This window comes from Hibiscus syriacus, unplaced genomic scaffold, assembly GCF_006381635.1.
Source record: "Hibiscus syriacus cultivar Baekdansim isolate YM2019G1 unplaced genomic scaffold, ASM638163v2 tig00111659_pilon, whole genome shotgun sequence".
NCBI classification, from domain to species: Eukaryota; Viridiplantae; Streptophyta; class Magnoliopsida; order Malvales; family Malvaceae; genus Hibiscus; species Hibiscus syriacus.
Window position 1 is genome coordinate 476,861 of NW_024063149.1, and position 72,089 is coordinate 548,949.

The 72,089-nt window shown below is 33.7% G+C and overlaps 6 protein-coding genes and 3 pseudogenes across 6 annotated transcripts; 4 read left to right on the plus strand and 5 right to left on the minus strand.

The window, feature by feature from the left end:
• Positions 1–9,437: 9,437 nt before the first annotated feature.
• Positions 9,438–11,198, minus strand: LOC120167004 (DNA-directed RNA polymerases II, IV and V subunit 6A-like). Its single transcript, XM_039176148.1, has 6 exons — positions 11,153–11,198; positions 10,621–10,654; positions 10,345–10,520; positions 9,866–9,917; positions 9,674–9,741; positions 9,438–9,507 (listed from the first exon to the last, which is right to left on the minus strand). The coding sequence occupies exons 1-6, from the start codon at positions 11,185–11,187 to the stop codon at positions 9,438–9,440; spliced, it is 435 nt and encodes a 144-aa protein (XP_039032079.1). The 5' UTR covers positions 11,188–11,198.
• A 2,276-nt stretch (positions 11,199–13,474) lies between these two features.
• Positions 13,475–15,737, plus strand: LOC120167005 (annotated as a pseudogene).
• A 3,180-nt stretch (positions 15,738–18,917) lies between these two features.
• LOC120167050 lies at positions 18,918–21,767 on the plus strand. Its single transcript, XM_039176181.1, has 3 exons — positions 18,918–19,346; positions 20,253–20,453; positions 20,994–21,767. Exons 1-3 carry the CDS (start codon positions 18,993–18,995, stop codon positions 21,729–21,731), a joined length of 1,293 nt encoding a protein of 430 aa, XP_039032112.1. The 5' UTR covers positions 18,918–18,992; the 3' UTR covers positions 21,732–21,767.
• A 943-nt stretch (positions 21,768–22,710) lies between these two features.
• On the minus strand, positions 22,711–24,630 carry LOC120167052 (RHOMBOID-like protein 2). Its single transcript, XM_039176182.1, has 5 exons — positions 24,071–24,630; positions 23,694–23,857; positions 23,417–23,580; positions 23,082–23,332; positions 22,711–22,968 (listed from the first exon to the last, which is right to left on the minus strand). The coding sequence occupies exons 1-5, from the start codon at positions 24,367–24,369 to the stop codon at positions 22,854–22,856; spliced, it is 993 nt and encodes a 330-aa protein (XP_039032113.1). The 5' UTR covers positions 24,370–24,630; the 3' UTR covers positions 22,711–22,853.
• Positions 24,631–28,328: 3,698 nt separating this feature from the next.
• On the plus strand, positions 28,329–29,153 carry LOC120167007. The gene is made up of 2 exons (XM_039176149.1): positions 28,329–28,844; positions 28,965–29,153. Exons 1-2 carry the CDS (start codon positions 28,329–28,331, stop codon positions 29,151–29,153), a joined length of 705 nt encoding a protein of 234 aa, XP_039032080.1.
• Positions 29,154–36,613: 7,460 nt separating this feature from the next.
• On the minus strand, positions 36,614–38,107 carry LOC120167008 (annotated as a pseudogene).
• A 9,424-nt stretch (positions 38,108–47,531) lies between these two features.
• On the plus strand, positions 47,532–50,373 carry LOC120167009 (annotated as a pseudogene).
• A 12,357-nt stretch (positions 50,374–62,730) lies between these two features.
• Positions 62,731–63,599, minus strand: LOC120166991 (CEN-like protein 1). Its single transcript, XM_039176138.1, has 4 exons — positions 63,373–63,599; positions 63,217–63,278; positions 63,078–63,122; positions 62,731–62,995 (listed from the first exon to the last, which is right to left on the minus strand). The coding sequence occupies exons 1-4, from the start codon at positions 63,571–63,573 to the stop codon at positions 62,779–62,781; spliced, it is 525 nt and encodes a 174-aa protein (XP_039032069.1). The 5' UTR covers positions 63,574–63,599; the 3' UTR covers positions 62,731–62,778.
• A 5,245-nt stretch (positions 63,600–68,844) lies between these two features.
• LOC120167010 lies at positions 68,845–69,476 on the minus strand. Its single transcript, XM_039176151.1, has 2 exons — positions 69,265–69,476; positions 68,845–69,082 (listed from the first exon to the last, which is right to left on the minus strand). Exons 1-2 carry the CDS (start codon positions 69,474–69,476, stop codon positions 68,845–68,847), a joined length of 450 nt encoding a protein of 149 aa, XP_039032082.1.
• Positions 69,477–72,089: the final 2,613 nt, after the last annotated feature.

A 72,089-nucleotide genomic window follows, 5' to 3' on the forward strand; every position in this document is an offset into this window, starting at 1 on the left:
TCCTATTATTACATATTTTATCTCATAACCATGTATCCCCATAGTCTTATATTTCATTATCATATTACATATATTTGTTCTCCTATGACTCTTAATAAACATCTACTTCTATTTCCCTACATCTCTCGACTTATCTTCTATATTCCTATAATTTCATAACTTATTTTATATCATTTTCCCTTTTCACTCACATAAACCATCTATTTATGTAGTTCAATTTCTCATGACTTCCACAAATATCTTTAATAAAACTTTGTAGCTCTTCACTTTAATACATAAACCATAGTTTCCTTTAATTTATCAAGTTTCTCTATATAACTTATGTATCCTTATTTATGCCCTCGAATTCATACTATTCTCTTAGAGTCTCCTAACATTTCTCGTATAATCACTTATACCATATCATATGACTTATACTTGATTATCTTATTCTCTCATGTTCATTTCATTTCTTATAACTCTATCATATAACTTATTCCATGTTCTTCCATTATTACATAATAAAATCTTACATAAATCATATAGCATATACAAAGCATATCATTATCTTTAGTCATGCATACATACAATCAATGTAATACATATAATCATATATAGTTATAACCAACACATAATCATGTCTATGACTTCATTCATATTACTCTAGGAAATAGACTCATCGCAAGTCTTATTTCCATTAAACACTACATGTCACTAGTATGCACTCACCTTGGCCTCACTAGTCAATTCCAATCTCTTATCTTTCCCTTGATCGATCTTACTTGCCAAATGTTCCGGAATTGCTTTATGCGCAGAATCTATATAAATGTACATTTTGAGGCAATCATTAGATACCTACACCTTGTAATTGGATACTAGCAACTTAAACGAACTTATTAAACTCATATTCACAATTTTCCTTTAGGGGGAATCGGTTCCCTCCTGTGGGGGTATCGGTTCCCCTCTGGCATTCTGGAATTCCATGTTCGTTTGAGGGGGTATCGGTTCCCCTTGAATGGGTACCGATTCCCCTTGCCCAGAAATCACATTTTTGAGCTCGAAATTCACTTCATTTCAGCTTAAACCTTCATATTTTACTTCCTTTAATATTCCTAACTTCCATACACATATTTAAACTCATTTCTATTCATAATCACTTCTTTAAACCCAAAATTCCATCATTTACATGGCATTCAAGAATCACACTAAATTTTCAATGTGTTCTAATTCCAATTCTAACGCTTCATACTTCTTAATTAGATTGATGAAAAGTCAAATTCATCCATAAAACTTCAACAACCATACCATATCAAAATTTCATCTTAAAACTCATATTACAAATTCCTTCTTAATTCCTTTATCTTATTGTTTAAATCCCATATAAGCTTTCCTTAAGCTTATTTAATACCCAAAGAATCAAAACTAAGCTTAAAACTCAAGAATTAACCAACTGAAATTAAACTTACCTTTGCCATGGAGCTTACGGGAAGAGAGGAGGAAGGAGATGACCCAGCTCCAGAACTATCTTTTTTTCTCACCTTTTCCACGTTTTTATCACCTTAAAAGAAAGATAAAAATCTTTCTGGTCAAATGACCATTTTACCCTTAATTTCCTTTAATAATTACTAAATAACCTTCAACATATATTTCCAATAATCATTAAATTATTTCATTCTTCTACGTTAGTCACCAAATTCTGAAACTTTTCAATTTAGTCACTAACTCGGTATTGCGGATGTTACACGATCCGTACCGCATCTGACCCGACCTGTATCTGTCGACCCAAACCCAAATCAAACTAAAATCGGCCCAACCCAAACTGATCCAGTTGAGTCGAACCATGCCAACCAGAACTGGTCCAGTAGCACCGAGCCGCACTGCGTTAAGTTAAGCTGTTTAACCGTTGTCGTTTGACCGTAGCTGTTGACCGTCGTTAACTTTTTTACAACCTCCATCTTGATGTTTTTTGATGTCTTTAGTTTGATTTTGTGGCCTGTTCACCAAATTATGACCTGAAAGTCCTGAATCGAGCCCGTTAATACAAAATGCTTACTATTTTTAGAATTTCTACTTATTTATTTGGGATCTGATTATATAATTAATCTGAAATTATATTTTCATTAAGGTACCCATGATTACGTTGACCAAGGGTCGACTAGATCTGGTACTTCTCGTCTGACAAATCAACCTCTTGTATGTTCTTCGAGAGCTACTCTTAGGTTTCTGTAAATTGTTTAATTTAAACTTATTATTTATTTTATGTTAGAATTTTAAGATATTTTTTCCCATCCATAGGGTTTAGCGCCGCCGTCGATCGCGATAGACAGACCTAAGAGTAGGCTACTGTTCCAGACTTCTCATATAGATATAGGTGTGTTCCTATTTGGTGTTATAGTACTGTTTAAAACTATTCATCTGAACTATTTTGAAATTTAAATATTTAGACTGCATGACATCTGGTTTACTGCATGCTTTGACTTATTATATTTGGTTTTCGTATATTTTTTACATTATCTCTAATTACTATATTCATGTATCTGATTCTGGAATTTGACATGATTTAATGTTTTGTAAACTAAATTATTGTTTTCACTATTATTAGAGGTATGATTTGAGGAAGTATCTCAGGCATAGTCTATGACTACTAAGACCTTACCGTAGACTCCTCTGCTTTGTACACAGTATAAGACCTTACCACATGCCTTTATACTATCAGTATAAGGTCCTTATAGGGTGTACAAGTGGGTGTATGGTTAAGGAGAACCTACACATTCTGGTGTTCGAATGGGGGTCATTTTCATGTTTTATAAATAAAATTATACCGACATATATTATCTATATGTTTTATTCACTGTAAGAAGAACACTGGACTTTTTAGCTCATTTTTCAATTTTTAATCTTTCAGATAGTACTAGATATTAGACTAGCGGGCTTGGCATCAGGAGGATCGATATTTTCTCACTTTTGTATCACTTTATATTTTTTGTATGCCCTTTTTGTTATACTTTGGTGACACGTGTTTTTACTAATGTCCTCACTTATTTGTGTTATCAATATTTTGTTTTCTTACATTGATATCTTTATATATTTACCATACTGACTTTTTTTTATGATATGTGTATATTTATCATTATGCATTTATGTATTTTACTGTTATTTGTATTTTTATTCACCAAATGGATTGCAAATGCATTTTGAACCTAAAAGGATCTCTGAATTTGACATGTGACCAACTAGATTCAGTCATAAATCTCATGCCGGGTCTAGAGGGTTACACTTGGTGGTATCAGATCTTTCGGTTTTAAACAATTGGACTGTGAATAAGTCTAAATATTGTATTTTTAAAAGATATTTTATGATATTTACAAACATTATGTCACCTTGTTTTTTTGAGTTTTAAATGGATTTGAAATTTATGATGCCAGTCTAACTTAGGTTAAATTCTTTCTATAGAGCCTATTAGAAGTGATCCGATAAGTGCTCGAAGTAGTAGGATAGTTCGTGGTCAAGGTCATGGGTGAGCGACTCATCCTTATGTTTCTATAGAGGACCCATCGTTAGTTAGATATCATCATGTTTCACATGTCCATTCGTCTACTTCCATAGAGGATCTAGTTACACCTGCGAGAGACCCTCCCATCACTAAGGAAGAGTTTGTTGAGATAGATCAGGGTGCCATAGACAGAGTTGTTTATCGTATGTTTCAGAGGGTAGCTAGAGCTCCTGTTTATATGTCTGTTGTGGATATATCTACGTCTCTGGTGGCTACTGGATAGGTGTCGTTTGAGGACATTATTGGGGGACCTCCGACAGATGTTGAGTGTTGGTTAGAAGATACCGATAGGATTATGGATGAGATGGAGCTGAGGCTCAAGAAAAAGTTAAAGGGAGTAGTAACTTTTCTTAAGAAGGAAGCCATGAGATGGTGGAATTTGATTTTCATGAGTATCTAGATGGATCAATTGACTTGGGATCTTTTCAAGGAACGTTTTAGGAGTCTCTACATCGAAGAGATACTTACAGGAACGATGTCAGGAGTTTTAGAGTTTAGAGCACGGTGATATGCCTGCTATGGGTTATGAGATTGAGTTTATCATATTGAGTTGTTATGCTCCAGGGTTGGTGGACAACGAGGTGGATTGGTGCTTGAGGTTTGAAAATGGACTGAGGTATAAGATCAGGGATCAGATTGCTACCTATCGGGGAGAGGAACTTTGATACCTTAGTTGAGATAGCCAAGACTGTTGAGGAGATATAGCGAGTGGGTTTGGAGCGTATGAGGGATAGAGACCGATTGGTTCTAGTGATGTTTTTGCATGACCCAACAAGAGATGTAGGGACGAGTCTTTTCAGAGAGGTAGTATGATACCGTCATCCATTCTGACAGTTTCAGTTTCTAGTCAAGGTGCTTCTTCTAGAGCACCATTGGTTGTCACTTGTGAGTATTGTAGGAGGTATTATTTTGGAGAGTGTAGGAAGAAGATGGTTACTTGTTTCATATGTGGGTTCGTTGATCATTTCTTGAGGGATTTTCCAGAGTCAGTTTCACCATTTAGATACCGATTTAAACTCCCTTTCGTACTCAGAGTACAGTTCAAACTCCAACTGGGGGGTCGTAGTCAGTAGAGATTATATGGGGTCTACTAGTAGGGACCAACCTTCTCATACTAGGGTACAACTCGGATTGTGGCCACACAAGCTAGGTTGGTATATACTTCCAAATACCGACAGGATCGAAATGAGCCTGATGTGATTGTAGTTACTGTTACTATTTATTCAGTTTCATACTTTGCTTTATTTTATCCTGGTTCTACCTATTCCTTTGTATCACATTCTGTATTTGGGGTCTCAATATTTTGATTAAGAATACCTAGAGCTTTGTGACAGTTTAGATTCTCGTAGGTCAATCTGTAGAGTTAGACTGAGTTTATAAAGATTGTATTATAGAGATTTATAAGGAGACTTTGGAGTCGATGAAAGCTTTATTTTCGCATCTGTTAAGACCAAGTAAATTTCGAAGATGAAATTTCTTTTGAGGGGGTAAGTTGTCACACCCCAATTCTAGGGTTAAATTTTTCGTAATTTAATTTTGAGGACTAAATTGAAAATTCAGTGAATTTTTGGGAACAAAATAAATTTTTTAACTAAATCATATCCAATTCAGTAATATCCAAAAGCCCAAGGACCTAGGTATGATTTTCCCATTTTTATTTTTGGATGGGTTTAAAACCCAAAATCCTGAAACTTTTCATTTTTGGAAAGTTGAAATTTCTCTATCTTAGTTTCTTTTTTAAAATTTCCCGAGAAAGTTTAAAACTTCGTTTTACTGTCGATATTACTCCATTTAGTGCACCACCCATACCATTATGTTCCTTGCATCGTGTTGAGTCAATCGGTGTTTGTTTCATTGTCTTTGTCACTGGCGTATGGAGGGGGTGAGATAGTGCAAGTTTCAGGTGAAGTGTAATGGAGCTCTCTGTCGTTCACCGTTGTGAACCGAGCTAGGTAAGTGCCTTAAAATGCTCCTAAATAATTTTAGAAAATTTTCTGTAATTGTCCCATCTTTTGAAACCTCCTCACGCGCCATCGCTACGCGTGGGGATCGTCCACCGCTTGTGGACCTTCTAAAAGCGGGTTAACCCACTTATCCGCCTACCCAATCCGACCTGCCTGCTTGAATCGATCTGTACCGCATCCAAACTGATATATATCTGTTGACCCAAACCAAAACCAAACTAAAATTGGCCCAACTGAATTGACCAAACCTGAACTGATCCAACCGAGCCAAACCACACCAACCTGAACTGACCCAATCGCGATGAGTCGTGCTGAGTCGCGCCACGCTGTGTCGAGTCGTTTGACCGTCGCAGTTGAACGTTGGCCGGTTTTGACTTCTTTGAAAACCTCTCTCTGTATGTTTTCCAACGTCCTGAGTTTGATTTTTTGGTTCGTTTCGCCAAATTCTGACTTGAAAGTCCTGAGTCGAGCCCGTTAATCCGAAAATGCTTAGTATTTTTAGCATTTTTGCTTATTTATTTAGTATTTGATTATGGAATTAATTTGGGACTATATTTTCATGAATGTACCCATGATTCCCCTGACCGAAGGTCGACTAGATTCGGTACTTCCTGTCTGACGAATCAGCCCGTTACACGTTCTTCGAGAGTTACTTATAGGTTTCGGTAAATTGTTTAATCTAAGCTTATTATTTATTTTATGTTTGAATTTTAAGATAGTTTTTGTGATCCGTAGGGTCTAACGCTGTCGCCGATCATGATAGGCAGACCTGAAAGTAGGTTATCGTCCTAGACTTCTCAAATTGGTATATGTGTGTTCCTATTTGGTGTTAAAGTACTGTTTTAAACTATCCGTCTGAACTATTTTGAGATTTAAATACTCAAACTCCATGACATCTGTTTTACTGTATGCTTTGACTTTTTATATTTGGTTTTCGTATATTTCTGACATGATCTATGATTACCATAGTTTTGTATCTAATTTTAGAATTTGGCATGATTTAATGTTTTGTAAACTAAATTATTATGTTCACTATCATTGGGGGTATGATCGGAGGAAGTATCTCAGGCATAGTCTATAGCTACTAAGACCTAACTGCACTCCTTTGCTTTGTGCACTGGCTAATACTTTACCGAAGGCCCTTATGCTATCAGTATAAGGTCCTTACCGGGCGTACAGGTGGGTGTATGGTTCAGGGGAACATACACATTCTGGTATTCAAATGAGGGTAGTGTTCATGTTTTATAAATAAACTTTTACATACATATATTATCTGTATGTTTTATTCACCGTAAGGAGCACATTGTGTGTTTTAGTTCATTCTTTAAATTTTAATATTTCAGATAATACTAGACAGTAGGCTTGGCATCAGGAGGATCGATCTCTCCTCACTTTTGCATCACTGTATATTTTTGTATGCCCTTTTTTATACGTTGGTTACACGTGTTTTTACTATTGTCGTCACGTATCTGTATTACCGATATTTTGTTTTTTGACGCTGATATCTTTGTATATTTATCGTTATGTATTTCAGTATTTTACCGTTATTTATATTTTTATTCACCGAAATGGATTGCAAATGCATTTTGAATCTGAAAATGGTCTCTGAATTTGACATGTTACCAACTAGATCCGATCATAACTCCCAGACCGAGTCTAGAAGGTTACAAAATGTGACTTCCAGTCTATTGATTTGACTCTAACATATCTCTTGTAGTTGTCAACACTCTTGTCAAGGGTTTATTATCATGCAGAGGACTTGTTTTGCAAGAGAACCCTTTCGGGGGAAGTCATGGTACACGGAGGAATATTTCTAGATTATAACGTAAATCATTTATATCAAATTTTGAGCGAGTATAAATTTTCTAATTATCTATTATATAGTGTAAAAAATACATTATTTTAAAAATTTATATGTAGATATATATATTGATGAATTGAACCGTTAAAATTTTTAAAATCCAACAGTGGAAAATCTTTCGAGGACGTATAAAACTAAATTAGTAAGTGTATCACTCTCATAAAGTTTAAGATATATATATATATATATATATATATATATATATATATATATATATATTTCTCTGACTGGGACCAATGCACACGACAAAAGTAGTTTGCACACTTGGCATTACATTTTCAATTAAAGCAGGTTTTAACACATAGTGTTGGTCAAAATATTAATTTTAGATGTGGATGAGGGTAAAGTCTCAATATTGTATAATTTAAAAACTTAGCAATCGTGTAAATAACGTGTCCTTAGAAATCAACCCATGAAAGGATCAGCTGCCTCATGAAAGAATCGATTATTACATACAAATAATAGAAAGAAAAAAAAAACATTACAAGAAGTTGTCTGTTTTTACAGACAGCTTCATTCAATCGTGTATATCCATGACTATAAAATTGTCCCAACCGCTGACAGGTTTCTAATTTATGATCCGAGATTAAAGCAGGCATTGCAGATCAATTATCACCACAGAAAATTGTGGATTCATTTTATGATCCGACACACCGGAAATATATCTAATCAAGTTGAGCACACCGGTGTTTCTTCCCGCCGGTTGGGAAAAGGGGAGAGAAATCAACCCTTATTCTCTCCCCCGAAACCCCTTCCGACTGTTCAATTATGACCGCCATTGTTACATCTTATAGTCACCTTGGTGTGTGCCATGATATTGTTTTAAACCCTACCACTCCTCAGATCCGCCATCGAATTCTTCTTCGTCGTCTTCATCGCCGCCCTCCTCGTTCTCTCACTCTTCTGCATTTGCTTCATATTACTCATCCATTTTAAGTCCAGAAACTCCAGTCATCTGCAGAATTTCAACTCTCTCTGGACCGTCCGATTCCTTTTCGTCGTCTTCATCGCGTGCTGGGGGTTAACGGCAGTCATCCGCCTCCCGTTGTTTCAACGTGTTTGTTTACATCCTCTGTTCCCGAAGCTAACGCCGCCGCAACAGGCCAATTTCTGCAAACTCCACCTGGTTCTCTCATTGGGAATCTTCGAGCCTGGTTTCCTCGTTATCCTTCTCTTCTTGCTCGATGTTTCCGTCCATAAAACAACACCGAACGGCTTCTTCAGCGTCTTCTACGTCTTCGCTTCGTGTCTTCCTCTTTTCCTTGTACAAGTTTACTTTGTCTTCCTAGACGGTTCCAACGTGCATTTCCCGAAATTCTTTAACCGGAGCTGGCTTCCGTTCCACAAGGACACCGGCGAGGTTTTGTGTGCTTACCCTTTTCTAAGCACACTTTTGTTCGGCGTTTTTGCAGTTATTTTCATATTTTCCTTCTTGTTATCGTTCTGGAAAGTAGCTTCTCATGTAATCAACAAGGCACTGAAGCTTCGAATCTTTGCCCTTGCCTTCACAATCCTCGTTTGTTTGCCGTTACAAATTATGCTCATGGGTTGTCGGCTTTTTGGACGCCGGAAAATCCACCGCACGATGTGTTTGATATATCTGTGTTTCTCACCACCTTCGCCTGCGCGGTGGTCGCCGCCGCCTGCGGAGGATTGGGTCGGCGCTACGGTTACCGTATAACCAAATTATTATTACTTTGTTGTTGTTTCAAGTTTTCTCTTTGTTTGTTTTCGCAGTCACATAGATCGAGACATTCTTTGGCCATGCGGGGAAAAAATGTAATTAATGGCCATGCAAATGAAAAAATATTACGTTTGATGTATTTTCGTATATAAATTTATTCACTGTTATCAGATCAATGAAATCATCCCAGCGAAATAATATTTAATAAATAATTAAAATGTTTATTGTTTATTTTGCTCATTATATCATGTGATTTATATGATAAATAATTAAATAAATCAAATTAAAGGGAAGAAGAAAACTCGCAGCTGTTTTAAGTATGTTGATTTAAAAATAAGAATAAGGGTTAGAATGAGCCTATCTCTCTAAGAATGAGCAGGATAAAAAAGTAAAAAATCAGTTGCCTCCAACTTGTCTCTTCCATGAGCCTTCCACAATCAACTCATCAACACCCCAATCTTCATAGCTGAAATATTACACCAAATTCTAACCCATCAAAATTGCTTAACAGAAAAAAGCATGATTATCGCCGTCTATGTTCTTAACATAAAATCTTATATTCGTCTTTAAAGTATAAACGAGAACTACGAGACAAGATATGATGATCCATTATTTATATAGAATAATATTACCTTCCACCGGGCAAGTATCGACGAATGGTGAAGGGGATTTTCCGCTCCCGAAGCTCTTTCATTGCAATCTAATGTACAAAACCCAAAATAAAAGAGTGAGCATGATGAAATAAACCTAAAAGAATATCAAGTTCATCAAATTAACCTGATCCGAAGAAAATGTTAAAGCCCCCTAAAATAACGTAAGTTTACCTCAAGTGGATCAGACTCACCCTCCAGCTCAACCATAACTGGAGCATTCATACTGCACACAACAAAATGTTAAACCAGATAATACAACCGGTTAATATAAAGTTAAAAAACGAGAAAACCCAATTGTAACCAAAAAACTTTATCAATAACCTAACTATTTAGAATAATTTGGGTATTAGTTTAGGTTAAAACTGAAAATATTTCCTTCTTTATGGCAAATCACTAAAAAATTATCATCAATATACTCTATGTTGTAACCAAAATTATTATCAATTATGAAAGTTTTTAGGTAAATAGGAAATATTTTAGGTCAAAACTCCTCGTAGCATAACATTATCAATTGTAATCGAAATTATTATTAATATAACAAGATAATATTTTAAATTAGTCCATCATAAATTAATCCCGCTACGCAGCACAACCACTATGTTGAACCCCCTAAAATAAAGCTGAAAGAATCTGAAGTTTATGGAGTTAACCTGATTTGCAGGGCACGAGTACCCAAGATTCTAGCACGCTCATATTTGGTCATGTACTTGGATGTTTTACGACTAACTTTGTCATTATCATCTCGGTCGTCTTTATCTTCGCCTTCGATAGGATCGATCGGAACATCATCGTTGTTATTGTTTTCCACTTCCTCCTCGGCTCCTTCCATTCCAACAAAAAATCCCGACAGATATCCTTATCGCTCGCATTAAATTTCTTTCCAAACAAACAATGTAAAATGATATCAAAAAATGAAAGATCCTCACTTCAATCTCAGGCTCTGCTGGCTCATCTTCATATCTGTATCAATAAGTTGAGCAACCAAAACACACAATTAGCTGACCCTATTCCCATATGTAATGGGATGAGGGGAGGTAAGGTAGTAAGCTGCCCACAACGCCAGGTTGAGAACAGCTTCCGTGGAAAACCTCCTGCAGTCAGAATTATGAATTGTCCATGACCACAAGATTAAGAGCCTTGTGTCCTACCAACTGAGCTGGACGGGCAACCAAAACACACACAACAAAGCTCTAAATTAAACAATAAAGGCTAAGGCAAACCAAAAAACCATCTTTTTAATCGTATATGATTAAAATATAATATTTGATCAACATTCTTTTAATCTATTGATGTTCCATAGACACAACATTCTCTTTTATTGTTGAAATCACAAATCACATATTAATAACTTAAAATCCCAATTTGAGATTTCTTTTATTTGCCCAAACTTCAAGAAACTAGAAAATCCAATCATCAAAATCAATGAAGATAAAATATAAAAAGAGAAAGAAAGAGAACCCCATGTCCATGTCGTTATAGTCATCGTCTGCCATTGTTGAGATTTTGCAGAAGCTTGGTGAGTGTCAACTCTTCAAATCCACGGGTGAAGATGTACTTCCTTTGTAAAAGCCCTAATCCAAACATTGGAGGTTTATATAAATCAATCTTACTCATCTATAGCCGGGCTTTAACTTTTGACTCAAACAACCATTGAACTGAATTTAAAAGAGGTTAAAATAACTTTTGGTCCTTGACGTTGGGTTAAATGTGCAATTTAATTCTTTTTTTTTTGTATTGCAATTGGATCCCTGCTGTTGGCATCAAGCTACAGTTTGATCCCTCACTTTTTTTTTGGAGTGCAATTTGGAACTTGAAAATTTTTCTTTGGTATAATTTGACCTATTATTTTGAATTTGATTTTAATTTACCCTCGACTTTTTTTAATATAAGTGTAATGTGCATTATCAACGAAAGTTTCGATTTGAGGTGAATTGATGGATTTTTTTGAAAAGTATGGGTGATCACAATGTATTTTATTCAAAATTTTTCTTTCTTAATCATTGAAAATACATACACGTCCTACAGACGCAATTACCCGAATGCCAAACATCATGAAAGCCGTGTTTCACACCCATATTCATAGTGACATAATCACTCATAATATCATATAACAGAATGTAATAATGCTAGATCTTATGGCATGTCATTTATACACGAAGACTCTAACTTGATTATTAGAGAAATTATTTATTTTATTCTTGATGATTCGGTATGATTAGATCCTGATTTGATTTCATAATTTATTTATGGTTTGGTTCTAACATATATCATAATTAATCCATCGTAAGGTTTTAACCGTCATTGTCTTTCATATCATAAATCATTATACAATCTTATAATATTCCTTAACGTATAAGGCATTCATATTGAACAATGAAAATTCCACTTTCACACAACATGGCCTTTGTTATCGAATTTATCCTACAACTGACATTGCAATCAAGAAATCACACCAATTCACAAGTCGATCACTCAATGGAAGTCAACTTGATAGACGAAGGTCTTTTTGTAAATCAATTAAAGTTTTAGGAGCAAAACTATAAATTTCAAGAATATTGTTAAGCTATTGATACCTTAAAAAATGTATTGGAACGTTTTAGAGCTTTAATGTTTTCTATTAAGCTAAAGTTATTACAAAGTAGTATTTGTTATAGATACTCTCAATCATTTGACTATTAACACTTAATCACCCTTACATATTGATATCGATACTTTAGGTCACATTAAGTATTGATATGTCTTACTTATTGATACCTGAAATTAGATATAGATACTCATGCTTTCGATAGCGATATTTTTAAAACAACACTAAATATTTTTAAACATAATATTTTTTAAAACGGAAATTATCTCGCACAAATTAGTTTATATAATCTAATATAAACTTACTAACTAACTAATTTACACATACACAACAACAAAAATGGACAACAAAAAATAATAAATTACTCACGTCTTTATGCCTTCTTCCTTTACTTTCCTTTCCTGCCTTGTTTCTTTCTTCGAATCAATCTGTACGTGGGCAAATATTGTGAAATAATGTCTTGTATGTGTAAACAAAATATTTATTTAAACAACAATAGCTCCCACAAATTAATTTTATATAATATAATATATTATAATATACCTTAAACTAATAAACTATTTCTTTATTATAATATAACTTAGTTAAAATAACAAACTAATTAAGCACTAATTATTTTTATAATATAACTTCAACTTCAACGAACAACCTAATATACGTTTAAAGACACTAACAAATTAATTAATATTTTTATTTAATAACTTAAACTAAGAAACTAATTAACTTATTTTTTATATAATATAATAATTAAACTAATAAACTAATATAATATAACTTAAACTAACAAACTAATAATTATACTAACAAACTAATTAACTAGATTTTAGTTTTACCCTAAACCCGAAACTAACAAACTAATAATTTCATATAATAAACTAAATTAAACTAAAAAAATTACCTCACGAACTATGTTTGAGCCTTTATCTTCTTTTCTTCTTCTTCCTTTCTTTCTCTCGGCAAAGTTTATATGTGCTTATGCTTCTGGTTCTGCTTGTGCTTCTACCCTAAACCCCATATCCTTTATATAAAGCAACTGAGCGTTGGACAGAGTCATTAAATTTGATTGTTGAAGCAAATAATATTAGCATTGCATCGTCTAACTATTGAGCATTGAAAGGCTGACAGCTAAATTAACGCTGCAATAACGCAACTATAGATGCAACACATACAGCTACGGGTGCAGGAATCTCTCAGCTATGATGCAACGCATGCATGCAGCTACAGCAGCTACAGGAATCTCCCAGACCTTGGTCGCCGAGACTCCATGGCGACCTACCTACCACGCCGCCGTGACCTACACCGTTCGACGTGCATGGCCCATGCACAGTTCCCACGGCCCATGCACAGCATGCATCCCCTCCCCCATGCATTCCCACGTCCCATGTTGATTGCATGGCGACCTATTCCTTTGCAAAATACACACAGGTCGCTCGGATGCCATGGCGACCTCCAAGGTCGCCCGGATGCCATGGCGACCTCCAAGGTCGCCCGGATGCCATGGCGACCTCCAAGGTCGCCCGGATGCCATGGCGACCTCCAAGGTTACTGTAGAATTCACCCCATTCCAGCAATTAATCTGGGATGTGCATTAATTCTTGAAAAAAAAAGTTCGAGAACATTATCTCATGAATTCACCCATTGATATTGTCTTTCTTTTTAGCATATATTGATACCTTGAATAGGGTATTGATATTAAATGTAACACTGATATCCAGGTGAGATGATCTTATTCTAATATTAGATGTCTCATTAGTTATCGGAGTGACTCAAATATGGGTTTATGAATGAGGGGTTTTATGAAAACACATTTAAATAAAAATTTAATTAAAATACGAGTAACACTTAATACATGATCAAAATGATCTGACTCGAATATCAGATATCACGTAACCAAACTTACTATCTAATCATATTTATTCCATGGTTTTAAAGAATTAAAACTTTTAGTTTTAATTGAATTCATTTAATTTTTATCATCTTGTTAGAGTGTGTTATATTTTATTGAATTGTTAAATTATTTCAAATGGAAATATGGACTAGGTAATTTTTTAAATATTAACGATTTATTGAATTATTTTAAAGGATAAACATTGTCAATAGTACACTTTATTTTTGATCTGACTAACATTAGACACGATTTATTTAATTAAGTGTACTCGATCCCTTATGTTATTAGTGCGTTCGGTTTAAGTTCCTCATCCTTTAACCTCGGTTAACTGCCATTAATAAAAATCTGAATTGAGAATAAAAAATTAAAAAATATTTTAAAAAACACGTTGAATATTCAAAACAACCGACGTTGCCTTCTTCCTCTTCTCCTGTGCCTCTCATTATCATCTTCGTTCTCTTTTGTCCTTTTGGGGTTGTCATGACCTCCAGCACCATGGCTGGCTTTACTTCACTTGTTTTCGACCAGGTACTTTTTTTCTTCTTCTTTGTAATGTGATGCGTTTCTTGGAATGAGCTTGATGTTATCGGATTGCATAACCGGGCTCAGGATCGGCAATTTTCGAAAACGACATTCAGAGAGGTTGTGGGGATAATACTGGATACAAGGAAGACGTAGAGTTATCCGTGGCTTGTCATGTGTGTGACTTCCCAGTTTGTCGACCGTATTATGAGTACGAGAGGAGTGACGAAACTCAGTGTTGCCCTCAGTGCAACACTCGCTACAAGCGTAAAAAAGGTTCACTCTTGATTCTCATTTTTATCTCTAATTTTCCTAACATATTTGCTTCATTAACTTTTGTTTTTTTATTTCTAATAGGCATTGAAAGAGTTACAGGAGATGAAGAAGACAACTATGACGACCACGATGATTTTGATGATGATGAATTTCAGTCTAAGAACCGCCAGGATGATCCGGGTCTCCTAAGGCAAGATTATCCTTTTTGCAGGAAAACGGGGACGATAATATCCAGCAAAGGCAGCCTAATGGTCAAGCTTTCTCGGTTGCAGGAAGCAGTATGTTTTCATTTACTTTTGTTTTCCTTTTAAAACACTGATTTAGCTTTTTGTATTTACGGGCGTATCTGGTAAGGATCTTGAAGGGGACAAAGAGATTTATGGCAACTCGGAATGGAAAGAGAGAGTCGAGAAATGGTAAGTCAGGCAAGAAAAAAGAGGTTTAGTGAGCAATTATGATGTTGAAAATGATCGAGCTGAAGAAGAAGAGGAAGATTACTTGTATGCTCCTCTTTTGATCTTTAAACCTTGTAAACAAAAATTAAACACTTGTTTTCATTTCTTTGTATTTTGTAGGATGGTTGAAGCTCGACAACCTCTGTGGAGAAAAGTTTTGATTCCCTCGAGCCTGATCAACCCTTATCGGATCGTCATTGTCCTTTGGTTCATCGTACTTATCTTTTCCTCCGGTTTCGTATTGTAACACCGACCTATGACGCCTTTCCCTTGTGGCTCATCTTTGTTCATGATTCATCTACTGTGTATATGTTATGAATTCAATTAAACCTGGATATTTTGATGAATGTCTTGCTGAAGGACGGCCAAGAAGAAGAAGAAGAAGAAAGATGGGTATTTTTGAATATTTAACGTGGGTTTTTTTTTTAATATTTTTAAATTTTTGATTGTCAAATCATATTGTTAATGGGTTAACATAAATTAACGGTAGAATTACTTAAACTGAACGGGCCAATAACGTAAGGGACTAACCATACGTAATTAAAAAACTAGTGACTAAAGTCAGTCAGACCAAAAATAAAAAGAACTATTGACATAGTTTACCCTATTTTAAATTGTGACCAATTTAATAGAATGTGTACAAATTTGAGGAGTAAACTCATTATTATACCATGTCATATTATCATTTTTGTCTAGTCAACAACCAAACTTAACTACTAGTAGGGGTGAGCAAAACTCAATTCGACTCAAAAAATCGATTTTTTTTCAATTTCGAATTATTCGAGTTAAGTTATTCAATTTATTCGACAACTCGAACTATTGATTTGATTTTCAATTTCAAGTCGAGTTGAAAATTGACAATTTGAGTTACTCAAAAAATAAAAATCTGGATGATTATTTTGACAGTTTTATGATCTAGTCTTTGATTTCTTATTCCTTCAATTCCTCCTTCGTTTTAAGTACATCTTGTTATCCTCTATCGATCAGCCGAAAACCTCCAAGAAGGGGGTGAATTGTCCTTTAAAAATCTTTTATATGAAAGCAATAAAATATAGAAAATTTGGTACAATGATTTATAGTGGTTCAACCTCTCAATCAAGTCTATATCTACTACCTTAGCTCGACACTAAGGATTTTAACAAATTCACTAATTTGTTCTTTCTCTTTCTAGGTTCAAGAGTAACCTTTACAACTCACTAGTTTTTCTAAAGGCTAAACTATAACCTCTCCCCTCTTTACAAGGTTTGATTTGTGTAAACAAAAATACATAGCTATATAGGTATTTACAAGAATTAAGCTCACAAATAACGAGTTAAAAATATATACAATAAGCTCAATACACTTATGTACATGAGAAAGTGAATGAAATAGGAATGAAAAATCTTTTCTCTTGATCTCTAAGCTTGGATAGGTGTAGTAACATTCTTCAAGTGTCATTTGAGTATTTTTATTGTGTGAAATGAGTTGCTAGCCGTTTATGACCAGTGGGGATGAGTTATAGCCGTTAAAAGCTTTAAAAACATGCAATAAAGGCCACCTACAGATGCAGTTTTGAAAGTTGGGAGAAAGTTTTGAAATTTTGGAGAAAGTTTCAAAACTTTTAAACATATTGTTTTCAAAGTTACGAAACTTTGATGAAAGATTCGAAACTCTTACTTAAAAATATGACCGTTGAAGAAAACGAGCCATTAAAACAGTTTAAGGGTGTATGTATGTATGTATGTATGTATGTATGTATGTATGTATGTATGTATGTATGTATGTATGTATGTATGTATGTATGTATGTATGTATGTATGTATGTATGTATGTATGTATGTATGTATGTATGTATGTGTTGTATGTATGTATGTATGTATGTATGTATGTATGTATGTATGTATGTATGTATGTATGTATGTATGTATGTATGTATGTATGTATGTATGTATGTATGTATGTATGTATGTATGTATGTATGTATGTATGTATGTATGTATGTATGTATGTATGTATGTATGTATGTATGTATGTATGTATGTATGTATGTATGTATGTATGTATGTATGTATGTATGTATGTATGTATGTCTGTATGTATGTATGTATGTATGTAAGGTATGTATGTATGTATGTATGTATGTATGTATATGTATGTATTATGTAGTATGTATGTATGTATGTATGTATGTTGTATGTATGTATGTATGTATGTATGTATGTATGTATGTATGTAGTATGTATGTATGTATGTATGTATGTATGTATGTATGTATGTATGTATGTATGTCTGTATGTATGTATGTATGTATGTATGTATGGTATGTATGTATGTAGTAGTATGTATGTATGTATGTATGTATGTATGTATGTATGTATGTGTATGTATGTATGTATGTATGTATGTATGTATGTATGTCGTATGTATGTATGTATGTATGTATGTATGTATGTATGTATGTATGTATGTATGTATGTACGTATGTACGTACTACGTACGTACGTACGTACGTACGTACGTACGTATGTATGTATGTATGTATGTAGTATGTATGTATGTATATGTATGTATGTATGTATTTATGTATGTATGTATGTATGTATGTGTATGTATGTATGTATGTATGTATGTATGTATGTATGTATGTATGTATGTATGTATGTATGTATGTATGTATGTATGTATGTATGTATGTATGTATGTATGTATGTATGTATGTGGGGGTTAGAAAATTAAAAAATTGAAATCAATCCTTACCATAATACTATAAATAATCATAATAAAATTTGTATAGAAACTCGAATAACTCAAATCGAACTTCTTAAACTCGATTTGACTTAAAAAAATTTCAAGTTAAGTTTAAGTCACAAAATACTAGAATAACTTAAAGTTTTTTTTTACTCGAATTGATCAAAAGCTCACTAATGAGTGAAATTCAACCAGGACTAGTGGGGGCCATGTCCTTTCAAAATTTAAAAAATTATAATTGAGACCCTTAATTTAAAAAAAATTAATTTGACCCCCCAAAATTTTAAAAATTCATATTAACATTTAAATTTTTATTAATTTTATTAATTAAACCCCTCCCATAATATTTAAAATTTCTCATTAAGCCTCTCAAATTTTCAAAAAAATTTAGTTAGACCCTAACTTTTTAGAAAAAAATATAAACTAAACCCTTTGCAATTTTTAAAAATTTTAATATAAACCTTTGAATTTTTAAAATTTTCAGTTGACTCCTTAAATTTTTTCGTCAATATCTGTCAATGTGCTCATTCCTCCTAACTATCAGTAACCAATTTGTTTACATAATTTAAAAAATGACTAAAATAAAAATACAAAAAAATACGTGGGTGATAAAAGGATAGTCATAGTCTATAAAAAGAATCGATGCGCGTGCAATGCAAATATCAAAGAGACACGTATGGTATGATTGTTGTGAGCTGTGGTTCGTTTCTTCTGGCTACAAAATCCAAGCTTCTGCACTTCTTCCTCTCACTCGGTTTCCATTGTTTAACCCCAAAAGAGAAAAAAATGCGTGTATTACAATTAACCATGTTTTCAATTGGTGGTGCAGTCGACGGCCAATGAGCCATGGGTCTTTTCCGGCGACTCTTTGGCGCCAAGAAGCCCACTCAACCCCGCCCCCATAAAAACTGGAGGCGGTGGAGCTTTACCAGATCTTCTCATCCCACGTCTTCCATTTCTCATCTTAATGTCCTTTCTGGTTCATGCAATGACACATTGGATGCCAACAAGCACGCAATAGCAGTAGCAGCAGCCACTGCTGCTTTCGCCGAGGCTGCTCTGGCCGCAGCGCATGCGGCGGCTGAGGTCGTTAGGCTAACAAGTGGTAGTGGTGGTGTTGGCGGCACCGGTGGGAGCAACAGACGCCTCTCACAAGAAGTGGCGACTGTTAAGATGCAGTCCGTTTTTCGAGGTTATCTGGTCAGTATTTAATTTTTAAATCATGTTTATTGTTGCTTGAATCCAACACTGTGATTACTGTCCATGAGATTTTCATTTTCCATGTCTTTCATGGCTAAGAAAACTTAGTTAATTTCGTAAGTTTGAACTGTAGTTGATAATTGATATGCTTTTGAGCTTTTTTTCACCTTTAAATCCCAATTTTAAAGAAAAAAAAAACTTTTTTGAAGTACAAAAATTAGATTTTAGATGTTAAAGATGCTTAAAAGGTTGGATGGAGAGTGAATTGGGACACAAAGCTTCAACTGGAAATGGTCCCATAAGAAGAAGAGGAAGAAAGAAAGAAAGAAAAAATTACTTTTCTGAAACACTGCTTCAATGGCTTCAGTTTACGTAATGAGATTGAAGATGAGTTTGCTTTCTTTACTTTTCTTTATCTTCTGAGAAAGAAAAGAAAGTGAAATGATGGAAGAAGATGAAGCTGTGGCATGTGAAACTTTGTACGACTTGTTTGACTAAATTAATGCTCCTTTTTTTTATCTTTGTGTTTCCCCTCTTGTCTCCTACTGATTTTAAAGAACAAGCAGTCAAAAGATTTGGAAGAATTCAGACCTGAATGGTTGTTCTGTAGAAATTTTTGTCAAAATTGGTCGCTTGCTTTCTGGAACATCCTTCACAAGTAATGTGCAAGTTAGGTACCATTTCATTTTCACATGCTCTCAGAATTAACATCAACCCCATTACTGATTATTAAATTTGCTCTAAAAGCTAGTTAGTTTGGGGAAAGTTGGTAGATTTTACACCTTCATTTGTCTCTAGTTCCAAGCTTTTACTCAAACATGTGTTGGGTACATATGCCATGGTTTTTGCTAGTCTCTAATGGAAATGGTGCTCGATTCTTTTGACTTCTTCTGGCACTTGGTCCAGGCACGGAGAGCACTGAGGGCATTGAAAGCGTTGGTGAAGCTTCAAGCACTGGTGAGAGGCCACATTGTGAGAAAGCAAACGGCAGACATGCTCAGACGCATGCAAATATTGGTCAGACTTCAAGCTCGAGCCCGTGCTAGTCGTGCTTATGTGACGAAATCTTTTGATTCAACCTGCAAAATAACCCATTCACGAAATGCTGTAAGCGGACCCCTACTCTAGTTGCTGTTTAGTGACGGTTTTAGTTTCCCTATCTATTCATTTATAAACGTGATTCAGAAGGTTTGTGTTAGGTTAACAATATGTCATTGATATGCTTGCCTTAAGTTCACATTATTCCTAGCGCACGGATGGATTAAAAATACTAAGCCGTAGTTGATATACAAGATCTTATTGAGAATAACTTATCTGTATGTTCCCTCTGTTCATTTCCTACTTTTTCCTACATATACATACTTGCAGATATATGAAAATTCTGTAAAAGATGAATGACAGCTTCGTGCTTGTGTAAATTTGATGGGCCTGCAATCCTAAAGGTATCCCGGAGATGAATTTATGTATATTATGTCTTATGTTCTAAACTTTTTTATTTTTAGGATATATTAGTTTCGTAAAGTTTAAAGTTGTAGTGTTCCTAGATCAGTTGAGAATTGAACCTTACCCCATATCGTATATAAGTGTACCGAGTATAAAATTGGATATTTGAATCAGTCTTGAATTTTTCTTTTCTTTTTCATGCAGAGATGTGGTTCAAATTCAAATCTGATGGACATCATCAATCTAGAGAAAGAACGGATGGGATATAATTGGTTGGACCATTGGATGGAGGAAAGTTTAAGGAATAACCTTAGAGATGTGCTGCCTATACATAGGTATGTCGATGATGAGAAGAGTGACAAAATCCTCGAAGTAGATACTTGGAAACCTAACTTGAACTCCCAGCAAAGTAACCAGAACTTTCGGGCATCTCAGCATAGCACAGCTTTTGATTATAACCAGAGCTTCATGGCATACGACTCCCAGAGAAAACTGCCAGGAAAAGGGGTACCAAATAACTTCTCAGACGAAGTTTTATCACTAAAGCATCATGGAAGGGAAGATGAAGCAATTTCAAGGACTGCTGATACTGACAACAGCCCGCAAGTGCTTTCTGCATCATCCAGCAGACCCGGAAGCAGTGCTAGGAGAAGCCCTTTTGCTAGGAGCGAATGCTCATGGGGATATTTAAGCGGATATTCCGGCCATCCAAACTACATGTCGAATACTGAATCATCCCGAGCAAAGTACCGGTCTCAGAGTGCCCCAAGGCAGAGACTGGAGTTTGACAGGTATGGCTTGACCCGAAGAACTTTCCAGGGGTTCTGGGATTCAGGGGCTAATTCAGAAAGCGATTTCACTCAACATGTCGATTATAGGTACAGGCCTCATCCAACATCTGATGACTTGAATAAGTTTCCTAATGTCCACCAAGGGCGATGATCCCCTCTCCCATTTCCCCCGTACTACTTTCATTTCCTCTTGTGGCCGTGCTTGGCTTGTAATTATCCTTTACTTCATGATTAACATTATTGATATCATGGCATGGCCATACTATCTGATATGTTTTTTAGAATCATTGTGGTAGTTAAGTGTAGGGTTGTCGCCCACAATTAGTGAAGGTGAAAAAGACATGCCATCATTGCTTATTGGCTGTTTTAACTTGTTCAAGTCTTGGATAAACAAGGGTTCACTTAAAAAGCAAATGGTAGTGCGTTGCTTTTTGAATATTTATATATTTAAGCCTAATCAATCTACTTACGTGTTCATGAATGAATATAATCAAGCAATGTTGATTTAAGGTGGAGCTAGTTAGAACTCATCAATTGGCGGTTAAAGGGATTGTTATTCATCATGAAGTTTTGGGGTTAAAGGGAGTGTTATTCCCCTCACATGTTCTGGATTTGAACAGTTGCGTTTGTACGGTGTGTTCGACCAGTTGTATCCTAAAACATGAATTGAGCTTTCATTTTCGATTAAGTGTTGCAACTTTTCAAAATTAGGTGGGCTCATTTATATTCTTACTAATATTTGGATGACTCATTTGTAATCTCACTGATAATTAGATTACTTTCGGTGTAATTTACCTATAAGAAAATCATTAAAAAAATGTTTTCGAGTGCCTTCTATGTTTGTAACAATTGATTGATTAAATGACTCCATTGTAATTTTTTGAAATTAGATAATCCATTTGTAATTTTACAAATAATTGACTTGTAATGTAATTATCCATTTTGTTAGAGCCAAAATTTTCAAATTTTCAGTCAAACCCTATAGTGGCAGATAAGAGATTTAAAGTGCCAAAATTTCCACTTCTAGACAGATTTTAGCAGGAGATAAATCAAGTTCCTCTCAGAAAAAACCATATAAAAGTTGGGGTTGGGAGATTTCATGAGCTTTCATCATGTACACAATATTATGGTGAGATGTAAAATCAATAACAATTTCAGTCATTCCATACGTAAAGAAAGCAAGAACAGGAAAACACACCACTCTGGTTTACGCATTTACAAATTATGTGTGAAGAAAAAAAAACACACACACACAAAAATGAAAGCTATGCTGCTAGTTTTCATTGCAATCCCATCTCGAGGTCGGAACACAGCTCAAGTAATGACACCAATGGCAATGGTCGTTTCCATTTTCTCCTCTAAACAGCATCACCAATGCAACACTGAATCTGCATTTTACTCAAATATCGAAATATCGATCAGTAGGCAAAAACTGGGATTCGAATCTTTTGAGATCATGATCATCTTAAAACCATAAGGGAGCATGAATGTGTTTACTAACCCTGAAACCAACAGCACCACTGAAACCACCCAAAGGACGTACTGATAAGGCTTGTACTTATATTTTGGTCGAGCACCGGACGGAAGATTCTGCCGCTCTAACCACCCGAACTGAGGACGAGGTAGAAGAATGAAGCCGAGGAGGAAACCAGTTAAAAATCCACCGATGTGAGCGAAATTATCAACATGTGGCAAAATCCCTATTGCAAGGTTAATGACTACGATGACCATAAGAGTAAGCAGAGCCATTGCCTGTGGAATACTATAATAAGGTTAACAAGCAATCTTTTCTGAAACATTGTATTGAACTATTGATTTTGTACTGCAATATTCTACCTTGTTTGTGTATACGGTCCAATTTGTAACAAGTTCCGAGAGCATTGCGCCGAGAAGTCCGAAAAAAGCACCGGATGCACCGACGGAGATGTTGTTTTGGATAAATAAAGAGGAGAGTATACTTCCACCAAATCCGGACAAGAGATAAAGAATTCCAATCCTCACTGCCATATGTTCAATTTGTATATCAGATCATTGCAACATCTCCGAATCTAAATTGCAGACAGTTTTAAAAGGTTCAAAATTCGATAAATTCGAAGCTGATGGAGAAGAGTACCAAACCCAAACTGTTGTTCAAGGCGAATGCCAATGAAAACCAGGCTCAGCATGTTTACAAGAAGATGAATGACACCAGCATGCAGCCAAATGCAAGTAATGAGCCTCCATCCTTGATGGTCAACCACAACTTTGTTCCACTCAAGAGCTCCCAACTTCTTCAATCTGCAACAACAATGTCATTTAGCCTCTTTCAAAGGCCAGATAAGATCTGGGATTTACAAGAATTAACATTTCAATCAGTCCAACAATATCAAAACCTCCAACCAGTAGGGGAAAAAAAGATCGTACACATTAATAAACATATCAAACACTAATGATCCCAAAGAGAAAACAGAGCAAACATAAGGCACTGAAGGGGGGAAAAGTGATAATTACGTAGAAGAAGAGGGACCAAAGAGAGGATTCTCTTTGACAGGCTCAAAAGAAAAGCGACCAAGAAAGGTGGCCACACACTTTCCGACAAGCCTGGTGTGCTTGCGGTTGGGGCAATCGTTGAGATACATAACAACGATGAAAAGCGCGATATTAGCCACCACGAACATAGGTACCAACCACGATGTCCACTGCGTCTCGGTATCCTCTATCAGGTAAGTTGAAGCACTGGTGGTGGTGGCGGTGGTATTGCTGTAGTCATTTCTGTTCCTTTTCACCCCAACTCTGCTGCTGCTCTCCATCTCCCTTCCTAAGCCAAAAAACTGAAAGATTGCTGTGATTTTGTGTATGGTGGGGATTAAAGGATCGAAGAAAAGATTGGGCTTTGATGGGGTTATGAGGGGATTTTACGAGATGAGAGCTATGGGGAAGGAAGTGGTACAGTGGTGAGTTTGTCAGGTTGAGTTTCAGGTTTCTAACTGCAGCAGTTACCAGGAAATCGGGTAAACTCAGAAACCAAAGGTGGATCGGCACGTTTGATGACTGAGGCCATTTAGGAGAAGAAAGGTGAGTGGTTTATGTAGCTTTGGTGGTCTATTTGCCAGCATACAGATTTATTTTTTGAAAAAAAATATAATTTTGGGTATACTACGTTATTTAGTCATTTAACTATTATTTTAATTTAGTTTTGGTCATCATACCGTTATAAATTAAATATAACCGGTGATGTATAAAAAATAGTGACGTGACATTATCTTATAGTGAAATATCAATATCATCATTAAGTTTTTAACTATAAATGACTAAAATAGAATCAAAATGTAACTTTAAGTATGAATTTGAAAAAAATAATAGTTGGATAGCCAAAACTAAACCAAGGTGATAGTTGTGTGACTAAATACATAATTTACCCTATAACTTCTAATATATTTTTAGAGTAAACAATGTATTTAGTCACCCAACGATCCATGCAGTTCTGTTTTGGTCGTTCAATTATTTTTTTAAATTATACTTAACATTACGTTTTGGTTTCATTTTAGTTATCCGTCATTAAAAAATTAAAATAACTGTTGATGTAGAACCATAAGATAATATCACATCATCGTTGAAAAATATCACGACAATAATTCTATTAATTTGTAACGATAGATGACTAAAATAAAATAAAAAATATAACGTTGCATATTATTTTAGAAAAGAAAATAATAGATCAAAATGGAACCGCTTGAATAGTGGGTGATTAAATATGTAGTTTACCCTATCTTTTATGATATTAAACTCAGTTCTTTTTATAGAAAAATTAATTGGAAATTTTAGGTACAATGAGGAAAAAGAAAAAGGATAGAGCTGTTTTCTTTTTATAGGTTTTGATTATATTTTGTAAAAATATGTAGTTGGGTTGGCATATAAAACTTTATTGGAAGGAGTCAGGAATGGAGTGACAGTGAAGGCCGACATCGAGGATCGTATAACTTTCAATGGACCTTGTAACTCTATCTGTATTTACACGTGTACACATCCTGAATCATGAATTTTTCACTATACTGCCGGTAGATCACTTGATCGGCATTTATCCTACAAGTGAATAGAGTTTTGAATGACCATAGTTATATCTTTTTTTTTTAATTATTTAATGAATATATTCATTTAAGTATGTGAATATATTCATGTTTTTAAACATATTCGTTGTATATTTAAGATTCTCATCCTATTATTTTAAAGAAATGGTGAAACTATACCTTTAGTACTTAAGCTCCTTAGATTTTACGCCTTTCAATTTTTCAAGTATTTAAATTTAAGTCTTTCAATTTTCGCACTTTATATATTAGTCCTTTAAATATTTGCATTTGATTTTATGTATTATTTCAATCTATACCTCATATTTTTTATTTTTTAATTTAATCCCTAATTAGAATACTTAGATTTTAGGTTTAGTCCCTAAATTTAGATTTCTTTAGACTTAGTCCCTGAACGTTTTTAGTTAGATGAGTATTCGATTTGGTCCTCACTTTAATGCCTGATGTTCCATTTTGATTGTTCGATTCAATAATTTGTCATAATTAATTAGGATTAATAATTAGAGCCTCCACTTTAGTTTAATTTCACTTAAATCCCTTGATTTAGGGAAATTTTTGATTTGGTCCTTGCCTTTATGCCCGAGGTCCCATTTCAACTATTCGATCCAATAATTGATTAAAGTTGATTAGGATTAATATTAGAGCCTTTATTTAGGTTTAATTTTATTTTAGTCCTTCAATTTAGAGAATTTTTTATCTGATCCTCGCATTAATGCATGATGTTCAATTTTAATTATTCTATTCCATAATATTAGAGCCTACATTTTTAGGTTTAGTCATCTAGGTCCTTTAAATTTCATAATTTGACACTTTAAGTTAGAGAGAAGCCTTAAATTAATTCACCTAGTATAATTAGGTTCAATAAATTGACTGCTTGATTGCACATTTCGATTTCAAAACAAGGTAATGTTCATTTATTAGGGGGTTAATATTATCCTCCACTTTTGCTCTGGGGTGACTGCTATTGATTCCCGAAGTAAATTAACATCCTTTTCAAAAACCCAACATCATGATTTTAAAATTATGAAGATCGTTCATTTATTGAGATTGATAATGAAGTTTCCGCTTGTGCCGGGGTGGTCGTTGTTGGTATTGATAAATCAAAATCATTTTAAATATGCATACATGTTGTATTTTAAATTAAATGAAATTTCGAACTCAAAATTTCCAATTTTAAAATGTAGACTAATCAATCAGATTTTGGGCATTGTGGGAGTATTAATCCTTCCCCACGCGTAACTGACTCCCGAACCCGATTTCTGATTTCGCACACCAAAACTTGGTATTTTTTATAAAATAAAAGTGTTTTATTAAAATTACTCGATTTTAGGTGTTTCAATCTCACCTTAAAAATGATTGGTGGCAACTCCCATATTTTCTTAAAAAATCGTATAAAAAAAACCCATCGTCGTACCTAGTCAGATTTTCCTACCGAAAGGTCGATTACAAAAACGAGCTTATATACACGTTGAAAAACAAGCTTATAAATGAGCTTGTTTGTGAACATATACGAACTAAACACACATTTATTGTTAAAACCAAAATATAATTAAACAATAAATCAAACCGACATCTAATCATGCAAATAATCAAGAACAAGAAATACTAAGTTTGCGAAAGCGTACCTGAATCCATTGTTGGAGATTACCGAGAAAGTTGAGATCTTGAAGATTGCTTCAAGTTGAGTTCTTCCAAGAGGATAGAATTCTCTTGAGTATAAACTCTCTCACAATATAAAAGAAAATACAAAATGATTTATTTTTTTGGAGACCATAACCCCCTTAATATAACTGATTTAGAAATCAATTATTGTCTATATTTATAACTCGGTCACTCATTAAATATAAATACAACTTTAATAATGCATGCACTTTTATTCCCACGATACTTCTAATACCTTATGATTTGTAATTATGATTTATCACTTAATTTTATATTATATTTTAATATAACAATATACATTAAAATACGTGACCATAATTATGTATTTTTATTAACATACTTATATATTTTAATGCAACGGTTCGTTCTTTTATTAAATAAACATAAAAATTTAGTTCATACTCATTTATTTAACTTAATAAATGAATATAAATTGATATTATACAAATGACTCAATGAATATAAATTGATATTATACAAATGACTCACGAACATTTCATCAAATACTTTATTTATTTTTAATAAAAAATACTTTATTTATTTACGCTCCTTATTAACATAAAATCAAATGTGATTCTGTCTTAAATAATTTAAGGAAGTCCCTTTGAATTTTATTTTTTTAAAGTATTTTAAATTTTAATATTTTATTAATATATTTTTTAAAATAAAATTATTAAGTGATTAATACTCCCCTGTCCATAAAATAGGTTCATTATTGATTTTTTTTTGTCAAATTTTTAAACTTTAACTAATTATTATTTAAAATTTATTATTGATAAAAATATGTAAAAAAAAAATATTTTAAAAACCTCAAATCAAATAACTTTCAAATATATATTTTATAAAATTTAATTATTTAAAATATTTAAAATAAACACGATCAAAGTTTAAAAAGTGTGAATTTTAAAAAGTCAATAATCTTCTTTCCCCTTACCTATTTCTATTCTACGCGCAAGGACTGTCAGCACTGTTACTAAAAGAGCAACAAGGACTTATTAAGGGCGTTAAAGCTAGCATGAGCCATGAGAGGTCCCAAAATTTTACTTCTGCTCTATGCTGACGATAGCATCATGTTCCTCAAAAACTCGCTTCAGGAGGCACAAAAGATTAATAAGCTCCTTAAAATTTATGAGACATCGGGCCAAAACATAAACTACGATAAGTCAAGCATTTATTTCAGCAAGAATATTCATCCTTTGCACAGACAAGACATAAAACATGTTTTTGGAGAGGAGGAGAAACAAGAACCAGGATCCTACTTAGGTTTGCCTCTTGTGGTGAGAAAAGGAAAGATTCAAAATTTCAATTTCATCATAGATAAAAGGTCAGAAAGAATTCAAGGGTGGACCAAAAACCTCATCTCCTTCGGGGGCGGAGAAACCTTCCTTAAATTAGTTGCTCAAGCTCTGCCCACGTATGTGATGTCTTGTTACCTTCTCCTGGAAGGTATCATTGATAATATTACAAGACAAATTAGAAGCTTCTGGTGGTCCGGGAAACAAGAGAAAAGAGGATGGGCAATGGTATCCTGGGATAAAGTTTGCAGATCCAAACGGCTGGGAGGGCTTGGATTTAAGGATCTTGATCTATTCAACATGGCTTTTATTGGAAACCAAATTTAGAGATTTCTTCAAGACCATAATTCGTTGGCTTTTCAGGTTTTCAAATCAAAATATTTCTCAAAATCTGATTTCATCAATGCTAAAATCGGAGACACTGCCTCTTACGCGTGGGCAAGTATTTTTAAAGCAAAAAAGACGCTAAAAGATGGTTTCTTCTGGAGAATTAGTGCAGATGGCAAAACGAGAATGTTCATTGACAAAGTGGAGGGACTCATCGCCCATTGAGTGGACAAGTTCGTACAGAGACAACTATGGATCTCCTTTCAAATGCACTGACTTCATGGTTCCCAATTCCGCAAAATGAGACATCAGCAAGATAAATCAAATTCTCCACCCGGAGGTGCCCATAAAGTCAGCTCAACGCTCATCGCTCCAACCCTAGAAGACAAAATGATTTGGAGCCACCATAGCTCCGGATGTTATTCTGCAAAATTGGGTTATAATTGGTTACTGCTGAGAAGGAATACTCCGATTGAACAAGGGAAAATATAGTAACTACTAAGTAAACTTTCGGTTCTACCAAATAGAATCATTGGCTGAAGAGTATGTCACAACACATTTCCTACAGGGGAAAAGTTGAAACAAGCAAAACTCTCTGAAGGAATATGTCCAATGTGCTCCGCTTAGAGCGAAAGCTCTATCCACGCTCTTAAGGGGTGCCCCAAAATGAAGAGAGTTATTCAAATCTCCGGGCTTGAAGAGGCAATTATCACGTGACAAGGAAACTCATGCAAAGAGTGGCTGGAATAAGGAATGGACAATCTCCAAAATGGATACAGAAGGTTTTTCTTGATTAATCACTCTGCTTTGGAACGTGTGGGATCGCAGGAACAAATGGGTCCACGACAAAGAAATGCAAGCTGATAAAGATGTCGTGATGGCATTATGAAACATATGTGCAGAATTAACAATGGCAAATCTTGATGGAAAAGTTCTACCGCCTCTTACAAGACCTAATGTGAATATGATTAAAATCAATGTAGATGGGGCTTGTAAACCGCTGGAACAAGTTGCCGCCATCGGGATAGTGGCTAGAGATCATAACAGTATGGTTCTAGGAGGAATATGCTGACAACTTTACCAACCATTTAATGCAGAGTCGGTCGAGGTTGAAGCGTTCACTCAAGGGATAAAATTCGCTGTGGAGATTAGATGGACAAATGCTATCATTGAAGGGGACGCGATAAATATTGTCAACAGGCTCGTCAACCACAAAGCAGATGCCTCAATCATAGGATTGTTACTTAACGAAGCTCGAGCCTTTCTGAATTCTAATAAAGATTTGAAAGTGTATTACGTTAACAAGGATGCTAATCGTGTTGTGCATACACTTATCCATTGGGCTTTGTTGAATCCTAATCCGTTTAGATTTTTTTTTATGATGAACCTGATTATATTAGACATGTAATTCTCCTCGATGCAATTGAAATATAATATCTCATTTCTTTCAACAACAAAAAAGAGGGAGTAATTGATTTTTGATGTGATATTTTTCAATATGTTTAATTGTTAAATGACATATTTTATGTGTGTTTAAGTGTTAATGTTATATACATCATGTCTACATGTAAAAAAACATCTTCAACAACAAGCATTTGATGTTAGTCAATTAACTGTTCTCAGTTAATTCACCGTTCTCATTCAAAAAAAATATTACTTTGACAAAAAATAAAAAAATTGATTATTAAACTATTTTTAAAAAATATATTATAAATTAATACTCGATAAGTTAATAACCTCTCTAAAATAATATTTTTTTCTCGGTCCCAATTTAGGCCCAAGATCTAAATTAATAATTTCAATAAATTAATAAGATAATATTTTTTTCAAAAGACCCTTATAAAAATTTGTGTTCCCTTCAATATTATAAATTTATAATTCTATAAAATTACAAATATAATCAAGACGACTTAGTAAAATATGATTTTACTGTTGTATGTTTCTTCTTAAAATTTAAATCTAGTCGTATATTATCTCTAACTTTCCTTACTGCATCTAAAAGTTTTGGTGTTACGTTTCATACTGCAACAAAAAATTATAAAGAGTTGTTTCCACTATAAGTGCTTCTTTCTGCGTAATTGGTTGCAAAAATATTGTATTATCTTTAGTTTCATCACCAATAGAATTTTCAATAACACTAACTATAATTTCTTCAAAACTTTAGACATAAGAGCATGTATCATTTTTATCCGAATAATCCTATAGGTAATTGCCATACATTTGTTGTGGTACTCAAGACCATTAATCGTCGTCGTATTGTACATGAACATCGTTCAACCAGTCAATACAATGTATATGCTTTATTCATAAAGAATAATGTAGGTTCGTTGAATAGGAAAAAAATCTCTTTAAATTAATAAATTATTAAGTTATTGATTAATTAGTACTTCTTTAAATTAATACAATTACATGGTCCTGACATTATTAATTTATAGAAGTTTTACTATATACGAATTGAAATAACTATTTAGATAAATGTTAAGAATAAAATTTGACATTATACCTAAAATTAATAAATTAAATAATAATTTTAATTTCTTTTATATATGTGTAAATAGAAACATGCTGAAAAAATAATTATCACTCTTAAAAAATGGTTCAGAGCAAACTAAATAAACAAATGTGCAAAAATGTAAAAGGATATTTTTATGTTTCATATTTATTTGAAATAAAGGTATCCACGGGTTAGATTAATTAGATCCCAATTTGATTTAAAAAAAAAATCAAGTTCGATTTTGGACTTGACACATTTAATTCAAATGAATCATTTCAAATAGAGGTATTTATGGGATTGATACCCTTGATTAGTATCGATGTTAGAAAATGTCTCAAAGTTCTTCGATCTCGATATTCAACCTTCAGCAGCGATACTCGAAGAATAATATCAATACGGATACTAATATTTTTTAGATTTCTTTATAAATTCATATACATTAATGTTGTTCAAGTATTAATATCTAAGCTCAGAAGGGGCTATTTCTAAACTAGGTAATTACTCTAAAACTCTTGAATCACTCTTGTTTAAGCCTAAATCGATTCAAAAGATTTTTTGACGGTTACATAAGACCATTTAACACATGTTTAACAACAACTACTACCTCAATTTGAATTCGAAGCATGCTAAAGCATTCAAAACACTAGACATGCATAAAATCAACAAAATATCGTTTTCATAAAGTTCAAGCAGCTTTCAAAGTTAAAGTGTGCTATATTAATGTAAAATCGTAAAATGAAACTCTCATTTTAACTTTATACTATATTCCACCTTCCCATTTGCATTATGACTCTCCAAGCTCTTGCATCAAATAAACAATTGAAAAATGGATTATTAACATAAATCAGAGCTCATAAAGAACATAAAAATTCTTTCATAACACTAAAACGAGTCTGAATCCAACAGGTAAGTTTTAGGTTTCAAAATCCTTCTAAATCTTACATTCTTTTAATCAAAATCCTCTGGAAATTGATAAAGCTTTCACCTTTGAGATGTGTGAGCTTTTACTATGAAAGAGGGATAGGAAGATGAAAGAGAAAAGGTAGTATTCATTTTTTACTTAAACAACCCACATTTGATTTAGCTAAAATGTCAAGATATCAGCCTAATATTTAATAATGATTATAAACATTAAAATCTATGTAAATTAACAACATCCGGATTACATAGTTTTATTAATTTAAACGAGTATTAATTAATTGATAAATTAACAATTTATGAATTTAAAGTTATTTTTTATGATTCAATGAATCTACATCATTCTTCATGAATATAACATATACATTGTATTGATTAACTGAATGATGTTCATGTACAATATGACTAATTAAATATAATACACGCCCCTAAATAAACAAAGTTCATTGTAGTACGTAGTACTAGGTACTAGTTAAAACTTAATGCAATTTCATGTATGATAAGAAAATCAACCACTATATAAATAACATCAAACATTTTTAATTAGTCAATCCAAATCAAAACTAACTAACCATGGCTTCATATGTAAAAGGTGTTCAAAAGTCAACCATTACACATCAAATGCATAAAGCATTATGTGAGTGTAAGAGAGAGCACCCCACATGCACTCAAAAATATTTGTAATATTGGATTGATGAAAATTTTTATTTGAAAGTTAGTTAAGGTACACTATTAAACACACTCAAGTGATCATTTGAGTATCTTTCGGCTAACTTAGAAAAAAGGAGGGGATACCGAGCGACACAAACCTACAAAACATCAAGAGATAGGATAATGTTCTTTGAGTGGTTTCTCCAATACCAAGAATGTGTAAATAGGGATGAACACGAGATCCGAACCCGACTAGTTTCGGTTATATTATTTAGGAAAAATTACAATAATATCAATCTATATATCATTATTTTTTAAATATATCATATTTTTATTGAAGAAAAGTAATATTTTATATAAATATATTTTCTCGGGTTCATATTTTATCTAAAAAAAAGTAGATCGGGTTCAAGTTTGGGTCGGGTGAAGTCACCCTAACCTTGGGTCGGATTAGATCAGGTTGATCGGAATCCTTACCCAACTCGACCCATATCATCCCTACGTGTAAACATGTTTAGAGAGCTAATTTTGGAGAAGTTAAGATAGACAATGAAACTTCTATACCCTCAACAACCTCCTAAGTTGCACATATTTTCTAGAGTCATATTTTAATAATTTGTCCTAGTCATATTTGTAATTTTATAGAATTATTAATTTATAATATTGAAGGGACCATAAAATTATATAAGGATATTCCGAAAAATTATTATCTTATTAATTTATCAAAATTATTAAGTTAGACCTTGACCCTAGTAAGGACCGGGAAAGTTATTATTTTAAAAAAGTAATGAATTTATCGAGTATTAATTTATAGAGGTTTTAATGTAATCAACATTTTGATTCTTCCTCGTTTATTTCATATTAAAAAATCCTCATTTTATGACCAATCAAACTCAAATTACATCTAATTAAGCTCACATTCTGTCCAGAAATCTTAATTACCAACTCATTTTAATTAATATATCTTTGGGGTAAAATTCACACGTAAACTTAGAAATTTGAAACGTTAAGCTCATACCCTAACCTAGGCTAACGTCCTACATTTTTTTTTTCATTGATTGCTCTCTTTGTCATGGCAGAGTTATTATCCAAAACATTTTTAGAAAGTTATATAAATTTTTATATAAAAATATTAAAAATAAAATTAATATCATTTTAAAAGAACTTTAAGCCTTCGTGTCACTAAAATACAATGTGTATGCGTGGTCAATTAACCCTATATAGTTTCTATAATATGCTTAAAGCCTCTTTCATAGCGAAAATTAATCCAGATTCGAAGGGCATAATACATCGGATGTTTCTGGAGAAGACTTGTGCAATTCCCAAAGCAGTGGGACTGTGGATGGAAGCATCAATTCAATTGGAAGAACTCGTATTTTAGATGTTATCTAATTCTCTCAATTCGATTTAACATAATCATTAGGTTCATATATTTTGTCCAAATAAAAAGTAATCGAATAAAATAATATTTTTATGCGATAATTTTGGTATCTTATATGTTGTTTTTTTACATATATTTTAAACAAAATTTAACTAATAATATATAAATATATAAAAAGGGATTAAAAGTTAGATGTCTCTATGTAGTATATCCAATTTATTATTTTTGCTTTTATGGTTTTTTACATCAATTTAGTAATTGGAGTTGTTTAGGGGTATCACTCACTAGTAGAAAAAACCCCTTTAATGACGCGCATTGCGCGTCATCTATGGGTGCGGATGACACACATTTGCCTGTCGTTGAAGCCACCAACATGAATTTAAGATGACGCGCAACTGTGCGTCATAAATTTATAACGCGTATTTATGACACGCATTTATGACCCGCATTTATGACGCTCATTGCGCGTCATTGAAGTCCCCGTCATAAATGAAGACGACACACATTTGTGTGTCATAAATTTATATGACACGCATTTATGACTTATATTGCGTGTCATTGAAGCAAATATCATTAGAAAAGATGACACACATTCGTGTGTCGTGATTGTATGTCGTAAATTATATATATATTGTAGATTGAACAATAATCAAACTAAATCACATTTAATGCCTCATAATACTAAATATATATATATATCATATTATATATAAGCAATCCATTTGCATACAATATATTAACATTAAGTTATCAAAAATATTGTAATCATATGTCGATACAAAATATCACGGCATAATAAAGTTTTCCACATAAGATACCCATTCTTTGCGAATATCAAACATGTTGACGTTGCGGGAGATGCAACTCCTCTAGCTTCTTCTCCAATTTTGAAGTTGTTTCTTCAGAGTCGAGAACTCTTGAAACAGGCTACGAATAAGCATTGGCTTCAACTGAACTAGTAGGAACATCAGATGCACCTGTTGTTCCCGAACCCTTCCCAAAATTAGAGTTGATCACATTTGGTTTCCACTCTTTATTTGAACCAACTGCTGATAACATATAGGAATTAATACTTTGCATATATTAATCAAGCATCAACTATCTTCAGGTGATAACATAAAGTAGTCCAAACATTTGTAAATTTATGGTTATCAAGTCATCACTCATCACTAAGTAATATGAAAAGAACGAAAAATCAAGTAAATAAGGTATCTTAAGCTTTAAAAGCTTTACTTTTTCATTTCTCACAGTTACACTGTTATTTAAGGGGGTACTTTAAAAGCTTCGATATGTCTTATTCATCATAAAATCCCATTTTTCTCCATTTGGCATCTAACAAGAAAGTGAAAGTAACAATTGCATCATCTAGAACTATTGAATCTACAAGACAAAAAACTCGACAATCATTTTTTGACTTTTTATCACCACAAGAGAGTTCTTATTGATCCTCATTATTCCACCTTCAGCAGTTTACTTGTACCCTTTTTCATCCAGAGTACTTGAAAAAATCAAATTTCTCTTTTAAGTCTAGTACGTGTCTCACATTATCCACGAGAGGCATTATTCCCCAATATAATTGTTCCTTTAGACATTGATTCAGTTATCGAAAACTAGTCTCGATTGTGACATGCTTAACACGTGTAATTAGAATCAAGAATTCACTCATTACTTACAACAGGATCTATCAATAGAAGCAACTAACAATAAGTTTACCATCAATGTAATCTTACACTACGTTAAATTCACAAGGTGATAACTAGAAGTCTAGAATAGCATCCAACTATAAGTTTTTCAGCAGAAATAAAAAGAGCTTGACAATTCTTATTAATATGAATAGACAAGATGTTATCATAGCTGAATTTCCAATAATAGCATCTTACTTCAAGTTAGTTGTATGACTAATGTGTATGTATAATATGACAGATGTCTATCAGAAAAGTTTGCTTACATTCTTATTGACCAGCACTTCAAGTCCGTTCTCGACTATCTCTTTCATGAACTTACAAACATAATATCCACACTCGGTACCTCCCGACTGACAGGGACACTACAAATAGTTTACAATAAACGATTAGTCAAAATGAAAGCTGCAATTTAAATAAGGAATGATCGATCGAAGTCCTCACCAAAACATTGATCCAATTGAGACTAACCCTTTTGTTAGATCCACTTTGAGTAGTGTACAATTTCATTGCCCTATAAACATTGATGAAATATATCAAAGAATATACTATAATGTTTCGATAACTGTGGGCGATACCAGAATACATAGGCTCCTAGTACTCCTGCTACAAAATAGATGATAGACAATAACTAGATCCTAACACCTAAACAATAATAAGGAAAACACAACATAATCACAATGTTATATTAAGAAGAAAAACAAGACATGGAAGCATATAACTAAATTAACATTCCCCTTTGATCCATGTTGTAGTAACGGCTATGATGTTCCACAGAAGGCATAGAACCAATCCTGCATAGAATCACTATCAATCACTGAATTGTCTACAGTCCATGGCTTTACACCAAAGCCATTTTCAACTAAAGAGTTAACAAAATAAAAGCATGGTACAAAACATTACCCAATGCAATCTAGCAAAGAACTAACAGTATAAAATTAAAGCATGGTACACATAATTAGCCAATGCAATTTAGCATGGTAAAAATGAAGGCATGATACCTAGATGTATGCATAGAATCCTAAAAAGGAAAATATAGGAAAAACTTACATGCCTAAAAAATTTCAAAAATGCAACATAATGCAATCTTTGTAGATGAATTGGAATTTCACAGGCAATATCATGATGAATGATTGGAAAAAATAGTGCCCAATTTTTCTCTTCCACAATAATTCCAGCTGCAAAACAGAGAAGTGAAACTGTAGTTCATGACAGAAATGAAGTTTTGACCATAAAAAGAAATAAAATAAGGTCAAAAATTTTGCAAAAAAGTATAGAGTAATCTAGACCAAATACTGAAGCTAAGAACAAAACGAAATGTGATCACTGAGACTAGTTAAATAAAGGAAAATGAAAGGTACATCTTGCCATTGCCTCTTCTTTCTGCCTCACTTCTTGCAAGGAGTAAGCTAACCAATGAAATTGTAGGGATGTTACGATCTTTCATGCTATTTATTTGAGAAATAAATGTGCAAGAATGTGAACTTGCAGCCTAAAACCATCCGAATGACTTAGTACACTAAAATAGATCGAGAAACACATGATATTCCACCAACAACCTGATAAAGTATCCTAACAGTATTTTATGATACTAGGATATTGGGATTATTGAGATAAATTTTTGCTTTCATTACATCAAATTCTAAATAGGTCGATGATACATCTTTGGAAGAGAAATGAGAGAGAAAAAGTAAATCTATGATTCAATAGATCAAAAATGAATTCAATGTTGTAAAATCTATTATACAACATGCCTGTTCCCACCTTTTCAGTTCTGCTTCCTTAGCCTGGACTTTCTTATTTAAATCCTACATTTAAACAATAAACTAGGAAAGTGAGATTCAGGGCTTAACCGAATAATGTAAATGAAATTTAGAGACATTTCTTTACCAACCTGATTATGTGATCCTCCTGAAGCTGTATCAAGAGGAATATCAATTGTTTCCCCACGGTCATAACTGAAACCGGCAGGTTCCAGAGGTAGCGATGAAAGTCTTGAGTTTGAGGCAGGTGGAACACTTGTAGTACTTTGAAAATTATTGACAATACGCATTCAAGAAGCATGTAATATAAGCAACTATTCCAGTATACAGTTATTGATAAGTGATATTAAAAAGCAATATTAGAGATGACCAAATCAAAACAAATATAGCAAGGAAGCTATTTTTTCAGGACTAAGTCATCCCAAACCTTGGTTAAAATGAAACCTCACTCCTAAACCTCTCTCAGGCCCAGAGTTATAACTACCAATTTTGCATTCACTAATAAATCTGGCATTTCAGCATACGAGGGATTTAAAGGGTTGTTAGCACAGTATAACCTCAACAGAAACCACAATCTTTGCCCTTCATTCTAGCAGGTTCCTCGCTATAAAGTGATGCATGTTCTTTAGCACTTTCTCGTTTCTGAATAACAACCTCATCACAAGTTTCACTTAGAATTGGAATTTAAGGTATTAAATGAACTGCATTTCAATAAGCTCTCTGTAACAATGAGAACAGTATGCCAATGTTAAAATTAACATAGGGAAAATTTTAGATAAGATAACAAAATTAATTTACTTACCCTTTGGTGTTTGCAGCCGTGGACCAGAAGTCAGAGAATGTACAACTTCCTACATATCATTACCAGAATGGTTGCCAAGAGAAATTTGCGGTGATGGCCTCACTTTCCCCTTGTCTAAGTTCTTAAATGAAATCTCTCGAGACAGAGAAGATACTCTGTTGGGGCTCAATGATCTTGGTGATCCATCAACAACCTGCCTTTTTGGAGCTAAGCACCCTGAAGATTTTCAATATGTCTCTTACTTAAGATACGTGTACTTGAGATAAGTTTATTTTCCGTTTTCCCCTCTGCATCCAAACCTTGAAAATTCAATCGCAAAAGGATGTCAGCACATGATCTTGTTTGGGTGTCATTTTTATTCTCTGTTTGAAAACTAACCTTGCTTTTGGCTTTCAGTTTCCTCAACCAGCTTGCATTATTCACAGAGCCAATCACCTTCAGAAACTTTCTGAAGCATTTCTCGCATACAGTAACTGATCAATAGCATTAATAATATAAAACTCACCAGTTTTATCCAGTGAGTTCTCGCTACTACCCTCAATATCTTCTTCTAACTTGGGATGGATTTTGGGAGAAATCTCGGATCTGCCTCCAACGCACTCTTGCTGCTTCCAGAATGTGAAGATGAAATTTGGATCATAGTTGAACTACCACCAGAACCTTCGTCCTTCATAGAAGGAGCTGACAAGTCTAGCTTCTGGGAAGAGGGCACCTTTCCGGATCCTAAACTACAAACTGACACTGAACTATGAGATGAATTATTACAGTCTAAATCCTTGTTACAATAACTAAAATCTATATTTCCATCACCGGCTCTACTAGCACATGAAATACTATCAACACGGCATTCAACAACTTTAGAAGACGATCTTGCAGTTGCTTTACTTTCAATATTTTCAGACAAAATAGAAATCAACAAAACCCCAAATGTAAAAATAGAGAACGAGGAATACATGTGGAAACCCTTGAATTTTGACTCCCTCGTCTGTGGTGAATGGCCAAACTAGTGGGAGGTTGCAAAGAGAAAAAGGGAAAAAGAGAATAATGGGGAAGCAAGCGGAGTGAGGGAAGGAGCGGGAAAAGATGAAAATAATATAGGGGAAAAAATTAAAATACAACTTTTAAAGATGACACACAATTAAAACTGTACTCCATGTTTTTACAAAATTTTTTGATTATGATTATTAAATATGACGCATTATTATAAGTTATAAATCGTTCAGATTTTAAAAAAAATGACATTTTTTTAATGATACACATTTTTTGTAAGTCATAAATTAGCTTGTGTCATCGTTCGTGTGTCATTAAAGGTATATTTTCTTGTAGTGATTCTAACACTCAGTTTGTTTTGACTAATAGAACCATTAGTCTTCTGCATTTATCGACGCCGATGATTTTTACATCAGCCTATATTACAGGCCTGACTTGATGATGACATGACAGTTATTAAAAAATAAATAGTAAAATATTTAAAATTTTTACTAAATACAATAATTAGAAAAAAAATACAAAAAAATTTGACCTAATCCCTTAATTTCACTCGAATAAATAGGATCATTTTGGGATTTTTTTTCTAATCGTTGTGTTTAGTAAATATTTTAACTTAATCCCTTAATCCACAGACGCAAAAGGCTCACAGTTCTGTTAGTCAAAACGATTAACAAGCTTCGAGGGCTAGGTTGATACCCCTAAACAACTTCGATGACTAAATTGATGGGGAAAACCATAAGGGCAAAAATGATAAATTGTATCTAGTATTGGGGCAAAAGTAACCCTTAAGCCTATAAAATTGTAATTATCTCGAAATAGGACAAATAGGATACTTTCTAAATCCGAACTCCACCCGATATATCTTACAAAAAAATCAACTTAACTTGATCTAACCTAAAACATGATTTCATAAAATAAATTATTCATATCAAATTGAATTAAATCAAATTTCGTTAAATATGAATTTTTGGGTAAAATGCATAAATTATCTTCGACTATAGGCATTACTTTGTTGAGTCCATTAAATATTAAAAAGTCACAAATGGTCCCCTGGCTATAAGATGATATTTTGATGAGTTTCTCAACTATTAAAAGTTACAAAATAATCATCTGACGATTCATATGTTTCAAACTCATCCATTTTCGTTAAATGATTGACAACCATCTAAGCTAGACATTGAATTGTTGACTGAAATTGTAGTAGGAATTAAAATATTTTTTATTTTCCATAAATGTAATTTTTTAAATGAAGATACTTGATAATTTTTTATTTATTTTTTTAAAAATTATATATCTTTAATATTAATTAATACTTAAAAAATAATTGTGGCCAAGACTCCTCTTGACCCCTGAAAAATTCATCCTTCCTTATGGAGTGGATCATTTATGTAGTTTACAACTGACATACATTATATATATATCAAGTTTTTTAAATAATGTTATTATATGATATAATATGGGTTGCAAAGCTTTAGATATCAGAAGGGTATTTAGTGTTGTTCTAATCATCATCACTCACGTCTTAATCAAACTCAAAAATGCAAAGTGATCTGAAAATTTACCAGCAAAGTGATCTTTTATTTGAAAATGGGATGAGTCTGTTTGTCTCCAACCTGTTGAGTCCGAATCTATGATTGTTTTATTTGAAAATGTCTCAAAATTTATGAATTTGTGTTGAAATGTTTCGATTTTTCCACTTTCAATCTTAAATTTACGGATTTCGGAGTAACTTCCGACAAAATGGAGGTCATACTCGAACTCATGACATCGAGACAAAGTGACTCATCCCATTTTGAGACCAAACAACCACTATTTACGGTGGTCAACAATGACTGACGTGACATCTGTCACCTTCTATTTTTATTTTATTTTTTTAATTATTTTCTATTAAATAATAATAATAAATGTCACGTTAGAGAGAAAACAGGAATTGAATAAAATAATTTAATTTGTAAAATTCAGTGAACAAAATAAGAGAGTATTATATGCTATTTAACTCTCGATTCTGTTAAATCTTCCAAACTTCATTTTAGCATTCCCCAAATTAAACATATTGAATTTATTGCTTTTGATTTTTTTATGGAATTATTTGTTCCATTTACGTTCCAAGTTCCAAGTTGCTGCTTTAATATTTCCCTACTTTCTTTGATTCACAATCACATAATATTTTGGTTAAGTTCTAAGATTAATACTTGTACTATACATAAATTATAAATTTTAAGTATGTATTTAAATTTAATCATTTTTATCTCATGTACTTCTTAGATTTTAATATTTTGACCATGATCTAAATAATAATCATAAAATCTTTAAATTAAATTATATCATTTGAGTTTAGGGATTTCATAATTTTAAAATTTTTAAAATTATATTTTTAGAAAATAAAAACAAACATATAACATATTTTGAATGATTAATAATTTTTTAATAACCGTAATAGATCAATCATTTAAAATAATAATAATTAAAACGTTAAAAAGAATACTTTAAACATCTATAATGAGTAAAAATGTATAATTTGTTTTTTTTTGAATTGTTTGAGATAATTATAAGATAATATATATTCAAACTTTTTTATTCTATTAATAATGTACACACTCTACAAAAATAATTGCTCAAAATTAAACTTTAAAAAGAATAATATTCTTTTTTTACTCGAGATGAATTGATGAATAGCTCTTGTTTTCTATATTAAGCCGAGTTAATATATATATATATTTGATTCATTTATATTATGTAAAATTAAAAAGTTTTAATTGATGTGTCGCTTATCTCTTATTATTTTTGTTTTTGTTGATAGGTAGCAACATCAATTTTAATGTTGGTTGTCGACTGTCGGTATTTTTTATTTTATTTTTCTTTTCTATATCGTATCTTTATTTTATTTTGATTTTTGATTTCCAATAAGTTTATTTCTGTTGTATGTTTTCATCTACATTTATGACATATTTTCTTATGTTTTTGGCATTTTTCGGTTCTTTGGCAGTTATTTATTTATTTTTCAAGGGTTGATTTAACATCGCCAAGACTAATCAAGAAGATGCTTACCTGATAACTTGTAATCTTAGTTTCTTGATTAGATTTTATCTTTCCTTGTATGGTTTTTATGTGATCTTAAGTTACTAGTTTTGTTTCAATAATAGGAAATTTTTCTAATTATGTGCTTATTTTACGATTGTGATTGTAAATTTTATTATAATTTGAAATATTTTCTATTTTGAATAAAATTAGTTGCTTCTATAAAAAATGTTTTATATCTTTTCAGGATCGTTAGAAGCAGGAAAATCAAAGGCTAATATTAATAATAAACAATAAGAAGATATTCACTTAAAAAAAAGGAAAACAATGTAAAATTAAAAAAAAAAATTACACTACGTAAATGGATATTAAGCATATATATATATATAATATATATATATATATATATATATATATATATATATATGTGTGTGTGTGTGTGTATAAAGGATGAGTTGGCGTCCAAATTAGTGTTGAGGGGAGCCAATTATCAAGGTCGAATGGTAAGTTCTAAGTGAGGTATCTTAATATAATGCTAAAATAAAATGATGTTGGTTTTATTATTATTTAAATAATAAAATTGATAAAAATTTATCTAAAATATTAATATTTTTACTTAAAATATCAATTTTTTAATATTTTTAATAAAAATATCAAATAATAATAAAATCGATAGAAAAAAAATAATAAAATCAATAAAAATAATAATATTTCCGGTAATTTTTTACCTGTTTTGTTATTTAAATAATAAAAAAATTAATAATATTTTTTTTAACCGTATATTAAAACTATCTCGAATATTTTCGTGCGGAATTGGGTGATAGGAATCTACTATCTAGACCATATCCCCATCTAATGAATATAAAAGTACGATATAGACACCAAACTGTGCCCTTAATTAGGACCCAGAGTATCGTCTTAGTCATACGTGTCCACTTCCGGATTGGTTCGCATCGCAGGTTGTAGGCGAGCTTATGGACTATCGACAACACCAGATTGAGACCGTCAAGAATCAACAAGCGGCGCGTGGATGGAGACAAAGGCAGACATCCCAAAACCCGGTTTAATATTTAAATTCGCGGGGAGAAACGACGACGAAGAAGAGATGGTTGCAGTCTTCATTAGGGTTTATAAGCTTCCTTTCATCGTCTCTTTCCTTTAGTCATTAAACAAATTGTAATCACCATTTTTTTCATTATATATATATTCCATTATTTTTATTTATTATTATTACAAAACCTTAAATCAGGCTCCAAACCAAACCCAAATCGGACCCAAACTAAACCCTAAACTAAGCCCTAAACCCAAACTAGGTCCTAATCAAACCCGAATCGGGCCTAACCTAAACCTAACCCTAGTTCTATTGTAGCCGCCCCAATCACTGCCTCAACTGCTATTGATCTCTGCCCCTAAGCAAAGGAGGTTGTTGTTGCAACACACCACCACCAAACTGCTTCAGCACTCTACGCAAACTCAGCAGCAAACAACAAACAAAAAAACAAGAAATGTAATCATTTCTTTTTTCGAAAAGTCTATAACATTGGGTATAAAACCCGAAATAAATAGTGTAATAGAGACCTTTTGTTCCTGTTTTCTTCAGAAACAATAACAAAGGACAAAGTTTTTTTCTTCCATTTGTTTCAACAACTAAATAAAATTATATCTCATTTTTTTACTTTTTATTTCCTTTCGAACTAACCCAAAAAAAAAGAAAGAGAGGGAGGAGGAATAAACCCCTCGACCGTATCTCTCACCGGCGATCAAAGCTCCGTCGCCCAATCTGAACGGTGAGGAAGCGCTCAGTGGTGAGGAGATCAATATACCCCGGAATCAAGGCGATCCACCAGTGGACAGTGAAGCTTATGGTGGTGGAAGCCGAAGGATTTCATCTCTATTTCACGGCATTGGGAGCTGTTTTCTACAAAACCGAGCCCAGATCCGATGAAATTTGGTGGCCAACGACCGACGGAAGCTGGTGGTGGCTAAGACGACAAGAAGGCGATCGTTAGTTATAGAGAAAGGAGAGCTTGTCTCTCTAAAAAAACAAAAAGGAGAAATGAGAGAAGATTGGAAAATAAGGGTGAAAAAGGGTATTTATATCAGGAGTGGAACAGTGCCGTTTTGGATTATTATTGTGGGTTTTAACTCCAGTGGTATAACCACGTACGCAGTCCTCACAAGTTTTACTCGAGTTCATTTAGGTCACCCTATGTTTGCCGTGTTTTTGTATTTTTGTCACCTACGATGAGCAAATCGGTTATTTATCCTTTTTCATGCGTGATACGTATTTATTGGTGTATTTTTTGTTTAGTCCCTTTATATTTACTATGTTTTTACAAAATAGTCACATGTTGTCCTCTTTTGTGATACATTCAAATATGTGTCCTTAACATGCTATTTCACATTTTTTACGTTTCATTAAATATCTAGAACTAAATTTTTGGGATAATATTATTTGAGTCCCTTTACTTTTAACGGGTTTTTATATTTATTTCATTTGTTTTCGAATTGGGATATTTGTTTTGTTTATTTATTTATTTAGCCATCATTTTTTCTTATCTACATGCGCATAATAAAAACCCTTTTATTTACTCGTACCATTTATTTTTGGGTTTTCCATCTTTACATCTTTTTTGCATTAATTTGTTTACTTATAATATTTTGATTATTTTAGTATATGCATTTATATTTGGTACGGAGTAATGTATCTCTATTACATATATACTTGTATATAAATGCCTTTTATCTTTTCCTTTTTTTTTTTCAGATGGCATTCATATTGTGATTTTCCTGTATTATATACCTTATATATAAGTATTGCTTCTTTTATGTAATTAGGTATTACATGCATTTTCCTTTCCTATATTTGTTTCAATTTGTTTCTTCCTTTGAAAAATATCCCATCATTCCCTTAAATTTAATATTTTGTCTCCCTTTGATTTTATTTTATTTCCCTTTTTGTTCATATTTCCTTATTTGTGCGAGCCATGTTTCTCCTTTAATGTCTTACTTCCTTTGTTACTTTCGCTTGTTAATTTTAATTAGTTTTTTTTTTATAGAAAGTGTCCTTAGATTAGAATCTTTTAATACAAATATTGATTAATAAATAGGGTTTCACTTTAGTTTTAATTAGGAGTAATTCGATTTGAGTTTTCGCATAAAATATCCGATTATTCGAACCGATTGTTTCGAACCCTTAATTTGCTAATCATCGAATAATTTTAAAATTTGTTTAGATCCATCCTTTAATTTTCTAATTAGTTAATTAATATAATTATTAGAGCTATGATTTATTGGATAATCCTTAAGCTTTAAATTTAGATCCTTAAATTTTAGACTTTTACATTTAGATCCTTGGATTTTAGCTCTCTTACATTTTAGTCCTTAAAACTTCAATTAGATTTTAAATTAATATGATTAAATAGGTTAAATAGAGCCTCCAATTTTAGCTAGGTTTCAATGTAGTCTTTTTAATTTAGGGAATAATCCGAGTTGACCCTCGCCTAAATGCTCAAGGGACATCTCAATTATTCGATCCAATAATCGATTAAAATCAAATAGGAATAATATTAGAGCCTATATTTTTAGGTTTATGCCTCTAGATTCTTTAATTTTCATAATTTGACAATTTAAGATAGAAAAAGCCTTAATCCATCCTTAGTTTAATTAATATTAATAAAATTTGTTTGACTGCATTTTATTTTAAAATTTAATGCAATATTCACTTATTAGGGATTCAATAGGATATCTCCCGCAAGTATGCTATGGGGGTGACTACTGATAATTCCCGAAATAGGTCGGTATCCTTTTCAAGACCATATCATTATTTCTAAAATTAAGGCAATGCTCGATTATTAAACACAATATCTGATCTCTCGCATTTATGCTAGTGGGCAAATGCTATTGACATTAATAAACAAATACCCTTTTCAACTTTGCATCCGTAATGGCTTTTAAATTAGATAAAGTTTGAAATCAAAATTTTCGATTCTAAATATAAGGTCTAGGTACCAATTTTTGGGCGCTTGTGAGGTGTTAATCCTTCCCAACGCGTAATCGACTCCTGAACTTGATTTCTGAATTTTCACAATCCCACTTAATATTTTGATAAAAATAAAATATTTTATTAAAATTATCTGATTTTTATAATATTATAATCGCATTTTAAATTATTTACGACAACTCCTCACATTTTAAAATCTTTAAAGTTTTTCTGCCCGGGCAGAAAAGTGTCGACACAAATCATTAACCAGTTTGACTATTAATTTCTCTCTCGGCTTGCAGTACTGAAAAAGGAGTTTTTATTTATTCTTTTTAAGTACAGATCCTAACAGTTAAAAAGAGAGTATCTGATAGCCGTATCTATCCCACTGTTCAAAAACATTGACATTTGCATACTGTCATTTAAAAAAAAGGTGTGACCTTTTTCTTTTATTTTCTTCTTTTTCAATCCCCTTGCTGGGTTTGGATTATTTTTCTTAGTTCTTCAATGGGTTTTGTTTAAGTGCATTTACTCCTTGCAGCCTGTTTCTTTTCTATACTTGCAGTGGAACTAAGGGAGAGAAGTATGAACTGTGTTTTTTCATGCTTTTAGGGTTTTTTTCTTCATATTTGTCAGTGTTTCCATCGTTTTCAGGGATTTATCAGGCTGAGACGCTGGACTTGAGTGCAGACATAAAAAAGGTGTGTTCTCTTTGATTATATATTATTATATTATAAGTTAAAAAGGTAATCTATTTGTCTTGTTCTTCCACTGTTTTCTTTCTTAAACCGACTTTTTATTTTGAGAGAGAGAGAGAGAGAGAGAGAGGTAATTTTTCATGCATGGGCGTTGACAAAGGGACAGCCTCACAGCCTTGCCATTCTCTATGTAAGAGGGGGAGTTTGTTTTGGTGCAGAAAACAATGGATGGCTATGAGAGTAGGTCCGGCAGTGATAATTTTTAATTTGTTTACGGTGACGATCAGGATGCCGCCGCCGAACCGCCGAAGAAGAAGAAGTATCACAGGCACACCCCACGTCAAATACAGGAGCTTGAATCGAATGCTTGCTCATATTTCATTTCACTCGAGATTTTCTTTTCATTGGTTTTGATCATTGAAGTTTATAACGAATAATGGAGCTTAGCAGGAGGTTAGGCCTAGAGGGCAACCAAATAAAATTTTGGTTTCAAAACAGGAGAACTCAGATGAAGGTAAGTGGATGATCTTATTTTGTTTTACCGCACAATATTGGTGGTTGAATTGATCTACTCTTTTGTTTGAAATTCCAGACCCAATTTGAACGCCATGAAAATGTAATTCTTAGGCAAGAAAACGATAAACTCCGTGCCGAGAATGACTTGTTGAAGCAGGCCACGACTACTCCTGTATGCGACGGTTGTGGTGGTCCTACAGTGCCCGGTGAAATATCTTATGAACAACACCGGCTTAGGATCGAGAATACTCGATTAAAAGACGAACTTAGCCGGACACGTGCTCTATCAAACAAGTTCTTAGACAGCCCTGTTTCTTCTCAGGGCTTAAACTCCAATTTGGAGCTTGGAGTTGGTAGAAACGGTTTTAGTGGCCTGAACAATGCAGGCACTACATCGCCGATGGGGTTCGAGTATGGCGATGGTGCGATGATGCCGTTAGTGAAACCCGTGGTCAATGAAATGCGATATGACAAGTCAGCTTTTCTAGATGTTGCTTTGTTAGCTACGGATGAATTAATTAAGATGGCACAGACGGATAATCCTCTTTGGATAAACGGCTTGGATGGTGGGATTGAATCTTTGAACACTGAGGAATACAGGAGGACTGTCTCCTCTAGCATTGGTATGAAACCAACCGGCTGTGTAACCGAGGCTACCCGTTCGTGGCTCAGCTCTTGTAGAGGCACTGATGGATGTGGTAAGCCATCCATTGACTTGTTGCAGGGTCTGATTTTATTGATTAAATCTTCAGATCAAGTATTTGAATTGTTGTTTATCAAGTTCTGTTTATGTTACTTTGTACAAATAGAATTGTTGGTCGGAAATGTTTCCGTCCATGATTTCTGGAGCAAGAACCATTGATGTGCTATCCGGAGGTACGGGTGGAACCAGAGACAATGAGTTACTTGTGGTATGTTTTTTCTCAACCATCTGTCATTGTTTCTTTTGCTCCTTAGCTCGGACTGGACGAAAATCTTACTCTGCAGATGGAAGCTGAATTTCAAGTGTTTTCGCCTTTGGTTCCTGTCCGTCTAGTGAGATTCACCCGGTTTTGCAAGCAACATTCTGAGGGTGTATGGGCCGTGGTCGATGTTTCAGTCGATCTTAGCCAAGGCGCTGCATATATGCAGAAGTTTCCGAACTGCAGGAGGCTTCCCTTTGGCTGTCTTATCCAAGATGTGGATGATAAGTGCTCCAAGATGATTGCTCTGATCTGTTCTCTGCTTTGTATTGGTGTTTTGAAGTTTCATTGATATCGTTACAAATATATGAATGCAGTTTACATGGATCGAACACTCGGAGTACGATGACGGTTCTGTTCACCATCTCTTACGGCCATTACTCAGTTCTGGTTTCAGGTTCTGTGCGCACAGGTGGCTTGCAACTCTCCAAAGGCAGTGTGACTACATGGTAATACTGATGTCCCAAGGGCCCCGGGGGAAAATAATACAGGTTCTTTTAGCTTGTACATCACCGTCATCCTTAAAACAAATTGGTGTCTCCTTGCCTAATACCGATACTTGTTCCATAGGAATAACTCCAGATGGGAAGAAAAGCATGCTAAAGCTTGCATGACGCATGACGGATAACTTTTGCACCGGAGTTTTTGCTTCAAGCATTCATAAATGGGACAAGCTTAGTGTTGGTAATGTTGGTGAAGATGTAAGGGTGATGACACGGAAGAATATAAATGATCCCGGTGAGCCTCATGGTGTTGTGCTGTGTGCTGCTACTTCTGTTTGGATGCCGATAACACGAGCAAGGCTGTTTGATTTCTTGCTGGATGAACAGATGCGGAGCGAATGGGACATTTTGTCCCATGGTAGACCTATACAAGAGATGATCCATATTGCCTAAGGCATGGAACATGGTAATTGCGTCTCTCTTCTCCGTGGCAGTGTAAGTTTTCAGTTCACTCTTGAGATTTCTCCGACTTCGACTGCAGAAATCACAGATTTTTCTCATTCGAATTATCTATTGGGATGTGGTGTTCCCTTGCAGACCATTAATGCGAATGAGAAAAACATGCTAATTTTACAAGAAACATGGAGTGATGCCTGTGGAGCATTAGTAGTTTATGCACCAGTCGACATATCGTCCATGAGTGTGGTGATGAACGGTTGCGATTCAGCATACATGGCACTCTTACCATCCGGATTCGCAATCCTTCTGTATACTTCACCGAGTTACCATGGTGGACGAAGTGACTCCAACGGACCTTTGGTTAAAAATGAGTTCGATGGGAGTATAAGTGGTGGATGCCTACTACAGTAGGGGCACTTACCATCCGGATTCGCAATCCTTCTGTATACTTCACCGAGTTACCATGGTGGACGAAGTGACTCCAACGGACCTTTGGTTAAAAATGAGTTCGATGGGAGTATAAGTGGTGGATGCCTACTTACAGTAGGATTTCAGATTATGGTGAACAACTTCCCACTGCTAAACTAACCGCAGAATCAGTGGAAAGTGTTAGCAATCTCATTTCGTGCACGATTCAGAAAATCAAAGCATCGGTCGCCGGAACATTGCCCGGAGCAACTAAATAAGGTAGTGTGCATAGTTAAAACTTTTACATTTACATTTTTGTGCTTCTGTGGAAGCAAAGAAGAACAGAGAAAAACAGCAACTGACATCAAAGTATAGGAGATATAGAATGGGAGTATTTTTGTTCTCCCATGGATGCTACATGCATGGATGTACCGAAAGGGGCCGGTAGAGCAATTGTCTCTTAAAATAAGTTGATCACTCCTAAAATTTATAGATTCATCATCCTATTAAAAAATATTGTGTTCGTCTTGTGGTTCGGGCGTTGACTTGGTCGACCCGTAAGATTGTCTCAAAAAAACATGTTATACAAACATTTGCAAGACTGGCCTTTTGGTTTGTGTTCATCAAAAATCAAGACTCGGCTGTTTTTACATGTTAATTAAAATGATTATCGATAATTGAACTTATCTATAACTACAACTAAAAGCAATCACCAAGAGATGGGTTTTGATCGATTTATGATTTGAAGAGGTAATTTAATCATATTTATAGAATTTCGAAATTGATTTAGGAAATCATGGTAATTTTATGACAATTAAATTTATTCTATAATATATAGTGAAATCATGCTATATTCACATTTGTATTGTTTGTATATTTTTTTAACAATAAAAACTGAATTCTATCGATAAAGTAATGGAAGGAATTAGAATTATAATACACCTAAGCATTGAGGGGAAAAAATTAAGACAATAGTCACACAAAAACTCATAAAAAATAAAATATTAAACTCAAAGTTATGGAAAAAAAATCCTCTTGAGAATGACTACTAACATCAAAAGAACTTAATAACATTCATAAAAAAATTATTATCTCTATAGAATGAGACGCTTTATGAAGTAATATAAAAAGTAGTGAGCGAACTAAATTATTTGATAGGCTGTTACACTACATAATTTTAATTATATTGACATAGATTCTTTTTTAAAATAAAAAATAAAAAAAGACAATAAAAAAATAAAATAACTAATGATTTATTCATGGTCGACAACAAACATTAACTTAATATTGTCGTCGATTAAACAAAAATAAAAAAACAAAGAAAGAAAATAATATCATTTGTATAATTTGAAATTGTTTAAAGTATCGTAAATCGACCTAGAGATCTACGAATAAATTATAATTTATAGTAACAATATATATATAAGAGAAAATAACCTCAGTGACAAAAAATGCATTATAATATAAAATAAAAAACAAAGAAAGAAAATAATATCATTTGTATAATTTGATATACGATTTTAACCAACTTTTTTTGGATTTACCAAAATGACTAACTAAATCGCAATGCAATCGATAATTCGCAACGCGATCTCCGATATCGCAAATCAGTTTCCAGATTCGCAACGCAATTCTGACTATCGCATTGCGATGCGATTTTCCAAATTCGCGTTGCGATTTTCGACTATCGCAATGCGAATATGTAAATCGCAATGCGAGTATGACTATCGCAACGCGATGCTGACTATCGCAATGCGATTTTCAAAGCGCCATTATTATCGCAACGCGTATTTTTTTTCAAATTCCAAACACGAATATTAATATATCGGAACACTGAACCATCAACAGTATATCCCGTAATCGCAACTCATAACCTAAAACCCTAAATCACAACTCAATCCCATCTCCATCTCTCGCTCTCTAAGGCGAAATCCGTCCCCATCTTCGACGAAATCAGTCCCCATCTCCGGCGAAATCCGTCTATCTCCATCTCTCAGAGCCACCCTCACAATCATTCACGGTCAGAAATGGAAAAGCAACCAAATCAACCACCGAGGGTTAGTTTTTTTAATTATTTTTATTTTGAAATTTTTGCATTATTATTAGGTTTTTCATATTGAAATTGATGATAAGTTTACTGGTAATTTCAATAATAGATTAACCATTTCATTTAGATTGCTTATTAAATTCATTCGATTGCTGCCAATACTGCTAAACTGTTTAGTCTTTAAACCCTGTGAATTTAGTATTTGTCTTTGTTTTGTCTTTTGGTTGAAGTAATGCAATCCATTCAAGTTCAATTTAGTATTTGAAATCGAGAATCGCAACGCGAAATGAAAATCGCAACGACATAATCGCAATGCGATTTTAGTTTCGCGTTGCGATTTTCATTTCGCGTTGCGATTCTCGCATTGCGATAGTCAAATTCGCGTTGCGATAGTCATTTTTGTGTTGCGATTTTCATTTTTGTGTTGCGATTTTAAGTTTCAGAAACTATTCTTCTTCTGCAAATTGAAACTTGAATGAATTGCATTACTTCAACAAAAAAACAAAGACAAATACTAAATTCACAGTGTTGCAAATTTAAGTTTGAAGAATAAACTACTACTCTTTATTGTTCTTGGTATATCTTCACAGTGTAGTTTTTGGTATATCTAACTTGGTATGTTTATTGTTTTTGTAGAACTTTTATTCGGCTCAATTGACCTTAAGAAATAAATTAAGCCTGGCCAAAACAATTGCGTCGAAGCTTTCACCTGCACAAAGAAAAATATTTGAGGATACTTGCTTCGGGCCATGGCTGAAAGTACAACATCCGGGTGGATGCTATGTTGACCCATCTGTTTCTTCAAACCATGACTAGCGATCTACCTGAGACTATACAACATCGTGATGAAGAGATATGGTTTGATTTTCCACCGGCGTATACGTGTTTTGGGCGGGAGGAGTTTTGCTTAATCACCGGTCTACGCTTCGGACACGATAATGTAGGTCGGTACACTAGACATATTACCCGCCTATCATGGTTATCCCGGGTTTTTCCTGAGCTGTCAATGGAGAATCCGAATTTACACGTGGAAGACTTGACGAGATTATTGAATAAGAAAGATGGTTTTACTCGGATGGATGATGTCGATGTTGTCCGAGTATGTCTTCTAATACTTTTGCATGCCGGCTTTTTAGGCAGAGAGGCCAGACAACCTATTCCTAATGATCTAATTAAATTGGTAGAGGACCTAAATGCATGGAACCTATTTCCGTGGGGTTCGTATCTATGGAAAGCTACATGGAATAAGTTGTCGTCTGCCTTTGATGATCGAAAAAGTTTGTGTGGCGATGGTTCCAAATACACTTTGTCAGGCTTTATTTGGGCCTTTAAGGTAAGAATTTTTATATAATGTTTCCAAAATTATAATTAATTATTATTTAATAATTACTAATGTTTGTTATTATATTGTTTGTAGATTTGGATATTTGAGGCCTTTCCCGCCATGCAGGCATATGCATTAAAAACTTCTAATGATATTCCTAGGGCTATTTCCTGGAAGAGGAAACGGACCTTGCAGCAATGGGAAGATTTACTACCGTATACGACAATAAATAATGTAAGTTAACACAAATACTACCATATGTTTATAAACAAGTTATTACTAGTACACGTTTAACTTTGTTTGAGCTTTTATATTGTTAGGAGTCCAACACTCCATTACAGAGGCTGACACCCACGGAAGCTAAGCTTGCCACTGATTGGTGGCAAGCTAGTAAGCATATTTTTTTGATGGCACGGATGATGAGCAGCCTCCACTTCGAGAGCCATCACCTCACCCAGAGCCATCACCTGATCGACCCAACTATACACCTCCACAACGAGAGCCATCACCTATTCTGTCACATCATCGAGCCTCTTCTCCACCATCACCTCATTATAGGCGACCGACAAAGATGCCACGACGTTTATCTCCCTGTTCTCCACCTCCACGGGATGAGTTAGGGGAGTTACGTGATGAGGTCAATGCCTTGCGTGAGGAGGTCGGTACTTTACGCAATGACAATGGTGCATGGCGTGTTGAGGTGTCTACTTTACGTGGTGAGGTAGCCGCTCTACGTGAGATGGTAGCATTGTTGCAGAATGAGGTTCATACTCTACGCAACGAGGTAAGTTTAATATTTTTCATATTTAACTTGATGATAAATTTACTCGTAATTTCACTTAGATTAACCATTTCACTAAGATTAACCATTTCACTTAGATTGCTTAGTAAATTCATTCGGTTGCTGCCAATACTGCTAAACTGTTTATTCTTTAACCCTGTGAAGTTAGTATTTGTTTTTGGTTGTCTTTTGGTTGAAGTAATGCAATCCATTCAAGTTTCAATTTGCAGAAGAAGAATAGTTTACTTCCGCAACGCGAAAATGACTATCGCAACGCGAATTTGACTATCGCAACGAAAGAATCGCAATGCGAAATGAAAATCGCATTGCGATTCTCTCGTTGCAATAGTCAAATTCGCGTTGCGATAGTCATTTTTCGCGTTGCGATAGTCATTCGTGTTGCGATTTTAAGTTTCAGATTCTATTCTTCTTCTGCAAATTGAAACTTGAATGAATTGTATTACTTCAACCAAAAGACAAAGACAAATACTAACTTCACAGTGTTGAAAATTTAAGTTTCAAGAATAAACTACTACTCTTTATGTTGTCATTGAACCTGCACTAAACCTATATGTTGTCCTTTTAAATGTTTATATAAGTGATTACTTCTGGAATGTTATCTGATGCATTTTGTAAGAAAAAGCCCGACTCACATGTCATCGTTCAAGAGGCTTCCCCTATCGTTCAAGAGGCCACTATTATCCCTCAAGAGTCCCCTCCCACCGTTCAAGAGGCCACTATCATCGTTGAAGAGGTCCCTCCCAACATTCTAGAGCCCGATTCACACGACATAATATATCAAATTATTGAGAAACCCCCTCACGTGTCGGACATGATGGATGACTGTTAGCTTTCGTATAAGTTACCGGCCAGTACCATTCCGACAAATGAAGTGGAGAGGAAACAACTACCGGAAACAATTCTGTATAATACCCTTTGGGCTAAGACCGTAGTTGATTTTTATCTACATGAGCGGAGCCAAGGGTGTTACGCTGACATATACAAACTCAACGATGATATGCATTTGTTGATTGAACGGTCTTGGTGGGGTGTGTTATTAAGGGTTGAAGACAATGGCTATTTCGATGGGGGGTAAGTCTTATATTTCTTCTTATATTTCATTTTGATTAATTTTTTTTAAATTTATGTAATTCACTAATATATGTCTTTTTTTGTAAAACAGCATATTGATGCATGGGTGTCACGTCTTCTAATAGTAAGGAAATTGAAGAAAAATAAAAATAAAAAAAATACGCGATATACAATTATGCCGACGTCTTTTCACGTAGTTCACTTGAAGAATCAACGACAGGAATCATATGTGTTAGCTAATGGACAAGCTAAACTTTATCCTGCATGGTGGGAGGTCGATAAGGTTAGTATTTATTTTTTTTTAAATATTTTAAAGGTGTTCATAAATAAGTGCGCAATTTGAATTATTACTTATGATTTTAGGTGTTTATCCCTGTTTTGGAACGTACTCATTGGCTTCTCGTCGAGCTTCAGCTCCCATCCCTGAAGACAATAGTATATGACAGCATGATAAATTACATATCATTGTCTGATTTGAGAGATATTATTAAGGGATGAAGCTCTCATTTGGCTAAATTCTTGGATGCGATTAATTATTGGACTTATTCTGGAAACAAGAAGCCAAAGAAGTTCAATGTTATAGTTATCAGAGACGAGACCGCGCCACAACAAACGTCGGAAGCCAGAGGGGATTGTGGTCCTCTTGTATGCATGTGCTTGGAGCGTTTGACGACAGGAAGTACACAGTTTCTACCTCCCACCGATAGAGATAGAGGTGCAGTAGGCTTGTGGTTTCGGCATTTTATGGCTAGAGCAATATATTCGAGACGCTGCCTACCTGCATCCGCGTTATGAAAGTGTCCATAAACAATTTGTAAGTCAAATGCAAGTGTTGTTAAGTACCTAGAATTCAATAATAATTTACTGTTTGTTGGTTTTAGATGTGTAGAAAGTGTTATTTGAGCAAATGTTTGGTTTCTGCAGGTTAATCCTGAAGTGAGCTGCGTGAAATTGATGTATGGGTGCATAAACAACTGTCTGGGATACACTTTTTTTTTATTGTTTAATTGATTCTTAAAAGTCTGATTTGTTTAATTGATGAGGAAAATAAGAATTATTATCATTTTTTGCTTGTTTAATTGATTTATAAAAACTGATTTGTAAAAGTTGATTTGTTTAATATTGATGTGTAAATAATTCTTATTTGTGTTTGTTTAATTGATTGAAATGTAAAATTTGATTTGTTGATTTCAATCTGCATCATATTGAAGGCAAAAGACCTGTTGGAGGTACACTTTTGCAACGCTAAACTCAAAATCGCAATGCGAAAGACAAAATCGCAACGCGAAAGTCAATTCGCGTTGCGATAGTCTAATACGCTTTGCGATTTTCTCGTTACGATAGTCAAATACCCGTTGCGATAATCAAATTCGCGTTGCGATACTCAAATTCGCGTTGCGATAGTCAAATTCGCGTTGCGATAGTCAAATAGCCGTTGCGATAGTCAAATTCGCGTTGCGATAGTCATATTCGTGTTGTGATAGTCAAATTCGCGTTGCGATTTTTGAGTTGCGATAATCAAATTCGCGTTGCGATAGTCAAATTCGCGTTGCGATATTCAAATGAATGTGTAATAAGTGATAAAAACTGAACATATCATAGCAATGTTCAAACTCAAGTTTCTAATACATGCCTAACTGAAAATGTTAAAAGTTTACACATAAAATACACATAATAGTCAAATTCGCGATATTCAAATGAATGTGTAATAAGTGATAACAACTGAACAGATCATAGTAATGTTCAAACTCAAGTTTACTAATACATGCCTAACTGAAAATGTTAAAAGTTTACACATAATACAACGTTTACATTTAAAAATCACCTAAGTTAATAGTCCCAAAAGGTGAAGCCGGTTGTGATTGGGATTTTGATTTTGATTGCGATTTTGATTGCCTTTTTCTTGACACCATATGAGCTTTGGATTTTGATGAGGATCCATATTTTGGTAGAGGAAAAGATGATTGTGATGGCACTGGTGATCCACATGTCAACCTTGTATGACCACTTTCCTTGCACCGACTACATGTCGATCTCTTCTTCTTTTCACCCTTAGACGGTATACGATCGTGACTTTTTGGTCGGCTAGGTAGCCTTCTGTCCATGACTGGTGGCAAAACTATTTGTAAGTCATCTGGTATGTCCCACTCAGAAGGATGTGTAATAGGGTAGATAATCTCGGCATATGTATGTCGATATACTTCTGTAGTGTAGCAATCCATAGCGTATGCGCTTGAATCATCTTGGTTTAGATGAAGAGCAACTTTTATAACATGCCCACACGGATAACCAGATGTTTGCCATTTCATACAACTACACGTCTTTGCATTTAGATCGACAAGCCCATTTAAGTTATTATCCAATACTTCAAACAAAGTGTTTGAACATGGTTCAACTCTCCATGACGTTGACTTCACAACACGTTTAGTTATCTTTTTTTCAGTCCATGGTGTAACACGATGTTCCAATGTTCCTGTAAATTTAAATAAATAATACTTAGTAAAATATATGATAAGTTACGAATTTAAAGAAATAATACATGCATGATTTCTTTTCTTGTAGTACCATTGTTGAATAGAGGCTCGAAAAAAACTCCATTAACATAGTAATGGGTAATTTCTGGGAATGACGACTTAGAGCGTTGATTGATTCTGCACTATTAGACGTCATGAAACCATATCTTGCTCCAAGTTGATGTACTCTTGACCATCTTTCAAACCCGACATCTTCTAGTGTTTGAGCACACTGAGGCAAAACACGTCTTAAATAATTTATATGCTTATTAAAATCCACTTCCCGATAAGCTTTTACAGCCTTCCAATATGTCCATTTGTGATTTTTTATACCAGCAGACCTTGATTTTAGATTTCTATATAAATGAACACCACAAAGTCCATGAAAAGCATCTGGGAAACACCTTCTAACAGCGTTATCAATTGAGTTTGCCCTATCGGATATGATTGTCAGATTGCTAATAGGACCTATGCAATCCCTAAGATGCCCCATAAACCATGTCCATGAATCAGATGTTTCAGATTTTCCAACCCCGTAAGCTATTGGCAGTATCCCATTGTTAGCATCCATGGCTACTGCTAATAAGTTTACTCCAAGGTATCGACCTTTTAAATGTGCTTCGTCAACTATAATAACTGGGCGCATGCAAGTAATAAACGAACGAATCTACAAAATCATATACACAAGAAATATAATCATTTAAATGTGAAATGCATGCTAACAAAAATGAGTCAACAAAATTATATTAATTTACTAACCGCAGCACCAATGACGATAAACAGCAACTCAAAGCGTCCATCTCTATCTGTTTTGATATGAGTTACCGACCCAGGATTTTTCAGCTTTAAATTGTGACAATAAACCGGCAGTTGGGCAAACGATGCTTCTGGCGACCCCCTCAACAATTCCAAGGAATAACATTTGGCTCTCCAATCTTGAGAATATGAGATACTAATCTTGAACCGAGCATTCATGTCAGTCATAATTTCATGTCCCCGATATACCCCGCCATTCAAAAACATTAACTCAGCCAGAAAACCACCCAACACCTTTTTGTTTGCCTGTCTATGGTGAGGAAAAACTTGGGTTCTTGAACATGTATGTTTATCAATAAAAGTCCTAACTTGAAACATTTCGCAATCTTTTATCCTCTTTGCAATCATACGCCACGTACAGTTTTTGTTAATCATACACCTTGTTTCGAAACGATCTTTGCTTGATTTGTTAACTTTTAGTTGATAGCCATCTTCCACACATTTCGTATACAAAGCTATCTTCAAGTCTTCCTTTGTATCAAAACAATCATCTTTCTTGATACGAATAATTTTTGTGTAACAATCAACTGCTATTTTTACCAACTCTTCTTCCGGTATCTGAAGTAATTCTGGCATATTCCAGTTATACTCCCGTGGCATTTTCTTCGGGGACTTTTCTTCGGGGATTTCTTCTTTTTCCTTTTCTTCTTTAGGGTTATATGAATTACAGAATGAATATTCAACATGTTCATTCACAGTCGTAACTTCCTCCTCATTATCATCAACAACATCTTCCTCGGCAGCGGCTGTTTCATCATCAAAATTCGGGTATTGATCAATATCAAAATCATTACACGCAGGGTCTGTTTCTTCTTCTGAAACATCATCAAAATCCGAGTATTGACCAAGATCAAAGTCCGGGTATTGACCAAGATCAAATTTCGAATACCGACTAGTACTCACAATTTTTTCTGTTGGCTCATCATCGTCTAACTAGTTAATACGAAAACCGGAATTTGGTGCAGAAAGTTGATTGGGATTTGGATTAGGGAAAGGTTGTGGGTTTTGAGATTGTGTTTGATATTGGAAATGTGGTGAAACAAAATTTGCTTGGTGATGAAATTGTGGTGAAACCATTAAATTTTGAACACCATAAACTGGGGTTGAAAAACTTAGTTGATTACTACCCGCTACTGACCCAACTTCACTACTTCTAGGTTCAACAACATACAATGTAACATCATCTTGCGAAACACTAATGTAAGCAATGAATCGTTCAACATCTTCATTGTCGGTTAACAAATAAACTTTACTTTTCTCTGATAAGATAGCCTAAATCCACTTAAGGGCTCTAAATTCAATTTATTTGCAACAAGTAACATTAGAGTTTCATAAGTTAACTTTTTTAATGACAGTTTTAGTTGAAGATTCATGGGTAAAGGCATATATTGTAAAACACCATGAACATTCTCCCATGACCCTCCAAAACACAAATCTATCCAAACATGATCAACATTAGATGATTTCATTATTGTAAATTAATTTACTAAACAAACGAGTTGCGAAACTAAAACCTGTTGCCGAATGGGGAAGGATGTCGTTGGATATAAGAACGGATGTCGCTGGAGAGAGTGATAGATGGAGATGAAATGAGTTGCGATTTAGGGATTTAGGTTATGAGTTGCTTCTGCTGCGTAGTTTTATACCCAAAACATTTGTGTTGCGAAACTAAAACCTATTGCGAATTTGAAATTCAGTGTTGCGACAGTCAGAATCGCGTTACGATAGTCAAAATCGTATTGCGATAGTCAAAATCGCATTGCGATAGTCATAATCGCATTGCGATTTACATATTCGCATTGCGATAGTCGGAAAATCGCAACGCGAATTTGGAAAATCGCAATGCGATAGTCAGAATCACGTTGCGAATCTGGAAACTGATTTGCGATACCGGAGATCGCGTTGCGAATTATCGATCGCATTGCGATTTAGTTGGTCATTTTGGTAAATCCAAAAAAAGTTGGTTAAAATCGTATATTATAAGGCATTTTTGGTTACTGAGGTTATTTTCCCTATATATAAAAATATATATACGCATAAATCTACCGACAGATTTACGACTGTATATAACCATAAATCTAAAGACCTACGGATAAATAAACCAAATTGATCTAAAATTGATAAGAGTTTGGAATAGTTTAAACGTGAAGTAAATAAAAGATTTTAAATTTTAATTCGATTTAACTTAAATTTTAAATTTCAAGTCAATTCATTAAGTTAAAAAAATCCATTAGTATCAATAATTATAAAAAAATATATTTTAATTATGTATTTAATTTATGATTATAATTTTAAATCTTTATCCTAATTTTTTTATATTTATTTTTTAATAAAATTAACGATTTGTACTCAGTTGCCATTAATTTTACTTATTAAACCGATTATTAATTTGGTAAAGTATACAAATGGTCATATGACTATAAAATATTGTTTTATTAAGTCCCCGATTATTAAAAGTTACAAAATGATCCTTTAACTATAAAGAGTTGCTTTGTTGAGTACATTGACTATTAAAAGCTACAAAAAGGTCACTTGATTGTTTATTATGTTCTAAACTCGTCCTTTTTCGTTAAAAATTTGACGACAGTCTAAGCTATACGTTAATCTGCTGACTAAGATATGATAAAATATGATCTCATAATCTCAAACGACTATTATATCTCAACTAACTTGTTAACATCCTGGTTGTGTTTAGTTTATAGTTAAGTAGGTTGCATGGGAGTGATTGTTTTGGTTGGCTGCATTTTTTATTCGTGTTGTTCTGTTTGAGTTCTTTTTTATGTATTACTGGGTAGAATGTACATTTTTCGCCCGCTTAAGATTAAGGAGGGTTTTAATAAGGTATTCTACTTTGGTTTGGCTTTATGATCTTCTAATAAAATTTCTATTGCCGAGTGAAAAAACATGTTAACATCCAACTCAGACGCCCGTCAATTTTTTAATGAAAAATGACGATTTTGGAGCATAATGAATAGTTGAGTGGCTATTTTAAAACTTTTAATAGTCAAGGGACTAAACAAAACAACTCTCTATAGTCAGGGGACCATGTTGTAACTTTTAATAGTCAAATGACTCAATAAAGCAAAATCCTAGAGTTAGGGGACCATTTGTGTACTTTACCCTCATTAATTTAACATTTAAAATCACGTAAATTTTAGTAGATTTATGTCCATTATATTTAAAGATTTTGAAAATTTGAATAACTCAACCATTGTCCAAAAGGAAACAAAAGAGAAGTCAATTTAGTTAGGTTTGCGTCCTAATAAGATACGTCCAGAAATAATAATTGCGAAGAGCAAAAAGTCCAAAAGCCTATTCCCCAACCCCAATAGGACAAGCTTGAAAATTCTGTTATTTTCATGAATGATCGATCACTTGAGACGTTTCCATATCATGCCAGTGCCCACAAAAAGAATGGGGAAAGGGTAAAATGGGTCAACTAGTGAAGTGATTTTTTTTTTCCTGAAATAACTTTAGTTAGAGTATATTTTCTTAAATAAGGATCTTTTATATTGTATTTTTTAAGAGACGATCAGACAACATGATATCTTTTACATGCATAAAATTTAAAAAATTGATTGTCTTTTGAAAAGATGTCATATCGTTCGACCACCTTTCGAGAATACATCGTATCATTTGATCTTTTTCTAAAAAAAAAAAACATTTTATCGTCCGTCTGGCTTATTCGATTTACATATTCTATTTTAAAATAATATTTTGAGTAACTCAGCAGGTGAGAAAATCTTTTTTCCAATTTACTTATTGGATGATTTTGCCTAGGGAAAATGGGTCCACGAAAAGAACCAAAACACTAAACACGATAGATATAAAAATAAATACAAAATTTTAAGTCACGCGTGTAAACTTTTTGGAAATATATTAAAAATTGTAGAATTTGAAATTATAATATTTTATGAGAGATGAAATTAAAATATTAAAAAAAACTTAAATTATATAAAAATTTGAAATTTTTAAGAATACAGGTCCATCATGATTGCATATAGATTGAAACAAAAGCAGTACAAGATTACCCTACGTATGAAACCGTAAATATCCTGTTCTCCATTACTTATTTAATGATTAGTATTATGATAATGGAGAGTGGCAGAGTCATCTTCTTGATCTTGCAGCAGTTTCTCTCTGGGCATTGAAGTACACAGCAGCCACCTGAAGTCCCAGGCCATTGTCGGCGGAGAACCTCCTGGTGTTGAAGTAATCCCTTGAAGATGGTGGCCTCACCGTTTGTCTCCCACTCTGTTTGAACAAAATGAACACGTACCTATGGATCCCTATTGTTGGTTTCGGAGTCTCGTAGGCAACAACTTCCCTCCGTATTCATAATCCATTCATTACATTGCTAATATTAGCCTTCAGTAGAGACAGATGCATAATTTTATATTAAAGTAAACTTACCGAATGAATCATCAGTAGTACCCGGAATGTCCGTAACCATCCTGCCATTTTACATTTCAGAAACTACAGGTTACATGTCGAACAAAAATGTAGGGTTTAAATTCGAATATAAAACAAAATTTTAAATATACGAACCAGTGCAAATGTTCTCTCAAGTAGGGATCACTAGGGCTTGGAGCATCAGGATCAATCATGATCTTCCAAAGGGTACACAAAAGGGAAATCAATAAGAATTCATTGCACTTTACAAGATGACAGACACTAATATTGTATTGAATGCAAAAGACTTACTAAAGTGTAACAAGTTCTCATATCGTCGCCGCTGATCTCAACCCAAGGTCTCGCGGCGATGACGGCAGGCATGAGCTCGTGAACATTGGCAACTTGTTTGTTGGAGTTGTAAGTTACTGTCATTTTGACGGTGGGGGAGAAAATGTCTACCACCTCTCGTATGACTCTCCCGATGATAAGTGGGTCGGGGACTCTTGACATGCTGTAATTTAACAAGTTTGAAAGCTGCAACAATGAATGAATTAGATGATCGAAAGTTAAGCTTTTGAAATTTTGATGCAATGGGCTTGGGAAAATGCTAGAGATTTTGTAGATAAGTGGAGATGGAGCTTGGGTTTGAAGTTCAACGATTCCAAGATTCTTCACATTACCGTAACAAGAAAAGGTGTCTATCTCTGGAATTATGCTTTTGACAACCTTTATAATATTGTCTCATTTTAGAATGAATATATATGTATATGAAACTAATTGAATTTTTTTAATAGTCTACCATGATTACAATGTAATATCAGTTCATAATTTTCTTAACTTATTGACAATGTACACACACCTTACAGACGTAGCTATTCAAACTCAATACATCTAAAGAGAATAATCTTCCATAATAATTAGACATACAATTAAAAAATCAACCCATTCCACCTTATCTTTTTTATTCTCTAAAAATTATTTGTGAGATGAGATTGATATTTTATATATGGTGGATATTATTGTACAAATAGATGAATCGGGATATAAGATAAATAATTTGAGACGTGCATAAGATATTATCCTTATGAACAGGGACGAAACCCCCTTAGTGTCCAAGGGGGGCTCGGCCCCTGCTAAAATTTATATATTCGATATAATTTTGGTTTAATAGTATTTTAGTTCATGTAAAAATAAATATTTAAATTTAAAAGATATAAAAATTTGTTAAATATTTAATCAAGTAGGGGTTGAACTAAAGAATGATAAGTATGTGTTCTCAAATTTTTGTCTAATTATAATTTAAGTCATTGAAGTTTAAATATTAAACAAATTAGAAATTGTCTTTTGAGTTTTGAGTTTTTTTTTTAATTTAGGTTGAATACAAGGTAATATATGTTCAAAAAAATTTCAATTATTTGACAATGAATGCTCATACCCCTACAAAAGTACTTGAACTCAGGACCTCAATGATAACAACAATCCCTTAATCACTAAGGTCGCTTGATTCATGTTGAATTTTGAGTTTAAATACCTAATAAGTCTTTATATTTTTCTTAAATAGTCTAATATTTCGGCCTCTATCAATATTTAATTTTGGCTCTGTTCTTGCTTATGAAAAAAATTTCATCTAGGTTCACAGAAGGTAAGATCATTTTCAACCATAGTCGGAAAAGATTAAAACTTTTGTAAGATTTTGATGAGGGTTGACTAAGGGATTTGTAATCACATTTCTACGTCAAGATCTGTTTCTCTCTTTCTTCTGTTCTATACATAAATTTAACTCACTTTAATTTTTGATCAAAGTGAGAGAGGTTGAGGAGCTCTTTAGAGCAAAAGAAAAGGAGAAAATATTTTTTGGTTGGAAAAAGGAGTTGGCTTTTAAGGTTTTGAGCAAGGTAGTACACTTCTACTCTTCCCTTCATGTTTTTCATGACATAATGCTTTGTGTGTTGAATTTGTGTATATTAGGTGTATTATAAAACATGCTCTAATAAATCAAATCTTAAGTGTCGCGATTAAAATCTACCAACCCTACCTTGTACTCAAAATATTTAGGAATGAATATTGGATTGCTCGACGGAGGAATGCTCAACGTAGGATTGTCTGATGGAGGACTACCATGGGAAGGACTATTAGCAGAGAACCATCCATCAAAAGACTGCATGACAGACTACTGTGAAAGGTTCGAGGCAAAAATTCGATCATAATCGAAACAATACACAGTAGAAAATTTTAAATTTTCTCGAATTAACCTTGGATGTTATGAATATCATACTAATTACAGTAAAGAACAATCATGAGATTACCTTAATCGTTGGTTCGAAAATCCTTCTATGTTTTCTCTGAAGTTCTTTCAATCTTTAAAGGTGTTGTCTTTCTGAAAGATGACCATCCTCTATAGGTATTCACATGCGAACGAACGATGAATGGTTATAGAATGCTAGTTCTAATATTTTTTCTCAAAAACAATTTTTTTGTTGTTTTTGTTTTGAACGACTGTAGAGAGTGATTATACTTACCCTCATGCATATAATATCTATATGTATGACTTGCCTAGGGTTAGGTTAAATCCATTGTTTTTAAATTAACTAATTTAATTATTATAAATTTAAAATTCCTTTTAAATTAAATAACAATTTAAATCATATCCCTTATCTGATAAGGAATTTAATTTCAACCAAAACTTAATAAACAAGTTATCTAATAATAGTATTTAATATTATTACTGTAACGCCCCAAATCCATATTAGTTTCGAGCAAATCTGAGAAGATTTAAATAAGCCCACTAGACATATTGAAAAGCTTGGACCAAATCAAGGATGGATTTGGGCTTGAGTTAGGCCCAAATGATAGGAAGATGGGTATTATTGATATTTAAATGGAAGAGGAATGACCAAAAGGGCTATTATGTCATTGTATAATTCAAAAGCTGATTTGGTTTTAATGAGGATGATGCATTATGCTTACCCATTCCCCTCTTTTTTACTCATTTTCATTGTTCCATGTCTCCTACCTTCTTCATCTCCAATTCCATAGTTTTTCTTTCCCCAAGCTAGAGTAAAGGTGAAAACTTGGTAGACCATCAAGCTTAGTACGAAATTTTCAAGGTAAGAATCATAATATCCTCACTCCAAGCTTTTATTTAAGTTCTCAATCTCAAGGTTTGGCCATAATGGTCGTAGATGGGGGTTTCATGGGGGTTTAAGAAGCTAGGGATTTCTAACTCATTTTTGATATATTCGAATTAAAAAAAAGTATTTTTTGTTTCATTTGGTATCTTAAATAAGTTTGTAACACCCAAATCTGATCCGACCCGAGTATGGAGGGTTTGGATATTACACGAGACCACCAAAGTGACTAACTCAAAAAGTTCCTTTTAAAACGTTTCAATTTCGTAAATTAAAACATCCATTGGAGTAATGAAATAGACAAAATAATTAAGTTTAAAAACGGAGGAGCTCCCAAAATTAAATCTCAAATACATACAAGTTATCAAAAGAGTTATGACTCAAATTACACACAATAGTCTATGAAATACATGCCCACTAAAATAACAATACATACTCTCCAGCTTGATGATATATGGATTTTCACTATCTGACGATAAGGTCTCAGACTGACACCAACTGACCTGTAAATGGAAATAATTATGAACGCTGAGCTATGAGCTTAGTGCCACATAAATAACTCTACTATACTACATGCATCCATTAGCCATGAATGCTAGCAAGTTAGGTCATGCTGCAACAAAATGCATCAACATAGGTCATAATAAAGTATCAACATAAACACAACGTTCGAGTACACAAGCATATTATGGCCTTCCATCGCATAACAAAAATGCCTTAGTACTAATACTAAAGTGCCTCAACACTGTTACTGAATTGCGATTGCATTGATACTAAAGTGCCTTACCGTTGATAAGAGAAAATTCAGATATCTCTATTCTCAATAATAAATCGAACATGCATAAACTCAAGTGACTCAGGTGTCCTCGTCATTTCCCGAGTATCAACAAAGTCTAGTCTCATGTCACAATAATATATCGTTCTTGTTATAATGATTATTATTAATTTTCTCACTTATAGTCTTATTAGAGAAGTCTCAATGACTCTTTAACCCCATTTCTAAGTACCTGAGACAAGTTAAGTTCTCTACCCAAACCAGGATGAGGGTATCGATACTAGGCCCAACAGTATCGATACTGGCTTTTAAAAATATCGATACTGCAATGGATTATCGCTAAAAATATCAACACTAAGCTTTCAATATTGATACTTTACCTTGGTATCGCTACTCCCATGAATACCGATACCAAAATTGACTATTTGAATTTGTAAAGTGTCTACAGTATCGATACTTTACCACTAGTATCAATACTCACCTTGAAGTACCAATACCCAATGAAGGAGTATCAATACTACTAGCCTAGAACTTCTTTCTTTAAGGTTATACGAAGAGCAATATCGATATTGTTTCTCTTGTACTGATACCACTGCCTAAAAATACCTTGTTTAGGCATTAAAATGGTTTCCCAACACCCCCTCATAAGCCTCTCTAAGACTCTTGAACATTTTAAGCTTTATGGGAGTTTATAGCATCATTATTAGTCATTCCTAAACAACATGAACATCAAACAACTCATTTTCCTCAAAAAGCATTGTGACCCATATTTGTACTAATAAACAAAAGCGAGCATAACACAACCTAATGGTCTACATGCGGTATAGGTAAGTTAGTTATGCGTTACCTCAACACTAGTTGATGGAAAGTGCTCCCAAGATCATCCAAGTGCCAACTTCTCCTTGTTCTTGGCCTTTGAGCTTTCACCCACCTCTCTCACTAACGGAGAATAATATTGATATATTATTCTACAATACTCCTAACACTCATTTCTAACTTCAATTCAATAAATTTCTTTGAATTCAAGTCTCCCCTTCATCCACATAAATCACCCACTACACCATTCAAGCATGAAACCAAGAATTAATTATACCCTCTTGTAGAGAAAATAGTGTAGGTGAATTTCTTATTTCACGATTTAGTCCCAAAACTCACTAAATTTTATCAAAAATGGAAGAAAAAGTTGGCTCACCATGACTGTGGGTTTGGCAGCCTACTGGAGAATAAGAGAAAATCTCACGAAAATTCTTAAGAAAAATCTCCGCAATTTGACTTTTAAAACTAATAAAATAATTTTTTATTCATTTTGGGCCAAAAACCAAAATTGCCATTAATGAATTCCCATTTTTACCTCCATGCCACTCCTTCATCTCTATTTTAATATTATTAATTAACCATAAAAATATCATCCCTCAATTTTTCTTTTTAAACCTCAAATTTTCTAAAATTTCAATTTAGTCACTAAATTGCAGTATTCCACTTTATAGTGCAATTCTCACAAAATTCCACCAATCCAACTTAAATTCCACTAATTAAAACTATCCATATAATTTTTCTAACCCAAAACTACCTTCCTTCAAATTTATTGTAGACTTACTATTCGATCCGTTTATTTGAGTATTATATTGATCTTCATCCTTTAATAGACTTTTATGCAAACTCCAGATTAAAAATTTAAAACCTACTAAAATAATTATCTTGGGATGAACAACTTATTTACAGCCCAAGATATAACTTTTAAAAATTTATATTTATAGGTCTTACAATTTACAACTTTACACTTTAGTCCTAAGCTTTTAAATTTTTACATTCCAGTCACTAGTCCAAAATTCAGGATATTACAATTCTCCCCCCTTTTGAAAATTTTTCCTCGAACTTTCAGTTATCTTCTGCTCCAAACATGTGAGGAAACTGCTTTCTTATATCCCCTTCGTGTTCCCAAGTAGCTTTATCTACTTTATGATTGCGCAAAAGGACCTTAACCAGTGGAATCATCTGGTTCCGTAGTTCTTTGACTTCATGTACCAAAATCTTCATTGTTTCTTCCTTATAGGTCAAATCCGGCTGAATCTCTATTTCCTCCGATGTGATGACGTGTGAAGGATCCAATCGATATCTTCAAAGCATTGATACATGAAAAACATTATGAATCTTGTCCATTTTCGGAGGCAAAACCAACTGATAAGCTACCATAACCACTCTTCTCACAATATCATATGGCCCAATAAATGTTGGACTTAATTTTCCTTTTCTGTCAAATCGTAGAATCTTCTTCCAAGGTGACACCTTAAGAAATACTTTATCGCCACTTGGTATTCTATTCCCTCTCTCTTCAAATCTGCATAGGACTTTTGTCGATCTAAAGCTATCATGAGGTTATCCTGAATAATATTCACTTTTTCTTCTACATCCTTGATTATATCTGGGCCAATTATATCTCTATCTTTTAACTCAAACAAATTTAACGATGCCCTGTACTTTCTTCCATATAAATCTTCGTAGGGCGCCATCTTGATACTTGCTTGATAACTATTATTGTAAGCATATTATGCTAAAGGCAAGTATTTCTCCCATGATACTTTAAACTCAATCACACATGCGCTTAACATATCTTCTAGAACTTGGATAGTCTGTTCAGACTGACCATCTATTTGCAGATGAAAAGTTGTGCTAAAATTCAATTGAGTACCCAAGGCTTCATACAAAGAGTTCCAAAACCTTGAAACTACCTTGGATCTCTATCTGATACAATTGAAGCTTTCACTCCATGCAATCAAACTATCTCTTTGATGTATAGCTCTGCATACTTGTCTATCGAGTAGTCAGTTCGAACTATAATGAAATGTGTTATTTTGGTCAATCTATCAACTATCATCCAAATTGAGTCCTTTTTACTCGGTGTTAATGGTAGCCCCTTATGAAATACACCATAACTCATTTCTACTTCCACCGAGGAATAGAGATCGGATGTAGCAATCCCGATGGCACCTAATACTCAGCTTTTACCTGTTGACACGTTAAGCACTTTGCGAAAAACTCTATAATAGACATTTTCATACCATGCCACCAATATCGACTTTTCAAGTCTTGATACATCTTATTGGAAGCATAGTCAACGGACTAAAATGTGCCTCGAAAAGAAGTTCTTTCTTCAATTCCTCATCATTTGGAATATATATTCTACCTTGATAGTATAAGCACCCATCAGATTTTACTTCAAAAATCCTTTGTTTCTCCTTTTTCTACTTGCTCCATTCTCGATAAGCACTTTTCATCTTTTATTTGTAGCACTTTAGTCCACTCCAATAAAATAGGCTTTATTCTTAGTTCAACAACTAAGGCACCATCTTCCATCCAAGATAATCAGCATTAAAGGAACGCAAAGCTGAAAAAGTCTTTTGGCTAAGTGCATCAGCAACCATATTTACCTTACCTGGATGGTAATCTATGATCACATCCTAGTTCTTGAGTAGCTCAATCCATTTCCTCTTTCTCAAGTTCAACTCCTTTTGAGTCAACAAGTATTTTACATTTTTTATGATTGGTGTAAATATAACACCATTAACTATACAAATAATGGCGCCAAATCTTTAGTGCAAATACCACCGCTACCAACTTAAGATCATGTGTCGGGTAATTTCTTTCATACGACTTGTGTTGTCTCAAGGGGTATGCTACCACTTATCCAACTTGCATTAGAACACACCCCAAACAATTATGAGATGCGTCGCTATACACCATATAGTCTTATCCCGATTCTGGTTGTACAAGTACATGAGCCTCTGTCAAAACCTTCTTCAAAGTCTTGAAACTTTCTTGGCACTTCTCGGTCCAAACAAAAGACACATATTTCCTTAATAGCTTTGTAAATGGAGAGACGATCATCGAAAAATCCTTTACAAACCTTCGATAGTATCCAGCCAAGAAACTTCGGAGCTTAGATACATTCTTTGATACTTTCCATTCCATTATAGCTTTAATTTTCTGAGGATCCACTTGAATCCCTTTACAGACACCACATGCCCGAGAAATGCAACTTTATAAAACCAAAATGTACATTTTGATAACTTAGCATACAATTTCTTTTCTCGAAGTTTCTAAAGAATAATGCGCAGATGGGCATCATGCTCTTCTTTGGTCTTCAAGTAAACCAGAATATCATCGATAAACACAATAATTAATTGATCTAAATATGGATGGAATACTCAATTTATAAGATCCATATAGGTTGTTGGAGCATTTGTTAACCCAAAAGGCATTACCACGAACTCGTAGTGTCTATACTAAGTCTGAAATGCTATCTTTAGAATGCCCTCTTCTTTAATCTTCAGTTGATGGTATCTCGATAGAAGATCAATATTCTAAAACACTACTACACATTTTAACTGGTCAAACAAGTCATCAATCCTCAGAAGAGGATACTTGTACTTCACCATCACCTTGTTTAATTGCTGATAATCTATGCATAATCACATCGATCCATCATTTTTCTCTACAAATAGCACCGGTGCTCCCCAAGGTGACACACTCGGTCTGATAAATCCTCTGTCCAAATATTATTTCAATTGGGCCTTTAATTCCCTAATTTATGTTGGTGTCATCCTATATGGAGCCATCGATATTGGCGTAGTACCAATTAATACTTCAATCATGAACTCTACCTCTCTATCGGGAGGTAATCCTAGAAATTAATCTGGGAAAACATCCAGCTACTCTATAACAGTTGGAATATCAACCAATCTTACTTCATAAGTTCGAGTATCCAACACGTTGTCTAAAAACGTCTGACACCCATGTAGTAGTAACTTCTTAGCAGCAATAGCTAATACCACATTGGATAAGGGATTCATCCTTTCCCCGACTACTATCACCTCTGATCCTCTCGAATTTCTTAATATCACTCACTTTAAATGACAATCTACCATGGCATGGTAAGTTGATAACCAAACCATACCTAAAATAATTTTAAACTTCTCAAAAGGTAGCTCCAATAAGTTCCTCGGAAATTCAATTCCTTGAATTTCTATCAGACAACTTTGACACAATCTAGTAAACCTCACATTCTGACCCAATGGATTTATCGCTAATATATCATAAGAAATAGGTTCTAGTTGGATCCCTCA

What these genes read in the sequence shown, in the direction of transcription:
- LOC120167007 (XM_039176149.1), top strand. Translation starts at nt 28,329, where the DNA reads ATGAGAGGTCCCAAAATTTTACTTCTGCTCTATGCTGACGATAGCATC. An exon ending in CAATGGTATCCTGGGATAAA is followed by an intron (nt 28,845 to 28,964) that starts GTTTGCAGATCC and finishes TTGGCTTTTCAG; the next exon opens with GTTTTCAAATCAAAATATTT.
- LOC120166991 (XM_039176138.1), bottom strand. Translation starts at nt 63,573, where the DNA reads ATGTCAAGAGTCCCCGACCCACTTATCATCGGGAGAGTCATACGAGAG. An exon ending in TGAGAACTTGTTACACTTTA is followed by an intron (nt 63,279 to 63,372) that starts GTAAGTCTTTTG and finishes ACCCTTTGGAAG; the next exon opens with ATCATGATTGATCCTGATGC. An exon ending in TTGAGAGAACATTTGCACTG is followed by an intron (nt 63,123 to 63,216) that starts GTTCGTATATTT and finishes GTAAAATGGCAG; the next exon opens with GATGGTTACGGACATTCCGG.
- LOC120167004 (XM_039176148.1), bottom strand. Translation starts at nt 11,187, where the DNA reads ATGGCAGACGATGACTATAACGACATGGACATGGG. An exon ending in TATAACGACATGGACATGGG is followed by an intron (nt 10,655 to 11,152) that starts GTTCTCTTTCTT and finishes TTATTGATACAG; the next exon opens with ATATGAAGATGAGCCAGCAG. An exon ending in CAGCAGAGCCTGAGATTGAA is followed by an intron (nt 10,521 to 10,620) that starts GTGAGGATCTTT and finishes TTTGTTGGAATG; the next exon opens with GAAGGAGCCGAGGAGGAAGT.
- LOC120167050 (XM_039176181.1), top strand. Translation starts at nt 18,993, where the DNA reads ATGGGTCTTTTCCGGCGACTCTTTGGCGCCAAGAAGCCCACTCAACCC. An exon ending in CCGTTTTTCGAGGTTATCTG is followed by an intron (nt 19,347 to 20,252) that starts GTCAGTATTTAA and finishes CACTTGGTCCAG; the next exon opens with GCACGGAGAGCACTGAGGGC. An exon ending in TAACCCATTCACGAAATGCT is followed by an intron (nt 20,454 to 20,993) that starts GTAAGCGGACCC and finishes TTTTTCATGCAG; the next exon opens with AGATGTGGTTCAAATTCAAA.
- LOC120167010 (XM_039176151.1), bottom strand. Translation starts at nt 69,476, where the DNA reads ATGGCGCCCTACGAAGATTTATATGGAAGAAAGTACAGGGCATCGTTA. An exon ending in GAATACCAAGTGGCGATAAA is followed by an intron (nt 69,083 to 69,264) that starts GTATTTCTTAAG and finishes AATGCTTTGAAG; the next exon opens with ATATCGATTGGATCCTTCAC.
- LOC120167052 (XM_039176182.1), bottom strand. Translation starts at nt 24,369, where the DNA reads ATGGAGAGCAGCAGCAGAGTTGGGGTGAAAAGGAACAGAAATGACTAC. An exon ending in TTTGGTCCCTCTTCTTCTAC is followed by an intron (nt 23,858 to 24,070) that starts GTAATTATCACT and finishes TTGTTGTTGCAG; the next exon opens with ATTGAAGAAGTTGGGAGCTC. An exon ending in GTGGTGCTGTTGGTTTCAGG is followed by an intron (nt 22,969 to 23,081) that starts GTTAGTAAACAC and finishes AGTAAAATGCAG; the next exon opens with ATTCAGTGTTGCATTGGTGA.